We start from the raw sequence: 72,089 nt of genomic DNA, 5'->3' as shown, positions 1-72,089 counted from the left end.
GATTGGAAATAGGCATAATGACATAAACAGCCCCTAATTGTCGTGTGTTAAATCGCTTAAACGCGCTAGAAAATTCCAACAGCCACAGGACAATTTTGACAGACCAAAATCATCCAGAGATTCACTAAAAAACACAGATTTGAGACACGACTCAACCAAACATGCATTTATCCAATCAAACGGATTAGTAAAATCACAAATCATGCATAAAGGGTTCCTAACATATGGAACACCTAGGGCTCTGATACCAATGAAGGCTTCAATGGAGAAGTCAAATGGATTTCTCTAACCTCTAAGGAACGGGTAATGAACGGATTTAGGCTTACCATTAGTGCAGATCCGTTGAACATTAGTGGAAGTAATCAACCTTGGCTCCGTATCACCGATCTAGAATGTTACTACACCGAATGAGCAATTTTTGTTATTCCACGAACTAAGAACGCTACTCGAGAACAGAATTTGGTTGGGGGGGGGGGGGGGGGGGGAGGGAGAGAGAACCGAGTGAAAATTGCCTTGTGTAGTATCTCTGATTATTGTGTTATTAGTAGGTTTATCCTCCATAGCTAACTATTTATAGCTAGGCTTAACCTAAACCCTAACCCTAACTCTAAACTGATTAGGTTACGAGCGTGCTATAATGGATTAGTAAATGGGCTAGAGCCCGTTTACTCCATTTATTCCTATATATATATATAGTAATATTAGTTAAAAAATTAAAAAATATATATATAAACGACTGGTCATGCTCCCTCATTCCTATATAATATATTTGTTTCTGTTTTATTTAAAAAAATTAAAGAGTAACAAAAATGAATACTCTCTCTGTCTAAACCAAGGCTATAACCAAACACACAATAAAAAAAATTTGGATAAAGCTTAAACTTTTAGTTGAATTGGTTTCATAAGAAAAATATTTAGCCAGGCAAAAAAAAAAATCCATAAACGGAATAAGCATAAAACAAAAACATAAATCATAAACTGAACTCAGACGAAAATTTCACCATACACCATGTATATGCAGGAGCCTCTCTCTCTCTATATATGTATGTATATATCTCATGTTGAAGAATAAGAACAATCTCAGAATTCGCCTTAATTAATCAAGCAAGAAGGCAGGAAAATGAATTATGATTCAATAACGAGAAAGATACTTGAGCCTTACAAATTGGTAGCAAAATGATAAATCCAACTGCAAATGAATGAATCTACTTGTTCATTGTTGATGATAAGCAGAAGTTCCAAAAAATAGATCCCGTGGACATGAAAGCTACACGAGCTTGGAGCGGAACTACCCTACAAAAATTGCCAAAAACTAAGACCATGAGTATATTTTAGGCTTTAACTTTACCAGAAATGTCTATTAACCTACTTAACTCGCTTAAAGTGGCATAACTAACCCTCTAAATAAATTTCAAAACGCCAAGTGTTAGTTTATTATTGGCATATGCAGGAACTTATTCTCCAGGTCATCGTGGACTCAGTTCACCCCTTAAGCTGAAATTGTTATTTTTCCAATTGAAGATGTAATAGTAACATTTTAAGCAAGTTTACGTAGTTTATAGGACAATTTAAACAGGTTTTAAAGGGTTAATAGGACGGTTTTAAAGTTCACAAGGTCATTAAGCTTTTATAAACAAGTTGAAGGGGCTTATCTAATATCATCATCAACTCATAATTTGGTGAAGTTTTATAACAGAGAACGAACTCTGATGAAAATTAATCCAGTGAGCTTTAATGTCTAAACTTTTTGCTGTATATAAAGCTCATGCCTACTGTCAGAATATTTTACTACGTAGCCTTAGGAGTTGATAACGCAGATTCTTTCACCAAAGCTAATTGCATATGGAGAATGATGACCTTCTAAGATGCTATACCTATTGCTTTTAGAATGTGATTTTTATTACGGAGTTCATCGAATAACTGAAACTTACTGAGGAAAAAATAGATTCGAAATGATCCATTGTAGGGGGGAAAAAACATAAAAAAATGAAGAGAGAAGGATGTACCAGAAATTCAATGCGCTGACAGGGATCCAAAACCTGAAACCTGCATTGACATCAGATGGAAACATTTAAACACAGAAATACTAAAGCCAAGAAAGTTTTCTTACAGGAGCTCTTACCATAAAGAAGTGTGGGAAGAGCATCTCTTTTGTACTTCCCTGGAAGCTGCGAAACTTTCCCTTGCCATAAATTGTTCCATGCAAAAACAACAGCAATCACACATGGACCAAGCACTATCTGATTCAATAAAACCTGAAAGGAAATGCTCTTTTTTCAATGAAGCTACTCTTCAACCAGCCATGTTACTGTATATACAAAAAGTTAATAGAAAGATCCAAAATTAAAATAGTACCTTAAGCATTAGATTCTTTGCCGACTGCTGAGGCAAGCAATGATCAAGATATTGGTACCATGCATAAGAACCAGGACCATAAAGAAGAAACCCATATGAAGTCATCCGCAAGGCACGGAGCCAGTCGTGGTTCAAAAGGATGCCCTGCATGAGATTCTGAGAAAGAGGATATTTTCAAAAACCAAACCTAAAACAGCTGCAAGCACTAAATAGGTAAGAGCAGAGAATTTTGGCATGCTGCTATCATTGATCAACTACAGTCACTCCCTTCCTATGCTTGCTCGTTCCTCCGTATGTCTCAGATTTTCCACCCTCCTGGTTCTTTTCTTACCTACACTTCCTAACTTCTATTATGCTTCCTCTCTACCTGGACCTCTTCTCCAATACTTCTCTGTGTTTTCCTTCAAATTCTCTCCGTATAAACAAAGAAATTCAATGTCAAACTTTTCTCTTCTATTCCCAAGACAACAAAGGACATCAACAGTAGCTAAATATTCAATCTAACAGCCAAATTTAACAGCAACAGATACGTGAAGGATGTGATGGATATTCTAATAAACTATATAAATCATCAAACTTAAGACCTCTGAACAGAGAAAAATAAGCAGACCTGTTCACTAGAAGTGCAAATGTTTTTTATTATATTACTATTAACAAATATCTGACCGGCTGTTTGATAATGCCATTAAGCACTTAAAATTAATATATTAAATGATTATTGGGTTTTAGCTTGTTTGCTAACGAAGCTTCAAAATCTTAGTTAAGTCAAAAAAATCACTTATTCTTGTAAGTCAAAATATTTCCCTTGAAATTTTAAGTTGAACATTATCATACAAACTTAATATCATTAAATTCAATACTTTACCTTTAGGATTTATCAAAGTAGTTACATCATTTATAATATTATTACACATTTAAAATTCGCTACTTACTTTTTCAGCACTCAATTTTCAATTTTATCAAACAGAACCTTAGTGAAAGTGTGCCAAAAATATGTGAGCCTTTGGCTCTTAAAACTCAAAATGAGATATAAAATTAAAAACTCAACTTCTAATTAAATGAATGTGTTTCAAAAAGGGACCTAAATTGTTGAAGTTCCTAGCACCACTTGTAAGAGATTTGCTAAATCACAAAATCAGCAAAGAAAGCAATATAAAGTTTTTTAAACTAATTATGTTGATTGGAAAACAGAGTAGGCTTAGAACAAGTAAGGAAATTGGAATTGCTAGCAAAATAACGAAAAATTGACTCAAGTAACACAAGGCTTGAGAAAAGTGGCTGATTAAAAGTAAAGTTGTCTGTTGAAGTAGTTGGTTGATGGTTGTAGCTCCTTTTCTTGCTGCTTCTAAATTTATAGAACTCCTTAGACAATTGATAGCTCCACTGCTTATCAATGTCTCCTACAATACATCCTCCTTCTTTGGTTCCTCTAACTCCATTTTGTGGTGTAACTACTTCCATTTCATTTCCTGACATCTAGGTCAGCCTAGGTGAATGTTAATATGCAGTTGTGCTTGATTTGAGATGCATTTGTCCTTAGTTTTTTTTTCTTTCAACTGTTACTGTTTAGAAGCAATCTAAGATTTCCACGAATGGTGAGAGCCACAAATAGGATCTCTTGATTCCCCTTATTTCTCCTCTTCTTCTTCGAAGCTCAATAGTGATATGCAAGAGATAGAGATTAGTCCTTTCGAGAGTCCCCAGGAAGAGGAAGAATGTAATACATGAGTAGAGATTAGTGGTTGTCAGTTTGGTAGACAGGTCGACAGTAGGACAATAAGAAGAACAGGCAACTGCTGCTTCTGTTCTTTTGGTTGATCTAGCTACTTTTGGTTTTCAGCAGTATAATGTGAGAGGAGGGGCCTGTTTTCATCTAGTGAGGTTCTGTTCTAAGGTCATTGTGAGATCGTAGTTCTTTCCTTTTTGTAACCTTACTACTGATCCACTGCATACCATTTTGAATCCTCATTTCAGATTGAGTTGAGTTAGTGTCATCTTGTGTGCTGGTTTCACTCCTTTTTCATGATCATTCAGTATATGACAATCCTAATGATTAGGTTAAGCCTGGTAGAAACTTTGGTTGAACTAAGATGTTGAAAAGAAGACCCCGAACGATCTTCACTCCAACAGATTTGATAAATCTTTAAATTGAAATTGAGCTTCATCCATAGAATTTTCCAAGTAGACGCAGCAAGAGAAACAGCCTAGTGAGTCCGTCAAGGCAGTTAGGAAGAGCCTAACAAATCTGTTGTTACTACTAGCCATCAGCGAAACTGAATTCTAACTAATCAGAATAAACATGAACTTTTAACTTAAGCTAAAATTGATATGTCTGGGAAATCTAGGTATCAGCTAGTCCTTTAGCATTGTCATTTTAAGAATATTTTCTTCGATAATAATTTTATTATCATTTTCAGAATTGTCTTGGTCACTAAACATATTTGTGGGTTGCAGAAAAGATTTTTTTTAATCTTTATATACAATTGTCTTAGGAGCGGCCTCTTGCCAATTAAATTGGCAAGGGAAGGCTTGCCCCCAATACACCCTTGTGGTGGGACCCCTCCCCGGACCCTCGCTCAGCGGGGACGCGTAATGCGACCGGGCCGCCCTTTTTTTTTTTTTTTTTATATACAATTAATGAAAGACCTAGGATTCAAAGGTTCTATTTCTAGCCCTGCCTGAACTGTCAATATGAAGCATAGGAAAACTCAATTACGCACTATTGTAAGAGGAAAAGATGGTTCCTTAGTTGCAGAGGAGTATTTTCATGCAAAAAAAAAAAAAATGTGAGCTTTATTTATATTCTCGAGCTAAAAATTTAAAGAAACAATCGATTCAGATGCACTATTTAGAAATTTATTAGACAAGGATGGAAGACTACACAATTTTGTCATACAAGCACATTTCCACTTTTATAGGCCCAAAATTTCTCACACCAAAATAATCCATCTTTTCTGAGTAGCTAACAACAAGATAAGAAAGAGAGTTTAAAATAGAGCAAGGCGCGTTCTTATCAATGGAGATATCTGAGGACATAATCAGAAATATTATTGGAGTTCATGCTCGTGATATTGATTACCGGGTAAAATGATATCTGAAAGTAAGCAATTTGTGATTTAAAAACAGCCCTTATCCTCTAATCCCAAACAGAAAGCAGGAAAATAGAAAATGACACTGGTTAATTTCAATTAAATCTGTTGAAGATGAACACTGACCATTTCGCCGCCGTCTTTATCACTGGAATCATGAGAAGGGAGGGTAGACTGTGTTTTGGAGGATTCATTGTTTCTCCAGCGCTCCCTGAGTTGGGCGATTGTGTCTCCAGTAAGAGCAAGCGAACCCGCGGTCACGGCTTGCTTCAAAGGGAAACGTAAACCGCCTCCGGTCACCCCATCAGAGGATTTCGAAGCATTACTTTGAGAACTAATTGGTTTACGAGTTCTCAGTTCCCAGTTCCATCCCCAAAACCCGCCATTGCTACCGCCAAACGCTTCCATGAGAAAGCGCAAACAGTGTTAGTAGCTACGAGCCTAACTGAGAGAAGTATAATTTCAAATAATTCTCGATAGTTTATTAATGGGTTAAGTTGCAAAAATACCCTAACGTTTTGGGTCAGGAGCAAGTTTATCTCTAATATCTAAAATGGTGCAATTTTACCCATAACGTTGAAAGCCAAGAGCAATTTTACCCCTAATGTTGATAAATTGGATCAATTTCACACACCATTATAAAACACAGGTATTTTTGTTTCTTATTCTGCACCAATTGTATAACAATTCGTTAAAAAAAATTCATATTTTTTATAATTTAATAATAGAATTGGAGATTAATATTTATAAATTCGGTGAATTTTTTGAATTTTTTTGTCTAGTTCGTACAAAAAGACAATATATTTTTTTATTTATTTTTTTTTTCACATCCCAATATATGCTTGCGATCTGTTACTGATAAAATGAAGCACATGCGAAGTGTAAATGACAAAATTCATGACCGAGAAGACAGTTTGATCAATTATTTCTCAAATTGAACCAATTTATCAACGTTAGAGGTAAAATTGCTCCTGGCTTCCAACGTTAGAGATAAAATTGCACCATTTTAGACGTTAGGGGTAAAATTGCTCCTGGCCCAAAACATTAGAGACATTTTTGCACCTTAACCCTTTATTAATCTTCCAATTCTATAAACTACGAGTAGTTTTTGACCCGTGCAGGCACGAATTGATCTTAACATATAAACATTAATAAAAAAAATATAATCTAGTAATTACAATTAATAATATAAAGAATTTATATAAATTAAATATTATTATTATATTTTCACATTTACTTTAAATAATTTTTTTATAAATAAATATAATAATATAATTAAAATTAATATATTATATTATATTTTTTTATCAGCAAAAAATAGGAAATGACATCTCAACTCCATCGTTACTGTTTTATATTATATATAGATATAAATATGCAGAGAATTAGAGAGATTTAGGGATTAATTTAAATTCTGTAGAACTCTTAGATATAGTACGGATAAAATAATCTTTTTTATACATAAATATAATAATATAATTAAAATTAATATATTATATTTTTTATTAGTAAAAAAGGAGGAAGTGACACCTCAGCTCCATCATTACTGTTTTATATTATATAATATAATAAATATGCAGATAATTAGAGAGATTTTAGGGATTAATTTAAATTATGTAGAACTCTTAGATATAATACGAATAAAATAATCTTTTTATAGATAAATATAATAATATAATTAAAATTAATATTTTATATATTATATTATATTTTTTATCAGTAAAAATTGAGGAAGTGACACCGCAACTCCATCGTTACTGTTATATTATATATAGATATGCAGAGAATTAGAAAGATTTTAGGGATTCATTTAAATTCTGTAGTCTTAGATATAGTACGGAGAAAATAATCTTTTTTATATATAAATATAATAATATAATTAAAATTAATATATTATATATTATATTATATGTTTTATCAGTAAAAAAGGATGAAGTGACACATCAGCTCCATCGGTACTGTTTTATATTATATATCGATGATGAACTAAAATACTATTAAGGACTAATGAATACAATGATATTACACTAATGCCATCAAAATATTTATTCTAATACGCCCCCGTCAAGATGGAGGTTGGGAGGAGACAAGACCCATCTTGGAAAGAAAGAACCGGAGAGAAGGAGCGGGGAGCGGTTTGGTGAGAAGATCCGCAAGTTGTAGCTTTGTAGAAATCTGAGGAGTAGAAAGAAATCCCGATTGGAGATGCCCGCGGACTATATGACAATCAATGTCAAGATGTTTAGTGCGTTCATTAAAGACCGGATTTGAAGCAATATATATAGCAGCTTTATTGTCACAATACATCGTGATAGGTAAAGGAAGAGGAACTTTAAGTTCTTGTAATAAAAAAGAAATCTATTTAAGTTCATAAGTTGTACTGGGTGTTTTTGCCATTTTTTCCTTTTAAACAAGATTCACATGTGCCCATTGATTCAAAATCAACTGAGTCTATAAGCCCATTATGATGAAGTTTAGACATGTGTTTCTTGCTTATATGGTGTAGATGAACAATGCCACAAGTAAGTTGAATTATCTATCATTTGTCTTTTAGTATCAATTGTGTAAACATAAACATTATCATCTAAAACATAATGTCATTTGATGAAATTCCCGAAAAATAATAAATTCCATTTCTATGGAAACCACAACTTGCATTCTTAATTGAAATTTTAAAACCATCATCCGTAAGACAACTAATAGAAATAATGTTTCAAGCTATATCAGGAACATACAAACAGTTCCTTAATTCTAATGCAAGTTCAGACGGTAATTTCAAAAGAGAATAATTTTCAATCGCGAGAGCATCAACCTTTGCTCCATTTCCAACTTGCAGATTTATCTCTCATTTCTTCAAATTCTTAGTCTGCTTTAGTTCTTCCATATTTGTACAGATATGAGATCCACATCGGTATTTAATACTCAAGAATCAGACTGTTGATTTGAATTTATTTTAATATAGAACATATCAGATGTAGAAGCACCATATTGACTAATTATTTGGAGTTATGGGTGGTAATATTGTTGGTGTCTGGATGATGTTTAAAAGCTTAACTTATTGCCCAAGTTAAAACATTTTATGTGGTGTTTGCGTATCAACACTCTTCTGAATAGAGATTGTCTTTACCTTAAAGGGTCACCGATTGAGAATAATTGTGTGCTTTGTAACCAAGTTGGGAACACAACTTTCATCTTTTTTATTGACTATAAGTTTGCCATAAAGAGATATGATGCAACATGGGTTCCATTTATTGATATCCATGCCCTCAAATTTCACGATTGGGTCTTCGGGATATTGGTGAGCTTGATGATAAACTCAACCAAGGAACATTACATATACTATTCTTTGGTCTATCTGGAGCCAACAAAATAAACTTTTGTGGAACAAGAAGAGGATTCCAACTAACATCTCCGTTCAAAATACCATTGAGTTCTCATCAGAGTACTAAGAAACTAATGTTGGGAGCGGTCATCAGGGTACGAGCACAAGTCCTTTTGTTGTTGTTAGCTGGTTCCCGCCTATGATTGGCTGCCTCAAAGTAAATCTAGATATGACAGTTCGAAACAAGTAGGCTTTGGTTGCATCTATGTTGGTCCTGATGGTCTTCTACTTGCTAGACAATTGTTTTGGTTGAGGCCTTATGTCTGAAAGATTTCTAAGCTATATTAAGAATGTAGGGTTCATGGATGTGTGTGTGGAGACGGATGTGAAGCAAGTTGTGGATGTCTTTCATCGCCATAGTCGTGCGGAGTTTGGGGCTGCTATATCCAAACCTGTCACGATACCGTTGTGGATTGCTAGGGTGTTAGAATCTCCCATATCAAAAGGCAAGCCAATAAGGTTACTAGTATTCTAGCTGAAGGCTCATTCTGGCCTAGTTCTTATTTATGGTTTTCAACTTCTCATTTTGTGAGAATTGTAGTTGAGTCAAATATAATTGCTTTTTCACTTTGATACAAGTCGGTTTTGCTTTAAAAAATATATACAATCGTATAAATAAATAAATGAATAAAAAAAATATAAGTGGTACAAACAAAACTAATAAATGGCATTAAAAAAACTCAAAATGGTGTATATTTGGAGAAACTATTAAAAACATCTGGTTCTTCATGTCAAATAGAGGACATTCCATATATATTTTTTCATGTGTGATGTGGACCCTAAATATTATAAAAGTCCCACTATTTTAATTATTAAGCGAGATCATAATATACGTGTCCAAATATAAATTGGAATTCCTCTAAATAATAGAAAACCGGATACTTAATATAAGAAGTCATACATGAGACTAAATAATAGTATAACAAATAGTATACTCAAACTAAATAATAATAACGGAAGTATATAATTTGATTAAGAAAAGTAGTATAAACAAAACTAACTTTTCAAAAAATAAAAAAACAAAACTAAGAAACGTATACAAGTGGAAGAAATAATAATGAAAAATGATACAAAAGTGTATAAAACTTTTCCTCTGTGTTCATTTAATAATAATGAAAGTTTGATCTGTATTTCTTTAATATATTTATTATAATATCCTCTTTTATTTATAATCAAATAAAGATCAAAATATGAATGAATTCTGAGCAATTTTTTTTAAATAACTCAAAATGGTAAAACTGACAATAAAAAGTAATATAAATGAAAATAAAAAATAGAGTATAAAAAATAAAAAGGATATAAAAGAACTTAAAATTATATAAATGCAGGCCCAACCCTAGCCGTCCAAACATGAATGGATCCAAATAATATTTTTTTAATTATATATTAATTTATTTTTAAAATTAAAAATTATATATTGAAATAAAAATAATTATCTTTCCAAAAAAAGTAAATAATTATATTAAAATTTAAGTATTTAATTTTCTTTATTTTTTGAGAAATTGCTTGTAATTTCATTAGATGAAAAAAGAAGAAGTACAACAAACAAAATGTAAGGAATAAAACCTTATATGATTATAGACAAATACAATATCCACGAAGGGATGAAAATGACTACAAAGAGGAAAAAAAAATTCATAAAAGGCATAAAAAACACAAAACAACGATATATTTCTCGTAAATCCAAAATCTGTAGAAAGACATCTGCAATCCAAACTTCATTCTTTAGACCATTTCGAACATTCGGATCTGAATTTTTTTGTTGTTGCAACCACGTATATTTATTGATCTACGGACAAGATAAAGCATTTCTGCTCTTGCTAAATCTGAAAAAAAAAGCATAAATGATAGAATAATAGAGAGCAGATACAATCAGACAGATAAAGAGTTCCGATGAAATATATGAACACACAGACTAAAAAAGCAATAAAAAATACAGAAATCTACCTGGTGTGATGAGGAAGAAGGAAGATCTATCGTCTTCCTCAAAGTAGATCAACAAAATAAAAAAAATTGACGAAGAAAAGTGAAAAAGAAAGGAAGAAGAAAAGGGTTTGCAATTTTACTTCTATAACTCCTAGAGAGAAGTTATCATATTTAATTTTCTTTATTAAATCCTATAATTAACATTAATTTTTCAAAAAAAAAACATTAATTTTGATTAAAAGTCATTAATTATATTTAGTGTTAAAAAAAGCCACCTACTACATAAGAGAGGCAAATTAATTTTTAGTAAATCATCTTAATCAATTAATAAATATACATGATTGTCACTTTTATCTAAAATCTTATAATTTGTAAGATCCACCTATCTAAAAGATATTAAAAGGGCATTTCAATTAGAATGATTATTTATTTATTTTGTTTGATTTAATATTATGAAAATTGTTTGATTCTCTAATGGTGAGGATGAGAATCAATATAAAATTTATAAAAATAATAATAATACTAATAAACATCAAAGATAATAATTTCTCAATTTTTTTTATAACCAATCTATAATAAATACATCCACTGATGTCTCGTACATAGTTAATTGCATTTTATATGATTTTCCAATTAAGAAAATGTTAAATTATCTAAAAAACTATTAAAAGAAGAAGAAGAATAAAAGAATAGTTGATTTTGTTGTAAGCTTTATGCAGACCATGAATTGATGAACTTTTATCTTTTTAATGATGATTTTCCATTATCTTTCTTTTTCTATATATAAAATGGGACTAGTGATGCAATTATGAACATTCCTGTTTTCAGTACATAAGAGAACTAAAATCAATTAACATGGAATTAGGGGAAAGGACTCATTCTGCTATTTATGGGATCTCACCTCTAATTTTATGACCAAACAATACTAATATTTAACCACGAGATTATGATGGAGTAGTAAAGACTCATCCTTCCTTAATCAAAAGTCTAGGGAAAATTAGGAAATTTCTTTAAGTAACAACAATGGTAGAGAAAATTGGGAAATTTCTTTAACAACAACAATATTAGGAAATCTCATTACATTCTCAACTTCTTATAAAAGCTCTAGTACTCCGATTAATTCTCACCGCCGAAGCATAATTTACATCCAATGGATCAAATTTCTCAAATTGGAAAACCAGGTGGCGGAATTTACAGCTAATCTTGGTTTTACAGAAAAAGTGTCAAATTTTCTTACTTCGATAGTACAAGTTTTAATGAAAGAACAAATAGTTCATTAATAGAAAATGCTAAATTGATAATAGTAACCATTACAATAATTGATTGATAGGAAATGCTAAATTGCATCGGTTGTTTTCAACGGATTTAAATAGAAAACATCTGGACCATAAAGGTAGAGTTACAAGTGGAAGAATTCAAAGGAGAAAAAGACAGAAGAGGGGGAGGGGGTTTGATTAACCACCTATAAAAATAGTATAGGGACTCATTTGTTGATTTGAAGAGAATAAATGTTCTAATTGATTTTAGTTGTATGATTGAGGGCCAAATGAGTTTTATGCCAATTGAAACTGATAGAAAAAGTACTAGATGATCATATATGTTTGGTACTAGATCAATTCTATAAGAAAGGCTTGCTAATTTTGGTAAATAGTTACCGTATATGCCACTTTAGTAGATATATTATTATTATTATTATTATTATTATTATTATTATTATTATTTCATTAGGAAGTGTTTTAATTTACGCAGAAATCCACCCAAAAAAGAAATAATAATAATAACAACGCCAAAGCAAGGATAAGATAAAGAGTAGACAGGTTCTAGATTTGGTTGTATGTTTGTGGAGTGTGGTATTGTTTTTGCTTATAAAAGAACAAACAATAAAGAAAATAAACATTTGCTCCTAACCTTAAATCAATAAATAAAAATATCATCTTACAAATATAAATTTATGGTCATTGAGGAGAACGGACTTATCCTAATATAAAAATAATGTAATTTTAAATTTAATATTTATCTATTATTGTAATTTTAAATTTATTAATAAAAAAATGAGTTTTTTAACCTCCGTTGTCGTTTTGGCCTCCAAATCAGAATTGAAAATTATATAACTTCGGCTTAACGAAAAAACTCATTTTATGTTGATGAGGCTTGATATTACGTCATAAAGTAAACATTTGACTTAAAATTACAAAATTTGTAACCCCAAGTACTATAAGGTTAAATTTGTAATTTAGCATATAAAAGGGAAACTGGAAACTGGAAACGTTTGTTTCATAATTGACGTCAATCATAGAATTACAGACACAGTAGAGAAGAGAGACCCAACTTCACACGACGCATTTGTATTTTATATTTGTAGCTTCGCGAAACTACGTCCATCACGCTTTCCTCATTCGTAATTTCATATTCCTATTCATCTTCCCACGCAATTTTCTTCCTTCCCCTCCCGCAATCCCCAATTATTCCTCCTCTCCAGGTATTTCTTTTGCCTTCGGTATCATGATTCCTTGTCTCTGTTTTCGTTTTGTTATTTGATTATTTGATTTATACAATCTTATTATTTCCTTTCAGCTTTCATCTGTTAATCAATATGTTTCTTGTATATTTGCATTTCAAATCCTCAAATTTTCTGTCAACCTGACAAAACAATTCTTTCTTTTTTCCTTTTATTGATCACTGGATATACGATTACAGCTCGGAGATTGTAATAGCTAATGTCATAAAACGCGGAGCAAGATGATGGATAGTTTTTTAATCTGATCCTTTCACTGGTATGGACATGCATCTGTTTTTTTATTCCCTTGAAAACTGCATAAGAGTTCAATAAAGGAAAATTTTGTGAATTGGAAGCTTTTGAATGTTTTTGTTTTTGTCTGTTTGGCAGCCCAGATTCTGAACCTTGTTTAATTGCAGCTGATATTCATGCTCCTGTCCTTTGTTATAGTGGAATGTTTAACAATTGTTTGGGGTAATGCCTCTGGCTGGCTTTTTGTTGTTGTCCTTATCTGATGATATTGGAATAAGGGGAAAAGAAAAAAAAACGGGAACGAAAAACAGAAATCTGGGCTGAGGTTTCCCCTTGGGCCCTGGCTAATGTAATAATTTTCATCTTTTCACTTCTTTCTGGCTTTCCGGAACTTTCTAGCTTTATTCTCTCTCTCTCTCTCTCTCTCTCTCTCTCTCTGTATATATAGGCTTATATTTTCATGAAGAGCATAATTACCTGTAGGCTGTAGCAGTCTCATCTTTATGTCATTATGGAAAAGTAAGATTTACCATCATAGCAGTAAGATTCTGGGTTTACTTAGTTCAAATTTTTTAAATAATAGTTTGTACTATAGTTATATTGATCCTAGACATCCCAAATAAATTTGTTGCAGCAATTAATGATACACTTCCAAAGCTTTTTTTCTGCGAGCCTTGCTTTTGGAATATTTTCAACCTATATTGAATGATGTATTTTTAATGATATAACTTGTTGTATGAGTTAGTGGCCAGGGTACAAAACTGCAAATGTGTTGGAGTGGCCTCTCTGTTTTGATGGGGAGTATTGCTCAATTGTAGTTTGAGTTTTAATGCAATATGATTGGTGCTTTTCAGGATTGGCAATCTTGAAGGACTTGAATTGGGGAGTCTTCTGTGAGTAACTGCTGCATCTGATGTTTAGCATGGTAATGTCATTAGCATTTTATATTTGAAATGATGCCTGTGAGCTTGTGGACCCTAAGTTTATTGAAGGGACATAATTTTAAGAACTCCTTATCCTATTAGGATTGAGTTTGATGTGTACTAACAAATTTAGAGCTCAAAATTATCTACATTTTCAAATAGGCCATCATTTTCTTCATATTCTTACCTCTTGCTTATGCTGCTTAATTTTGCATATCATATCAACTAAAATGACACAGGAATTATATTGCTGTTTTTCCTTTTTAACTTTTTTCTTTTCTACCATCAATGCCTGTTAGATATTGAAGTTCATCTGTTATTGTTTATCTCATGGTAATTCAACTTAGACTGCATCTCATCTGACTAATTGAAGTGGATTCAAGAATGTTTTATGCATTCTATTTGTAACAGACTCACAGTTAATTGATTAAGCTATTTCACAATTGCTTCTTTCATTTTAAATTTTCAGTCTTATTTCCTGTTATGAGTTTCATCTAAATAACTGGATGGTGTTGCACGGTAGATTTAATTATTCCTCAATTTGGATAAAGGGTGTATCAAAATAAGTATCATGCTTATAGAATTTTTATTTTGTTCTTTATCCTTTGCCGTTGTAAGATTTCAGCATAGACTAATTTTGCACGTGTAATGCTTTGATAATATTTTAGCTCATGTTTAATGTTTGTGGTTTTTCCTGATTTCAGAAGAAATAGAAAGCAAAGAACGTGCAAAATTAAAATTACTGAAAATCTGGTTGTCAAGAGAACCTCTTGTTAGAGTTGTTGGCTGAGCATTGTGCTGTAGATCTTGTTGCTTAATAAACTGCCATGGAAATCACTTCTTACCAAGATCAGGCAGAGCTGTTGCTGAAGGAATACGTACTAGCTGATTCTTTTATCCCATACACTTCTATCACTGGTGGCATTTTTGCTTGCAAAATGGTATTTATCAATTTTTTTTCACCTATATATAATATGACTTTGCTTTAGTCTCTAACTTCAATCCAATTTGCTTTCCCTTAATATTATTATTTTTTTTCTTTTAGGTTTATGATATTTCTCAGTTGTTCAGTTCTGTTTACTTCAAGAGCTATTCCAACCTTTCAAAAACTCAACGAGTTGAGTGGAATAATCGGTAATATATTAAACTAATTGAAAATATTTTCTCTTTCATAATCTTTCATTTCCCTTCGGATACTATTGTTGTTTGAACTATCAATGCAGGGCCATATCCACTTGTCATGCCATTCTCATCACTGTGATGTCATTGTACTTTGTGTTCTGCTCCGATCTGTATGCTGACCATCTTCCTGGTCTTGTTACATATCAAAGTTCCTCACTCTCTACATTTACATTAGGAGTAAGCTGCTCCAGTTCGCTTTGTTTTCCTCAACATAATTATTCATGTCTTTCTCTTTTTTTTTTTCCTTTGGTTCTTTTTATTTATTTGTGTGAGATAAGGTCTGATTTAGAGGTTGAATCTCTATGTTATTTGGCATGATGACTAATGGATCTTGATCTTAGGGTTTAGTGTATATATATTGCTATCCGGACTGTATCTTTTTTACCACAATGCAAGTGATAGATAAGTAAGCAAACTTTTTGGGAATTATTCTAGTCAGAGGTTGGTTATTTGATTGTCCCAGATCTGTCTTGAGATCTATTCGGATGTCGGGTATAGTGGTGAAAGTCAATCTACAGTTTTAATTCATATTTGCTTTAGCTACATACATGCTTAATTGAGTTGATTTGAGGTCATGAATCTTTATGTAACCTGAGGTTGATTGCAATTAAGAAAATAGATCCATATTGCTGATCCCAGCAAATTTTCTATTAGACAAACCTTCTGTTATAGAGGCTTAATGTTGCCAATGTCAGATGTGCAATTTGATTGGTTACCTACAAATCTTGATTGTTGTATCCCTTTTCTTTATTTTGCTTTTTTAGATGATTGTAGATTGAATAGAGAATTGAAAAGATGGAAACCTTTTTTGAGCATCTTATGTATCATAATGTGTCTTTTTCCATGCACTATAATGCGTAACTGTTTGCATTGATGAGAAGTGATATGGATTAAGATTACAAAAGTGAGCAAAAGACCAAGAAAGATATTGCTTTAAGTGTTTTATTTTTTATTTTTCTGGCGGGTGGAGGTGGGTGTGAATAAGTGGAGTGCTGCTGTCTTTGGTCTTGAAGTTAAAACCATTTTGATTCTGTCAATGTTTTATTTTTTTCAGTACTTCCATATAGAATAGCTTGGTATCTGCATATGTGTACCTTTGGGTGGCTAGAAATTAGAGAACAGAGATTGCCATTTATTGCGAGTTGGGGTTGGATTGAAAATGGTTTTCAAGAAACATTCGACTGTTGTGTGGTCTAGAATCACAGGGCCAGGTTCCAGTGAGTTTTTGCTCAGTAATTTTAAAAATGAGATTTAGGATTTTATTGATGTTTCATTGGTGTTTTAAGAGGCTAAAATAAGCAATATTTACTCTTCAAGCCTGTTTGATGAAAGGATGAGTTTAGGGTCAGTAGCAGAGACGTAATATGAACGTATGCCTTATGCTGTAGCAGTAGTAATAGGGTAAGAGAGCATGTAAACTCTTAAACATGCGTGGAACTCAAAATTCAAATAATCTTAACTTTTTTATCTATTCAAATTACTTATTTGCAAGAGTAGTGTTCTTATGAACCCAATTGATAAAAGTAATTTAAACTTTTATGTTGAGAAACACATTCAGGTTGATTTTTTCATTTTTTTTAATTTTATTTGTAAATTTTTATAAATGTGATTGATACTTGAAGTTTTTGTAATTATTGAGATGAAATATTATGGTATTTATTATTGAGCAGATACATTATGATAATTCTTTTATTTATAAATTTTGGACATGAAATTGAAGTTGTAAATAATTTGAACAAGTAATAATTTATTTATATGTTTCCATACTTGAGCCATGTAGAAAGGCTTTCAATTCCCAAACAATTCCTAACTTCATTTTTAAGAAAATTTAGCAAAAACAAAGAAAAAACAAATTCTATCAGAAACAGCATTATAACTTTTAGATTCAGATCAGTTTTGAAATACTAAAATCAATTCAATTTAAATTCATTTTTGTTCAAAAATATCAAATTACGAAAGTTCTACTGTCAGTTTATTTCAAACTTTCTTCAATTCAACAGCATCACTGCGTGTTTTGCTAATTCACTAGATATTTTTAATTTTTTGAAAGTTACAACTTACAATTAGAGTTAATTAATTTTGTTAAGACAACTATAAGCAATATGTTTGTGGAAACTTAATTTGTTTGTGCTGAAATGGAAATGAATAAATATAGAAAGTAAGTGTTATCAAAATTGTTGTTGTTTTTTTTTTTTTTGGATGGGACAAAGTTATTGTTTTGTTAAAATTGACAAAATCACGAATAAGAAATATTTTTTAGAGAATCATCACTTCAACGCCCCTAAATTTTAGGATTGGCAGTTTTGAGCCCAAGTGTCTGAATTGGATCTCTCTTTTCTAGCTTCATAGGATGGTCGTGAACTGTTGAAGAAGCTTCATTAAGGTTGTGTTATAGCAATTAATCTGAGCCTAGGTTTAGTTGCGTGCTACTCTTCTAACAAAGTCCTAGGTAATAAACCAGAGCTATTATTTGTTTTATGTAATCAATCGCAGCTATTGTTTCTTTTATTTATTTATTTTTGAATCACGAGTCTTTAAATATGGCTTTGTGTAAAGATTCTATAATTTGATTGTTTGATGCTACTGATGTCACCCCTTTCACTTGCAATTACAGAGAATATGATTTTCTTGGAAGAAAGTAATGGAGGTTGAATATTTGCAAGAATTTAAAACGTTTTCTTACCCTCCCATTGATTCCGTATTTTGAGAGCTTGAGTTTTTATGTGTGATAATTGTCTTCTGATTTTTTTTTTCAATATTTACTTCAACATCAACTTTTATTTTTATTAATGGTGGGCATGCTGGAAATGAGATGGAAAAAATATGCTGAAACATGCAATGTAACCTCTATGTGCATTTTTTTCCCTTATAGTTGAAGTTGTAAGAGGGCGAGCCTTGGCGCAACGGTAAAACGTTGTTGCCGTGTGACCAGAGGTCACGGGTTCGAGTCTTAGGAGCGGCATTGGCAAGGGAAGGCTTGCCCCCAATACACCCTTGTGGTGGGACCCCTCCCCGGACCCTCGCTCAGCGGGGACGCGTAATGCGACCGGGCCGCCCTTTTTATAGTTGAAGTTGTAGTTTTCTAATTCATATTTTACACTTATGTTTATGTCATGTTGTTTGTTTGATAGGTTTCTGTTGGATACTTTATTGCCGATCTTTGGATGATTATCTGGTTTTATCCTTCTCTTGGTGGAATGGAATATGTAAGTTTTCTCTGTATCACTTGTAATATTGTTTTATTATAATCATTGTTTCTTTTTCCATTAGATATTTTATGCTAGTAACTTTATGTGCCAACCTTTCCTCAAGATTCATGGGAAAACACTTGCTATTTGTTACCAGTGACATATGTGATCTATTAAAGTTTCCATTTTGACTTTTAAAGATTATACTTGCCCTTTAGTCTTTCCATTCTTCCACCAGTGGTAGTCCGCAAGTACCTCTTGGTTTTCCACGGTTTAGAAATTCAAAATTTAATCCCTTAGATTTTTAAAGAAAATGACAGAAAAGCTTTATATGTATGGGAGAGTGAAAGTTCATCTTTGCAGAGCCTGGTCTTGTGCATGATCTTCCATCATTGTGTCAGGTACTTCATCATCTTCTTTCAACCATCTCTGTGGCATATGCTATGTTGACTGGTGAGGGACAGATTTATATCTACATGGTGCTGATCTCTGAGACAACAACCCCTGGGATAAATTTGAGATGGTAATCAGAAAGTCTATTAAAGAATTTATTTCTTACAACAGTTGTTTTCCCCATTCCTGATATTCAATGCGATTTTGTGAAGGTATCTTGACACAGCTGGAATGAAGAAGTCTAAATTATATCTCATAAATGGGGTACTAATATTCTTAACTTGGCTGGTAAGTGAAGGATACTCAATTTAAACTAGATCTTGGTTATATGCATTCCTCTTTAAATTATTTGTTGTTTCAATTCCACATATATCTAAGACTTCACTACAAATTTTACAATCTTTTCTCCAAAAGGTGCGCACAACAATCATAAAAAGAAAAAAAAAGAGCGTCCAACTTATTCATAGTCAAACTTATTTGTACTCCTGCATGTCCATACAGATAAATAGCATGTTTACCAAACTACCTCTTGTTTTGGAGTACATGAAAGTGACAAATTTCTAATGGTTGCATTTGCACATCTATATAAAGTTTGATCAAATTTCTAACTTAGGATCGTTTGCAGGTTGCCAGGATACTTCTGTTCGTATACCTTTTTGTTCATATCTATTTACACTACGATCAGGTAACAGCACCAGTAAATTTGAGCATATATTATATGATTTAGATTGATGCAAATTCAGTTGAAGAAAAGATCAGTATATAAAAGTGCGATTTGATTATGATCAAGTAATTACTAATTAGCATCCAATTTCGTGTTTGTACAAAAGGAATATCTCGAGTTTTTGTGAGATTAGCAAACAAATATGAGATTGATGTGGAGAAAGTATTTAATTTGATGCTATTTTTATTATTATATAAATAACAGGTGAAGCAGCTCCACACCTTTGGGAGAGTTTTGGTGCTAATAGTGCCGGCAGTGCTGTATGTGATGAACTTGATGTGGTTTTGGAAGATTGTAAAGGGACTGAAAAAGACATTAGCAAAGAGGCATCCAAATTGATTATTTTTTTAATCATGTGTATATTCTCTTTTCTCTCGTATAAAGCTTGTAAATGGATTTTCATTATATTTATTGCAACAAGGTTCATTTAGTTTCTACATATGCTTTCTTTTTAACAGTTTTTCCTACTATATTGGCAAAAAGCATATTTAAGCCCCTGAACTTTACCTGTTTTAAGGATCAAGCCCCTGATCAATTATTTTTCCACATTGAACCCCTGATCATTGATTTTGTTATGGATTTGACCCTTATTTAATTTTTTTGTCGAGTTTAGGAGATAAGAAGATCGATTTGGCAATTCTAATGTTGAAAATCACAAAATGAGAGAGAAGAAAATCGAGTTTGGAAGAATATACTAAAAATTAATTTTTATAATTTCGTTTTAATTTTTGATTTTTTATCTCTCCTAGTCAAAGAAATCTTTTTTTTATTTGTCCATGTCAACAAGCCGAATCGTTCTAACGATGTATGCAGTCTAAACTCGATAGAAAAGTTAAATAAGGGTCAAATCCATAACAAAATCAATGATCAGGGGTTCAATGTGGAAAAATAATTGATTAGGGGCTTAATCCTTAAAACAGATAAAGTTCAGGGGCTTAAATATGCTTTTTGCCTACTATATTTGACGAATGAAGTCTGTGCCATGCATGTTCTTTGTTTTTGAATTATTACAGCTTCCCAATTATGCATGTTCTTTGTTTCTGAATTATTACAGCTTCCCAATTATGCATTTTGGGAAAGTTTGGAATAAGGTGTAAAATTAACCTTAACTGTTAAAAGCAATTTTAGTTCTAATGTCTAAAATTGTGTAAATTTACCCTAATGTTGGAAAGTTTGGTCATTTAGACATCATTAAAAACACATTTTCTTGCTACGTATTAGTTGCATATTAGTTAGTTTTAAATTTTTAGGTTAATTATATATAGATGTTATGTGGTTTCGTCAATTTACATATGAGCACTTGTGGTTTTGTTTTTTTTTTTACAAACGCAACTCTATGGTTGATACCGTTGTCAAAGTCAAAGCAAATGAATGGAATATGTTAAGTGGGTGATGTGACAAGGGGTATTTTGTTCCCCTCTTATTCTCCTCTTTTTTTTTTATAAAAGATTGGCCTAATGCTCCTCAACCCTTTTAACTTATCCAAATTAGTCATTTTACCCATTGAATGTTCTATTTACCTTATTAACTCCATAAAAATGATATTTTCACCCCTCTTAACTTGTCCAAATTGGTCATTTTATCCCTTCTCAATTCATCGAATGTCCTATTTACCCCTTTAACTTCATAAAAGTGGTATTTCTCACCTCTTATGATCCTATTTACTCCTTAACTCCATAAAAGTAGTATTTCTTACCTCTTTATTATTCAAATGAGTTTGAAAATATATATTTTTTTTAATATCAATTTTTTATTTTGTTTTAATTTGATAATTATATTGATCCTTCATTTGTTTATTACAATAATATTGTATTACAATAATTAGATCAAAATTTAACTAGTAAAAAATTTGAAAAGAGAATAAATGAATAAAAGATACAAATAACAAGAACATTAATATAAACAAGTTAAAAGACATTATATGTAAGGATAAGATACCAAAATAGGCGTATGGTTTTTGGAAAATTATCAATTAATTTAGGTTCCACGTATAAAATAGCACCGATATAGGTGTAACGTTTAAAAAACGTATCAATTTAGGCCTCAATAACGGATTGCAAGGGGTGAGAAATACCACTTTTGCGGAGTTAAGGGAGTAAACAAGACATTCTATGAGTTGGGAGGGGGGGGGTGGTAAATAGATAAATTAAGGAGGTGAGAAATACCACTTTTATGGAGTTAAAGGGGTAAATAGAACATTCGATGAGTTGGAGAGGTAAAATGACCAATTTGGACAAATTAAGAGGGATGTGGGAGCATTAGGCCTAAAAGACTTTAAAAGATTTATTGTTTCGATTTATGAAGTTGTTCTTTGGGGGTTGTGTTTAGTCGATGTGTAAAAATAATTTTTGTAAGATAAAAATGTTGTTGACGATATTTTCGAAATATCCCAATTTTCAACCTTGATACGCGTTTGCGGGGATTAAAAATGTAAAGATAATGCGGGCGTGCCAGAGAAGCTAGTTCTCAAAGGGTAAAAGGTAATTAAATGAAGTTAATAAATAAAATGCGCCTAAATTACTTGAATTCTAAACGAAAAGCGATTGACGACCGTTACGACTGACAATAAAAACAACGGTCTTGGGCCCCGACGTTACTTGACAGGTCGGTCGGAAAAACAATTTTTAAGATAAGTACTAAAGATAAAAGCAATAAAACAACACAAAGATATAAATTTTTTAATTTTCTTTTATATTTTTATTGATTTTGTAAATATTTTTCAATATTTTTTGTATTACAAATAATAATAATAAAGCATGAAAATTACAACTTAAAAAGAAATAATAACTTTAAAGAAAGAAATGTAAATAAGTCACAAAAACAAATATGTACGGGATGAAATAAAATTAACCGATCACTTTGATGTTGTTGGGATGCGTGAAATTGAGGATTGGACCTCCAGAAAATCGACTCGGGGGCTGTTGTGTTGTCCGGGTAGTGCTGGGCGAATTTGAAGTAATTCGGAGAGTTCAGGGACTTGATCAGAAATTTACCACCAAGTCAACAGCAAAATGAGACTAAATTGATGCTTTTGTGGGACTTTTGGGCTCAATTTCGGGAGCTGTAGAGGTCGGATTATAGCGAAACGAAGGCTAGTATTTAAAGTTAGTGTGCGAAGGAAGGGTTTAGAGCTGGAATTTCAGAAAAAGATCGAGTAAATGAGTCGGAATAAATTATTGAAAATTGGGCGACAGAATAATTGTTTGATGGTTGAAAAAACCAAAAGCTTGATTCTGTTTCGTGGAGGGTACTTTAGGGGCGATTTGGAAGGCTATAGGATGTCGTTTTTTACGAAATAAAAATTGAGAGTTCTAGAATTGATGTCAATAAAGAGATTAAAATTAATTTGGGCTAAAACGATAAGCTAACGAACTCTAAATAAAATTTGGAAAACGGCTCACCAGAAAGGTTGTTTGATGAATTTTTCAATGATGAAAAACTCAAAAGTTTGTTTCTGGGTCTTTTTAATCGATTGAGATCAATAAAAAGTTCTCAAATATGATTTGGAATATGTGTGTAAACTAAGAATGACTCGAAAATGGGGTTTCGGTGATCTTGGTTTCACGGAAAATGCTTGAAGCTTTGAAGAACTTAACAATGGCGAAATTTGGTTTAGACTAAGAAAGCTTGAACCGAGGATTGGGTAATGATTTTACTGACTTAACTAAGAGATTGCAAAAAACGATTTGAGAATTGGTTGATTAAACTAAGAGAATTTCGGATTTGAAGTTTCTGAGAATTGAAAGCTTTTTTGAGGAACTGAAGATTAAAGAACTAATTCTGGGAATTGAGACCTTGTTTAGACTAAATAGATGCTAGAGAACGATTTCTACGAATCTAAGGATTGATAAAGAGGCCGATTTTGGCAGAGAATTTGAGAGAAAAATTTGAGTTGTCTGTGTTTGATTGAGTTTGATTGATTTTTGAGTGAGGTTGATTGATTTTTGAGTGGGGTTTGGAATGAAAGGATTAGACTCTATTTATAGGATTTTGGGTAACAATTTCCAAGTTAGTGGCCCTTATTTTTCTCAAACATGATCCCACTACCTTCCCATTAGTTGAAGAAAGAAAGTGGGTGAGTGGGGAGTTGGAAGAATGGAGATAATGCGTTGAATATGTCCTGGATGTGTTGGAAATGTTCAAACCCGTTTTTCAGCACCACTTCCCTTTGAAAAATTCTACCGATTTCGTTTTAGCTCCGTTTTGCTCCGTTTTTGACATTCCGGAAAGCTAACATCCCGAACTTTCTGAAAAAAAAAATATAACTGCTTGATATCTTGCTGTTTCGGGGTCCGTTTTCATCGTCGAAGTTGCTAGACGGGTTGCTGAAAAATGGTGCAAATTTGCCCCTGATTTTTATTATTTATTTTTTTTCTTTTCTTTTTATTTCTGTTTTTTATAATAATCTTTTGATACTATTTTCTATTTTTTTTATTGCATTTTTATTTTGTTGCAAAATGAATTTAATTAAATAAAAAAAAACTATAGAGTAAAATTATAACCTATGCTAAAAATATAAAAATTAAATTAGCCCCCAACAAATGTCTTTGGTTGTTATTTGAACGTAATTGGGTAATTGTAATATTTTTTTTATAAATAAAATATACCACAGACCATTATTTGCAAACTTTTAAACCACATACTTCTGTTTGCAAATCGGACAAACCACAATCATTTTTTTTTCGTACTTTTCCCAAGATTTTAATTGTGGAAATTCTAAAAAATGTTGGAAAATTCAATTGTTTTTCAAATTGATCCAACAAATCGATGTTCGTGGTAAAATTGCTTTTGGTTACTATTATAAGGAGTAAAATTATACTATTTTAGACATTAAACATAAAATTGCTCTGGATTATGAATGTTAGTATAATTTTGCATCTTATCCTTATACTTAATCAAAATCAATGTTTTTTTTTTTTTCCGTGTATCATAGAACATGATAGATTCTCAATTTTAGTATATGAAGTCAAAAATATCAGAAAATTGAAAGAAGGGCCTAAAATATTGTTTTTCTAACGCTCCTAAAATATCGTGGCTGATTACATTAATTGTTAGCTGATTTGATTAGTCGATTGTATAAACTTGTTTGGTAAAACTTACCTGATTACAAATAACTTTTTGTGTAAAATGACAATTAAAGACATGATAAAGTCTTTATTTGGGGTTAGAGGGTAATAAATAGAGGTAAAATTGTCTTTCAAAAAAGATGGAGCAATAAGATAATTGAAAAAACTCTAAAATAAGCTTTTTCAAAATTAGCGTTTTGGACCTAATTTCAAATCTCTCTTCACTAAACACTACTATTAGAGTTTTGACTAGTCAAAACTTCTAAAGTGTCTCAAATCTCTAATTTTGCCTCAAAAAACTCTTTACCAAACAGGGTCAATATGAGAAACGATTTCAAATGCTCTCCATATCAAAATTCAAGCTATGCACACGCTCTAGATAAGAACTGTGAAGTGATTCCAATTTCGATATTTTAACGGAAATCCAGAGGCAATAATAAAAAAGAACAGTTGTTTCAATTTGAAATAGATTCACCACAATTTAAAATTTTGAAATAGATTCACCATAATTTAAAAATATAAAATCCAATTCAAAAAGTTGAGAAACCAAAAAATAGAAATAATAGATCAACATTGTCACAATTTTAATCAAAGAAAAAATAAATAAAATTTTCTAAAAAATATAATTTTTTTTAAAAATAATTAAAAACAAAAACCTATAAAAAATGAGATAAATAAAAACAACAAAAATATCCAATTCCACAGTATCCGCTATATGGTTACTTTACTTTTTACAAAGTAAAGTACTTGCCACACACTTTGATTCAATTCCAGTATTACATTAATTAATGGAAGTCCATGAATTAAGGATTTTTGCGTGCGTCTCTGCTAGGGTTGGCTTGGTCTCACCGCCGCCGCTCTTCTCTTCTTTGTCGCACCACCGCTCTTCCTTTCTCGCCGTCGTTCCGAGCCTCCGCTATTCCGTTGTGTTTTCCGTTCGTTCGCCGCGGATCTGTCGACCGTTCGCGCGTCTGTTCGTTCCGTCGCGGATCTGCGTCTGCCGCCGTCCGCGCCTCCGCCTGGCGTCGCACTGTCCGCTATCGTCTGCCGCGGATCTGTTAGAGTCATGCGCGCGGTTGCCGTAGTCGGATCGCTCGCGGCCGACAGCCTCCGACCTGTCCTGCCGCCGGTGTTTTTGGATCTGTGTTTTCAACATTTTGTTTTGAAATTTTGGCTTGGTTGTTTGCTGTAACTAATATCTTACATTATTTTAATAAATATCATAAGAAAAGGTGGAAACTTTGATCAAGTTGATTGACAAATGATGGAGATAATCTGATTGGTAATTTTATTGAGAAAATAGCTCTGTTTGGCTAGCTCTTTGCAGCACCGCCGCTCTTTAGGGCTTGTGAGGCTAGTTGCTTGGTCGGTTCTAGTTGATCAGATGGAGATGGATTGTTCCATTGCTCATTTGTTTTCTAGATCCTCTTTTTTGAAAAATGCTTTACCTGAATCTAGTAATGTTGCGTTTTGCCCTCCTTCGAGACCAGGGCCTTCTGCTGGACCTAGGTCCTATGCGGATACACTTGTGGGTAATGTTACTTCTGCGGCTATTTCTTCGAATGTTCCTCTCCCTATGGATCAATCCTTTATATCTGAAGAAGGCGGTTTTAAAGCCATCAAAATACAGCAGGATATTTACAATGAAAGGCTCAATCTTTATAATCATTCTATTATCGGGCGTATCACTCTTGCTAAAGGGGAATCTCCTTGGAAGCAGCCGAACTTAAAGGCCAAACTTTCAGCTATTTGGGGTTGTTCTCCTAATTGGAAATTGATTTCTCTGGGTAGAGGTTTTTACCACATCATTCTTCCGTCCGCAGAGACTCTCCAGTTTGTTTGGAGTCGTGGTGCCATTGCTCTTAGACCGGGGATTATGCGATTCATTCCTTGGAGCCCGGGATTTAACCCGGACTCTCACAAATCCACTTCTGCTCAAGTTTGGGTCCGATTCTACAATTTTCCTTGGGAATTCTGGGATAAGCGGATCATGGCAAGCATTGCTAGAGCGATTGGGGTGCCCCTTCCTTTTGATAAGAATACTGTGGAGGGTGAAATGGGTCACTATGCTCGTATCTTGATTGATGTGGAGCTTTCTAAGGAAATTCAATACAAGCTACGGGTGGATACTGACACCTCAATGCATTGGATTTCTCTTGAATATGAAAGACTTCCGGACTTATGCTCCATTTTCCATTCCATTGGTCATTCTGCTGGAGCTTGTAGGAGGAACCTTCGTCGTGAAGAGCAGGTTGAACTAAAACAAAGAAATGGGAAGCAGAAGATGGGATCTCCTGAGCCCCGAGGTAGGTCTGTTACTCGGATTTGGAAACAGAAGCCAGGAGTTCACATTGATACTGGTGAAGCCTCTAAAGGGGCTACTACCAATGGAGAGTCTGACAAGCCTAATAACTGTGACTTGCAGATGGTACTTCATAGTTCTGTCAAGATTAGTGAGTCAGTTCTTGACTCTGATTTTGGCACGACCCCCGCCTCTCCTACTCTTAGCTTTCCATTTTATCAACTTGATAAAGAGCTGGGAGTCTTGGGTTGGCAAACCTCTCATCACAGTTCTCAGGTTTCTAAAATTCCTAATTTACAAATCATTGAGCATTCAGGAAACAGTGACAGTTTGCAGGTGGTTAATGATTCAGAGGAAAAGACTTGGTCTAAAGTCCAGAAAAGGAAGAAGCAAAAAGACAACATCATTCCCATTGAGGTCAGTGGTAAACGGCATAGCAAGCCGCCTGTGCGGTTTCAATGATTGTGTTATATTGGAATTGTAGGGGCATCGGTAATGATAGCACTCAACGAGCTCTGAAGCTTATGTGCCTACAACATCGTCCTGATTTTTTGTGTCTTGCAGAACCTCTTGTTTGTTTTAGTGATACTGCTGATAGGTTTTGGAGATCTCTGGGTCTTTCTCTCTTTGCTTGGAATGATAAGGATTCGCCAACTCTTTGGCTTCTTACTAGGGATGCTTCTTCTCTTTCTCTTCATTCTTCTCATGCACAACATGTTACTATTCAACACCAGTTGGGTGATAAATCTTTTCTGCTCTCTTTTGTCTATGGTAGTAACCTGGCTTCGGAAAGAAGAGAGTTGTGGTCTTCTCTTTATAGTTGCGCCTTTCCTAATAATAATTGGTTGGTGTTTGGGGATTTCAATGCTATTACTGGTTCTCATGAGAAGCTTGGTTCCCCTCCTGCTGCTGGATCCTGCAGGGAATTCAGAAATTTTATTAATGACTGTGATCTCATTGATATTGATACTTTGGGTCAGAGGTTTACTTGGTCCAATGTTCGACATGGGGCGGCTCATGTTGAATCTCGTTTGGATAGAGCTTTAGTGTTAGAGGGCTTTTTGGATTCTTGGGACTCTATCTCTTGCACGGCTTTAGCAAGGTATTGTTCTGATCATTGTCTGATGCTCCTTCAATGTAGAATTGGGAAAACAAGGATTGCTAGATTCAGATTCCATTCAATGTGGACCACTAATGATTCTTTAAAGGGGGTAATTGCTAATCACTGGATTGCATCCCACATCTCTCTTCCTCTTGCTCAATTATTATGTCATAAACTTCGCACTCTTAGGCCTATTCTCAGGGATTGGAATAAAAACGTGTTTTGCAGAATTGATTCTAATATCCTTCTGGCTGAAGCTCATCTTGCAGATATTCAAAAGCAAATTTCTGCAAGGTGATACTCCAGAGTTGAGTAGTGCTATTTGTGCCGCCTGCTCCAACCTTGATTTACAACTTCTTCAACAGGAGATGATGTACAGAGAGCAAAGCCGTGCTAAATGGCTTAAAGAGGGGGATAGGAACACTAGTTTTTTCCAAAGGTTTGGTAGAGTTAGAAAAACTTGGGCCGGCATTAATCATTTAAGGATCGGCGATGAGGGTCCTACTTCTGACACAGCTAGACTATCTGATCATGTTATTGAGTATTTCTCTAATCTCTTTCGTAGTTCCAGGGAGCATATTGATCTTTCTCCTATTAATGAGGTAATTCCCAACTTAGTAACTTATTTGGAAAATGAGGATTTAATTTCTAAACCCTCATTTGAATCTATTAAAGACACGGTCTTTTCCATGGATCCTGACAGTGCCCCTGGTCCTGATGGTTTTGGAGGAACTTTTTACCGTTCCTTTTGGGATATTGTTGGGCAGGATGTTTGCAATATGGTTCAGGCTTTCTTTGATCATGGTTGCATCCTGTCTGGTTTAAATTCTAGTATTATGGCTCTAATTCCTAAAGTTGCTGAAGCTGACAGAATTGAGAACTTTCGTCCAATTGTAATGAGTAACTTTGGTTTCAAAATCATCTCAAAAATTCTTGCTGATCGTCTTGCAGTTATTGCTGCAAGGATTGTTTTTCCCAACCAATATGGTTTCCTTAAAGGTAGAAGCATTCATCAGTGCATTGTTTTAGCTTCTGAGGGTGTTAATATGCTTGACAGAAAACGTTTTGGTGGACACATGGCTTTAAAAATTGATATTCATAAGGCTTTTGATACTTTAGATTGGAACTTCCTCTTAACTGTGCTAGATTCCTTTAGTTTTTCTCTCACTTTCAGGGATTGGATCCTTAACATTCTGGCATCTGCTCGTATTTCTGTGATGATTAATGGTTCTCCAAAGGGTTACTTTTCTTGTTCTAGAGGGGTTAAACAAGGGGATCCCCTCTCTCCTCTTTTGTTTGACATTACTGAGGATTTTTTCTCTCGTTGGCTTGCTAAAATGGTGCGGGAGGGTAGTTATTCTCCTATGTATTATTCTGGTGGAAACTCTTTTCCCTCTCATCTTCTCTTTGCTGATGACATGCTCTTTTTTGGAGTGACTTCCTTAAGAAACTTATATGTACTCAAGGATTTCTTCCTACTCTATGGACAGATCTCTGGTCAGCAGGGATAAATCTGCTGTCTTTTTTGGTTCTCAGGTGAGTCCTCCGAGGAGGGTTCGTCTGGCTCACTGTCTTGGCATCCGTTTGGAATCCCTCCCTTTCAGTTACTTAGGAGTTCCTCTATTTACTGGAGCTCCTAGGGCTCGCCATCTCAGCAGCCTTGCAGACAAATTTCTCTCTCAATTTAGCAAATGGAAAGGTAGCTCTCTCTCATTTGCAGGGCGTTTAACTCTAATTAAGTCTGCCATTACTGGATCTCTGGTTCACTCATTCTTGATCTATAAGTGGCCAGTGGGATTGTTGAAAAAGCTCAATAGAAGTGTTAGGTGTTGAAACACCTTTCCAACATGATTTTGATTTGACAAAATTATTTAAGTTAATCCATGATTAAGACAATTAAATTTAAGTGCTTTGATTTAATTGTACTAATGCGGTTGTTCTATGTTGAGTATAAAAATATTTATAAGAACATGAATCAAATTAAGACAGAACATAGTCAGCATAACAACATAGTACAGACTGAGTAAAGAATAACTTAGTACGAAAGAAGGAAAGTCTTCTTCAGAACCGAAGCTTACAAATGAAGCTGATCACAGAAGCTGAGTGAAAAGCAACTCAGCATAAAAGAAGAGAAGTCTTCTTCGGAACTATATCTTGCAGAATGAAGCTGACCGTGGAAGCTGAGTGAAAGTCAACTCAGTATCAGAATTGGCGACAATCAAAGACAACGGTTATCAAAGTCATACTGAATGATTTTAAGACATCACCAATGATCCGTTTGCTAAAAGACAAGATCCGACAACTGTCTGCACCAATAATAGAAACCTTGGAATTACGCAAAGAGTTAATTTCGAGATGCATGGGTCAAATGTCCGCTGGCTAAATGATGAAACCTGCACTACAAGACAAACCTGCGAGAAGAAGACAAGCCTGGCGCCTGCGGAATTCAGACGACAGGATTGGCCTGCAAATCTGAAGCTGACCAGAACAATGTCGGAAGAAAGAGCCATTTGAATTCAACGGATGGATCCGAATTTAAATGATTGTGTCTTCAGATTTCAACTATAAAAGGACAAGTACACTTCTTGGATCCTTTGCCGAAAATACAAGTGAAAAAGAGCATACGTACAAAGCACATCAAAACAAGAAAAAGATCTTACACCAAATTTCCATTTCTGTGTAAAAGCTAGAGTGATTTTTGTAATCATCTAAAGTGTTCTTTGTCTGAAAAAGAACAATTTTGTATCAATTGTAGAATTGAGAGAGTGGTGCTGAGTACTCGGTTTTAAGTATTCAGCGGTAGAGAAATCTAGGTGTTCGTTTATAGCACTTAGTAGGAGCTGAGTAGACGAATAGAGGATGGTACTTTTGCATATTCAACTGCCTTGTAAACAGTTTGTGCACTACCTTTAAAGTGCTCAGTATTGGATTTAAAAAACCCGGAGGGATTCTGGGGACTGGGCGTAGGCGGAGAGGCCGAACCAGGATAAGTCCTGCCGAGTAATTTCTAACTCTCTCTCAATATATATCTGTATGTGTTGCTTGTTATATTTACTCAGTATATAAATTATTTAAGCTGACACTGAGTAAATCAGAGTGCTGAGTTGGAAGCTGACCACAAAAGTGTCATTTCCCAACTCGCAAGTAAAACAGTTCTAGTCAGTATCTGACTAAAGCCGTCTTACGCCTCACTCGGCCGTGCTGACCAAAACTGAGTTGTGGAACTCAAAGAATTAGATTAAGTTAGCATAATTAAAAAAAAGGTTATATTAGTTCCTAACCCCCCCCTTTGGAACTAATCACACGGGACCAACAAGTGGTATCAGAGCCTAATAGCTCATTACTAAAAGATATAACTATCTTGAGCTGATCCCGATAAATGGCTGAGAATAGCACTCGTTTCCTTCCAGGGAACCAAACAACACAGATACTCCCTGAAGGATTATCAATTAGTCGGCCTCCCCTATTCTTTGGATCTAATTATACATTCTGGAAGAATAGGATGAAGAACTTTATTCAAGCCACAAACATGAGTGCATGGCTTGCAATAGTTCAAGGCCCATATGTGCCGTACAAAACTGTTGACAACGAAAAGGTTGTTAAAAGTGAAACTGAGTGGTCAGAAGATGACCTTAAAAAATTATAAAATAATGCTTCGGCTATCAATATGCTTCACTGTGCGCTAGATGCTGCAGAGTGCAATAAAATTTCAGGTTGTGAGTCAGCACAGGAGATATGGAAAAAGCTCGAAGTGACCTATGAAGGCACAAGCAAAGTCAAGGAGTCCAAAGTGAACCAACATATGAGACTATACGAGCTGTTCGAAATGAATGAAAACGAAGACATCTCGGAGATGAACTCAAGGTTCACCAATAATATAAATGAGCTCAAGAGGCTCGGAAAGAACTTCACCGAAGAGGAACATGTGAAGAAAATATTGAGAAGTCTTCCCAAAAGCTGGCAAGCTAAGAAGACGGCTGTGGAAGAAGCTGAGGACTTGACCACGTACAAATACGACGAGCTGATCGGATCTCTGCTGACTCATGAGATCTCTATGAAAAAATTTGAAGCTAAAGAGAAGTCAGAAGACAAGAAGCATAAATCACTTGTCATGAAAGGTGACTCAACCGAAGCTGACTCATCAGACGATGAGGAAATGGCCATGTTCACAAGGAAGATGAAGAAGCTGTTCAGAAATAATGATAAAAACAGCAAGAGGCCATACAAAAGAGGTGATAGGTACAAAGCTGAGTCCAGTGACAGCAGATACAATAAGGACAGCTCAAAGCCTGTCACATGCTTCGAGTGCCATCAAATTGGGCACATTAAGTCAAGCTGCCCTAACTTAAAGAAAGAAAAGAATGGAAGCAAAAAGGCAATGGTAGCTACATGGAGTGACAGTGATGAGTCAACCTCATCAGAAGCTGACGTAAATGAAACTGCAAATATATGCTTCATGGCCGATGACGCTGCTGACCAATGCCAATCCGAGCAAGCTGACCTCTCGGATGATACTGACCAAGAGGAACACTCCAATGAGGTAACATCTTTACCCTTGCTTAGAAATGAAATGGTCAACGCCCTGAGTGATCTATATACACTAACTAAAAAGTGTAACAATAAAATAAAAGCACTCAGCAGGCGATGTGACGAGATTGAAGAGGCCAAACTCAGTGGCCTTCGATATCTTCTCCAAGACAACTCAACTTTGCATGACAACATGGAAATCATGCACAAGTTTGTCTCGGAAGTCCAATCAGATTTAAAGAAACTGAGAAAGGATGTCACAACTCTACAGAACCAAATAAAAGGTTCAACTAAAAATAAATCCCACGCTGAGCACTCACGTACTGGTCAGCGTAGACAGTTCACTCAGTGTGACTGTTGTGGGAAAAGAGGACACACAATAGATGTGTGTTGGTATAATAAACGAACTGTCCAATGCGACTTCTGCAGAAAGAAAGGTCATACCACTAAGGTATGTTGGCATGCTCAGCACAATGGTGCTGACCAAAGACAAAATTACCCAAAAAGGGTAACTAATGTGTAAATGGCTAGGTAGAGCTTCTTTAACGACGACGAAATGTGTATTATGATAAGTGCGTTACGACTATGGATGTGATCTTTCTAAATGCTCTATCTCTACTAGACGCCACTACTTAGGGGCAAATGTACCCCGTCGTATCAAGTAATAATCCGGTTAAGACCGGGTATCGAATCCACGGGATTTATAACTACAAGTATTAAACGATTCGATTTTATATGTTATCTAAGCGGTGAATACCTTGAGTTGATTCGGGGAACAACTACAAACTACTCCTAACTACGGATGAGACAAATTTATATAGCAAAACTCTACGAAATGATGTGGAAGGCGATAAGTTATAAATATGATAAACAATGACTCTCAATATATGAACGGTTAATGGTTTACTCTTGCAATGACGACTACGTGTAGTGTGACCAACCCGTGAAGTACTTAGACTACGTGGTTCCTAGTCAAGGTGTGTCTAATGCTTGGGACCAGAAATTAGGGCCCGTAAGTTTCGTGGTTTGTCAATTCCTACGGTTTCCGGAGCGTCACTTCCGGTAAGGCAACACCTATATGAATCCCTAAAGATAGCCCGAATGGCATCGGAAATCATGTTCTCCTACACAATAATCAATTATGAGTATCAAAACAAGCAATAAACATCAACACGTATATAGAAACAGAAATTGCAAATCATATATTATAAATATGGAAAACGTAAATACGGAATATAACCAAGCCTAGTACATAGGAAGAGTGCAAGCTAGTTAGCAAGTAAAAAGGGAATAATCCACCCTCGGAACTAGCTAACCGGACTCAAGGCCGTCTCTTAGGACTTGGAGGTGGAGCTTTCGAGCTTGGTGAGCGGAGATGGAGCGGAACTTTGATGGAACGCTGGAATCAACGAACAAGCTCTCAAGGTGGAAGATTTTTGCTCTATAAATACAATCTCAAACAAAAATAACAAGAGCTTTAACTATAGTAAAATTGTATATCAATGGTATTTTTAAAGTCTAAGAGTCATCCCCTATTTATACACATCAAGCTTGGGGTAGAATTGTAATTTCACAAAATACAAGCATGGAGGAACATGATTTTCTGCAGATTTCCCATGACACGCCTCGCGTGTGGTGGAGTATGCCTCGCGTAGTTGCCCATTCCGTCAGAAATATCCTGCATGTGGACCAAATCCAGATCTTGTTGTCTCAACCACGCCCCGCGTAGACTTGGGTGCGCCTCGCGTGGTTGAGTTTCTGAGATTTTATTGCTTGAATTGGGTCTTTTACGCCTCGCATAGTTGAAGCACGCCCCGCGTAAATGAGTCTCTGAGCTTTTTGGATTGAAGAACTTCCTTACACGCCCCGCGTGTAAGGTGGTACGTCCCGCGTAGGGTAGTTGACTCAGGGAGACCATGCAGTCTGACTTTCAGGATTAGGCTTATCATTTCTGACACATGTTCCATGCCTCGCGTGGTTGTTGATACGCCCCGCGTATTGGTGACTAGATCCCACGTGGTGCCTGTGGATTGAACAATTATTTCTGACCAAGTGTTCCACGCCCCGCGTATATCAAAGGATTTTTGCTCCTTGCTCGTACCTGAAATACAATTCTCGAGAGCCGAGTTAGCTTGACGTTTTATTTTCTAAATTAATCAAAAATAAGGAAAATTAACCGAAAGTACGGAATTTATTTTTATTTCGTTATTTTATTAAAAACACTCTATTTTTGCAATTAAACTTATTTATTTCTCTTAAAATTAATCCGTAAATCACGCTAAAAGATAGGGATGAAACGCCCCTATCAAACCTCCTCGGACTTTAAATTTTTACTTGTCCTCAAGTAAAAGAAATTGAAAGACAAAGGATTGAGATTATTAAGAAACAAACCGTCGGTTGGTTTTACCAAGTGTGTGATTCCGAAGCTAAAGTTTTATGCAAAGTTTTCGACAAGTACCTACGCAAAAAAAATGAGTGACCAAAAACTTGTTTGAAACCTCCATGGTCAAATTTAATAGGCAGTATTAACGGGGGTTGATTATCTTTTGAGAACCCGATAGTACCTCACCAAAGGATTTCACTCTTACACTCGAATGTTGGTGGGTTGGTGTTTTTGCACTCTTCTTTGTACTTACTCGAAGTCACTTTGAGTTTGCATTTTCATCCGGGTTTTTCCTCATATGTTATGGTCTAGGCAATATTAAAAATGAACCCGGAGGGGGGTTGTAATGTGGGTGGCTTTTTTAGTGGTTAATTTTTGGAAACTCGAGTTTAAACACCATTTTGATGATCGCACCGTGCTTTTATTTTGGCCTTAGTAAGTTCACAAAGTATAACTCGAATTTGCTCCGGTGGAGCTTGAGAATGCCTTTTTGCTCTTTATTGTGTTTTTCTTTTTCTTTTTTGTTTTGAGAGCGACACAAAAACGAATTTGAAAACTCATGGTGCTTACTTATCAAGGCATTGGCTTATTTCGGGTGCGAATTGATTTTGTTGGTATTTAAACAAGAGGAAAAAGGGTTAATTGTTAAAAAGGGTATTAACAAGAAAAGTCGGTTAGTAGGCTCGAGGGGGTTTCCTAGAGGTTGATGAAAACGAGAAAAATAATTTAGGAAAAGAATTGGACTAAGTGGGTTCGTTTTATCATCTATTGCCATTTTAACCAAAATAAGTGTACTTAACCCGGTATTAGGTGCAAATTCTATGACTCGAGTGAAGTCAAAGCTCTCGAAAAATTGTGAAAGAAATAGAGTTCTCGTACGAACTCTTTTAGGCTAAAAAATATCTCACAAAATTTCGGGTTAAATTATGTACGTTCAAGTTCTCGTCAAATTTTCAACTATCCCGTTTTTATTGCCTTTTTAAATTTTATTATAGAGATAACCTTTGGGTTAGGACTCAATGCTTTTGTTTAGTACGAACCTAGGCTTTGCATAAATTCTAAAGCTTCAGAATTAAGACTAAAATTTCTTACTAAAACTGATCCTTTGTATTAATGTCTTTACATCTAAGGACAAATAACGGAACTTTTAATTAATTTCCGAGGGGGTAGTGTGTCGGAAAAATTAAAGAATCAATAAATTAGTTTAATTATTTTGTTGTTTATTTAATTTTTATTTTTGTTTTTGTTCGTGCAAAACAAACGGTAAGTGCGGGGTTGCACGGCCCTCCGTGTTATTAAAATGACGTCTATTCTAAGGACGTCGCAAAAAAAAGAAGAAAAACAAAAACAAAAATAAAGATGGAATTTAAAAATAGGACCCGTGAAGGTCAGGTCCTACGCGAGGCGTGCCCAGGGGGGCGCCCCGCGTAGGAGGTACGTTTTAAGTACATTTTGACCAGAGACTCAAATACGTGGGGCGCACTACGAGGGACGTCCCGCGTGTTTGAGTTTCTGAGATTTTTATGCAAGAAAAATGACTAACACGCGGGGCGTAAAAGGGAGTACGCCCTGCGTGACGGTTATTAAAATGGTGCCAGAGACTCAACAGCGCGGGGCGTGCTGGTGTGTACACCCCGCGTAAGAAACTTGGGTCAGTATGGAATTTTTTTTTTTTAATTGAAGAAGAAAGGAAAGAAAACAAACGGATATGATACATATATACAAAGGGTTTGAGGGACGCAAACCGAGGCTACGTTTAGAGTCGGAGTAGCTCGACTTTCTCCGGATGTGTGCATGCTTACGGTGTTTGGAGGAATGTGGCTTCGCCGTGTTGTGGAAGAGTGCCTCCGCAGTATATTTTCAGACGGTGGCCGTTCACCCGGTGAGTTGCGTTGTCGGAACCTTGGATGTCGACCGCTCCGGACGAGTGGGCATTAATAACGGTGTACGGTCCCGACCACCGACTTTTTAATTTTCCTGGGAACAGGCGGAGGCGAGAATTATATAGGAGGACTTGGTCCCCCTTATTGAATTCCCTAATTTGTACGTGCTTATCGTGCCATTTCTTCGTACGTTCCTTGTAAATCTTGGCATTTTCATACGAACCGAGACGAAGTTCATCGAGGGTATTGAGTTGGAGGAGACGTTGGTCCCCCATGGCCTCTTCTTCCGGTATGCACCTACGAATGATATTATCAACACAAGATTTAAACAAGTAGGGTTCTTCCCAAAAATAATTCTTAGCGTCGTGAAAGAACTTCCTACATTGCTCGTAAGTAAGGTGCGGGGGAAGAATATTACCGGCTTTGAAGTTTGCCATATCGGCGTACCAAGGTAAAGGTGTTACCGCATAGAGAGTTTCATCGGGAAAGGTCTCCTTGATCTCCACAACTTCCGGAGATGTGGCTTGCTCGCTTTGTAATCGGGAAAGATGGTCGGCTACGACATTCTCCACTCCTTTTTTATCCCTAATTTCGATGTCGAATTCTTATAGGAGTAGAATCCACCGTATCAACCGTGGTTTGGCATCCTGCTTAGTCCTTAGGTACTTGAGAGCTGCGTGGTCAGTGTATACGATAATTTTGGATAACACGAGATATGATCTAAATTTATCGAAAGCAAAAACGACAACAATCATCTCTTTTTCCGTAATGGAATAGTTTTGTTGGGCTTCATTAAGCGTTTTGCTCGCATAAAAAATGGGGCGGAAAATTTTATCCACCCGTTGGCCCAAACAAGCACTGATAGCGCGGCGCCTAGTGGTAGAGTTTCTTACGACGAAATGTATATATTATGAGTGCGGACTCTATATCTATGGATGTGGTCTTTATAAATTGCTCTTAACTTTACTAGACGCTACGACTACTTAGGGGCAAGTGTACCCCGTCGTATCAAGTAATAATCTGGTTAAGACCGGGTATCGAATCCACGAGATTTATAATTGCAAGTATTAGACGAATCGGTTTTATACGTTATCTAAGCGGTGGATACTTTGGGTTGGTGTGAGATACAACTACAAACTACTCCTAACCTATTGGTGACACAGATTTATGTAATGGAAAACTCCACGGAGTGATATGGGTGACGATAAGTTATAAATATAATATGCAATAACTCCGAATATATTCGGTTGACGATTTACTCTTGCAAAGACGACTACGTGTAGTTCGACCGACCCGTGAAGTACTTAGACTACGTGGTTCCTAGTCAAGGCGTGTCTAATGCTGGGGATCAGAAACTAGGGCCCGTAAGTTCCGTGGCTTGTCAATTCCTACGGTTTTCGGTTTGTCACTTCCGGTAAGGCAACACCTATATGAATCCCTAAAGATAGCCCGAATGGCGTCGAAAATCGCGTTCCCCTACACAATAGTCAATTACGAGTATCAAAATAAGTAATAAACATCAACACGTATATAGAAACGGAAATTGCAAATCACGTATTATAAATATGGAAAGCATAAATGAGGAATACAACCAAGCCTAGTACATAAGAAGAGTGCAAGCTAATTAGCAAGCGAAGAGGGAAGAATCGGCCCTCGGAACTAGCCAACCGGACTCAAGGCCGTCTCTTAGGACTTGGAGGTGGAACTCTCGAGCTTGGTGATGAAATGATGAAGCGGAACGTTGATGGAATGCCGGAATAACCGAACAAGCTGTCGAGGTGGGAGAGTTTTATTACATAAACTGAATCTATTCTATCAAAAGAAAAATAAGAGGTAGCTATGTACAAGGTGTCAAGATATGTCTAAATGAGTGCTAGTCACTCTTATTTATACATCAAGCTAGGGGTAGGATTGTAACTTCACAAGGTACAAGTATGGAGCAACATTATTTGGTGCAGAAAACCCATGATACGCCCCGCGTAAGTGCCCATTCCGTCAGAAATCTCCTACATGTGGACCAATTCTATGTCTTGTTGTCTCAAACACACCCTGCGTAGCTGAAGTACGCCCCGCGTAAATGAGTTTCTGAGATTTTATCATTGAGGAATTGCCTGGTACGCCCCACGTATATGGTGGTACGCCCCGCGTATGGAGAGTTGACTCGGGGAGACAGTGCAGTCTGACTTTCAGGATTAGGCCAATTATTTCCGACATGTGTCATACGCCCCGTGTAGGGTGGCATACGCCCCACGTATGCTGAGTCAATTCCACATGGCGTCTGCGGATAAGGCAATTATTGCTGACACCATGTTTTACGCCCCGCGTAAATGATGATACGCCCCGCGTATTTGAGTAGATTTTTGCTCCTTGCTCGTACCTGAAATACAAATCTTAAGAGCCGAGTTAGCTTGATGTTTTTATTTCCTAAACTAATCAAAAATACGGAAAATTAACTGAAGGTACGAAATTTATTCTTATTTCTTTATTTTATCAAAACGCTTTATTTTTGTAATTAAACTTATTTATTTCTTCTAAAATTAAACCGTAAATCACGCTAAAAGATAGGGACGAAACGCCCCTATCAAGCACCTACAGCCAAATCACTCGCATCACACATAAGTTCAAAGGGGAGACTCCAATCGGGTTTCACCATGATGGGTGCATTAATTAGTTTTTCCTTTAGCGTGTTAAATGCAAGCAAACATTCGGAGGAAAAACTAAATTCTGCATCCTTTAAGAGGAGTTGGGTCAAGGGGGTCGCTACTTTGGAGAAATCTTTAATGAATCGTCGATAGAACCCCGCATGACCTAAGAAACTCCGGATTCCCTTAACATTGATTGGAGGAGGCAATTTCTCAATTACCTCGATCTTGGCCGGATCGACCGCGATTCCCTCCCCGGACACCTTGTGTCCCAAAACAATACAATCTTGAACCATAAATTGACACTTTTCCCAACTAAGAGCTAGGTTAGTGTCCTCGCAACGTTGAAGGACTTTATCAAAATTGCTCAAACAAATTTCGAAGGACGACCCAAAAACAGAAAAATCGTCCATGAAGACTTCCATGAAATCCTCAATCATCTCGGAGAATATAGCCGTCATGCACCGTTGAAAAGTGGCAGGAGCATTACAAAGCCCAAACGGCATCCGCCTATATGCAAATGTCCCATACGGACAAGTAAATGTCGTCTTTTCTTGATCCGAAGGATCAACGGGGATTTGCATATAGCCGGATAGGCCATCGAGGGTACAAAAGAATTTATGTCCCGCCATTCTTTCCAACATTTGGTCAATGAACGGCAAGGGAAAATGATCTTTTCGGGTGGCTTCATTAAGTTTCCTATAATGAATGCATACTCGCCACCCCGTTATCTTTCATGTGGGAATTAATTCCCCTTGATCATTTTCCATCACCGTAGTGCCCCCCTTTTTGGGAACGCATTGGACCGGACTAACCCACGGACTATCGGAGATAGGAAAGATTATACCTGCGTCGAGGAGTTTGATTACCTCGGCCTTCCCTACCTCTTTCATGTTGGGGTTAAGTCATCATTGCGGCTGCACGGAGGGTTTGACTTTGTCCTCCATAAAGATGCGGTGTGTGCAAATGGTGGGGCTGATTCCTTTAATGTCGTGAATGGTCCATCCAAATGCGCCCTTGTGTTTTTGTAACACCGCAACCAATGATTCCTCCATTTTCGCTATCAAAAGTGAAGATATAACAACGGGTAAGAAATTAGGAGGTTGCAAAAACACATATTTTAAATTAAGAGGCAAGGGTTTAAGTTCCAAAGTCGGAGGCTCTTCGAGAGATGACTTTGATTTCGCTTTGCTATCCCGGTCCAAACCCTCGAACCGGCTCCTTGTCAATTGACATTGTTCAATCTCGGAGGAGTACTCAAATGGCTTGTTCAATGGCTCCTCATCCAAATGCTCATTACCATCTATTTCCGAAGAGGTTCTCGTCGAAGACCTATCACAAAAATCCTCAACAAAAAGATCAATAGAGTCTACGGAATTTAAAAAGTTGCAATCCTCCATGGTATGAGATGGGAATTTCATGGAGTTGTACATGTTAAACTCTACCTATTCGTCTTGCAACCGTAGGATGAGCTTACCTTCGTGGACATCAATGAGAGTCCTACCCGTTGCAAGAAATGGTCATCCTAGTAGGATTGGTACCGAATCGTCTTTCGCCATGTCGAGCACCACAAAATCGGCGGGGAAAATGAACTTGTCCACTTTCACTAAGACATCCTCCACAACTCCTTTTGGCCGGGCAATGGATCTATCGGCCAATTGAAGCGTTATATTGGTAGGCTTTGGCTCTCCCAAGCCGAGCTTCCTAAAAACAGACAAAGGCATTAGATTGATACTAGCACCTAAATCACATAAAGCTCTACTAAACTCAACATTTCCAATCGTGCATGGGATAGAAAAACTTCCTAAATCCTTAAGTTTAGGTGGGAGTTTATTCGTTATAATCGCGGAGCATTCCTCCGTAAGCGCTACCGTTTCGTTGTATTCTAACTTCCTCTTTTTGGCGAGGATTTCCTTAAGAAACTTCGCATAGGTGGGCATTTGTTCTAATGCCTCCGCAAGCGGAATGTTAATGTGGAGTTTCTTAAAGATTTCCAAAAACTTGCCATATTGATGGTCCAATTTTTCCTTTTTAAGTCGTTGTGGAAAAGGGAGCTTCGGTACGTAAGTCCCAATTGGATCACACACATTCTTATTCTTATCCGAGGGAGTCGTGGGTTTCGGGTCCGAACCGGGGTTGCTTAGCACTTCCGGTTCGTCACTTACCTTTGGAGCGGTTGTAGTCGCCTTTGGAACCGGTGGTTCCAAACCCTTACCACTACGGAGAGTTATTGCTTGTGCAGTCTTCCGGTTCTTTGGTCTCGAGTTTTGTTCGGTGTTAATCGGGAGAAACGCATGTTGTTTCTCTTGTCGTTGGCGACTTAATTGGGCCACTTGATGTCCCAAATCCCTGTAAAAAGCTTCATTGTCAGCAAGACGGGAAGATATTTCTCGCAGGAGATTAATTACCGTAGAGTCTTGCGCGTTGCTAGGAGGTTTAAAACTTTGTCCTCCTTGGTCATTGGGGGATTGGCCCCAAACCTTGCTCCCTGAACTCATTATGGAATCCGGATGGGGGCTTCAACACCTTTTGATTGTTGTCGTAAGACAAATTCGGGTGTGGGTGTTGAGGCCTCCATCCTTGTTATTATTATTACGGTGGTGGTAAGCATTCGAGTTATGGAAGGAGTTGTAATTAGAATTATACCTCGGTTGTCTTCCTACATAACTTACGCTCTCGGCATCGCAGGCAAAAGGACTTCCGGCTTGACAATCCTTACCGTGGTAGTCACCACCACAATGTGAGCACATCAGGACTTGTGCTGTATTCTGGAGGCTCAATTGCGCCACTAAGGCGTCTAGCTTTTTATTCATCTCGATCATAGAGATCTTGGGAGCCTTGTCTTCTACGGTAAAAGTTTGATGTCGCGAGGGCCCAGCAAGCCGATCTTCTTGCCATTGGACACTTTTCCTAGCTAATTCATGGATGAGCTCGTAGGCCTCGCTTGCCGATTTTCGAAACAAATCCCCACCCGCGGCAGAATCAACAGTTGCACGATTAGTGGGAGTTAAACCATGGTAGAAAGTACTTACCAAATCATGCTTAGGGATGTCATGGTGGGGGCAATTTCGGAGCAACTTCCGGAACCTAGCCCAAGCTGAATGGAGGGCCTCGTATTCGAGTTGCCTAAAGGACGTGATATCGTTCCTCAACTTAACCATTTTGGAAGGCGGGAAATAGTAAGGAAGGAATTCCTTCTCGAGCTCCTCCCATGACGTGATCGATCCCGCCTCCAACGAGTGCAACCACTCCAACGCTTGTCCTGTCAAAGAGAAAGGAAACAACTTTAGTTGGATGGCCTCAACCGGAACACCGTTTTACCGAGAAGTTTCGGCACACATAAGAAATTTATCAAGGTGTTCGTTAGGGTTTTCATAGGGTTCCCCTCCGAATTGACCAAGTTGTTGGATTAGTTGGATCATGCTAGTCTTTATTTCATATGTGTCGGCCGGAATGGTGGGGGCAATGATTCCATTACGGTTTTAAGGACGGTGCGGAGCAAGAATCTCCATCATCGAGCGCATGTCATTGCCTCCACCATTGCGGTTGTTATTCACGGGTTGCACCGGCGGCCTTTGGTTGACCTTGGGATGGTTAGCTTCATTGTTGAGGTTTGCCATTTTCTCTCTCCGAATCCTACAGAGAGTACGTTCAATTTCAAGATCAATAGGAACGAGAGAATCACTCCGAGATCGGGTGTGCATAAAATAAATAAATGAAATAATTATAAACAAGAAGAAAAAAAAATGTGGTTAGTACAAAGTATATCTAAAAAGTATATACAAACAATTTATACAAAAATAATGCTTAGACTAACAATAAAACGTTTTTGTCTAATATTGTAAGAAATTATAAATCCCCGGCAACGGCGCCAAAAACTTGATGCGTAAACTGCTAGGTAGAGCTTCTTTAACGACGACGAAATGTGTATTATGATAAGTGCGTTACGACTATGGATGTGATCTTTCTAAATGCTCTATCTCTACTAGACGCCACTACTTAGGGGCAAGTGTACCCCGTCATATCAAGTAATAATCCGGTTAAGACCGGGTATCGAATCCACGGGATTTATAACTACAAGTATTAAACGACTCGGTTTTATATGTTATCTAAGTGGTGAATACCTTGAGTTGATTCAGGGAACAACTACAAACTACTCCTAACTACGGATGAGACAAATTTATATAGCAAAACTCTACGAAATGATGTGGAAGGCGATAAGTTATAAATATGATAAACAATGACTCTCAATATATGAACGGTTAATGGTTTACTCTTGCAATGATGACTACGTGTAGTGTGATCGACCCGTGAAGTACTTAGACTACGTGGTTCCTAGTCAAGGCGTGTCTAATGCTTGGGACCAGAAATTAGGGCCCGTAAGTTCCGTGGTTTATCAATTACTACGGTTTCCGGAGCATCACTTCCGGTAAGGTAACACCTATATGAATCCCTAAAGATAGCCCGAATGGCGTCGGAAATCATGTTCTCCTACACAATAATCAATTATGAGTATCAAAACAAGCAATAAACATCAACACGTATATAGAAACAGAAATTGCAAATCATATATTATAAATATGGAAAACGTAAATACGGAATACAACCAAGCCTAGTAGATAGGAAGAGTGCAAGCTAGTTAGCAAGTAAAAAGGGAAGAATCCACCCTCGGAACTAGCTAACCGGACTCAAGGCTGTCTCTTAGGACTTGGAGGTGGAGCTTTCGAGCTTGGTGAGTGGAGATGGAGCGGAACTTTGATGGAACGCCGGAATCAACGAACAAGCTCTCAAGGTGGAAGAGTTTTGCTCTATAAATACAATCTCAAACAAAAATAACAAGAGCTTTAACTATAGTAAAATTGTATATCAATGGTATATTTAAAGTCTAAGAGCCAGCCCCTATTTATACACATCAAGCTAGGGGTAGAATTGTAATTTCACAAAATACAAGCATGGAGGAACATGATTTTCTGCAGATTTCCCATGACACGCCTCGCGTATGGTGGAGTACGCCTCGCATAGTTGCCCATTCCGTCAGAAATCTCCTGCATGTGGACCAAATCCAGATCTTGTTGTCTCAACCACGCCCCGCGTAGACTTGGGTGCGCCTCACGTGGTTGAGTTTTTGAGATTTTATTGCTTGAATTGGGTCTTTTACGCCTCGCATAGCTGAAGCACGCCCCGCAAAAATGAGTCTCTGAGCTTTTTGGATTGAAGAAATTCCTTACACGCCCTGCGTGTAAGGTGGTACGTCCCGCGTAGGGTAGTTGACTCAGGGAGACCATGCAGTCTGACTTTCAGGATTAGGCTTATCATTTCTGACACATGTTCCACGCCTCACGTGGTTGTTGATACGCCCCGCGTATTGGTGACTAGATCCCACGTGGTGCCTGTGGATTGAACAATTATTTCTGACCAAGTGTTCCACGCCCCACGTATGTCAAAGGATTTTTGCTCCTTGCTCGTACCTGAAATACAATTCTCGAGAGCCGAGTTAGCTTGACGTTTTATTTTCTAAATTAATCAAAAATAAGGAAAATTAACTGACAGTACGGAATTTATTTTTATTTCGTTATTTTATTAAAAACACTCTATTTTTACAATTAAACTTATTTATTTCTCTTAAAATTAATCCGTAAATCACGCTAAAAGATAGGGACGAAATGCCCCTATCAGTAACTCATTGTGACTTCTGTGGTAAACAAGGCCACACCATAAATATATGCCGTCACAAATTAAAATACGATATTGCACCTGTCTATGCTAACCAACGAGGACCCAAAAAGAATTGGGTACCTAAAGATGAATAGTTTAAAATGCAGGCTCACCTGAGATGCGTGGAGAAATCAAAACTGTGGTATATAGACAGCGCATGCTCGAGGCACATGACTGGTGATGAAACTCAGTTCATCACACTTGAGCTTAAACGAGGTGGAAACGTGAGCTTTGGAGACAATAAAAAGGGTAAGATAGTCGGTTCAGGTACTATCGGAGGTAACCCTACTATTGAGTCAGTCTCCTTAGTTAAAGGTCTCAAATATAACCTATTGAGCGTAGCTCAGCTATGTGACAGCGGTAGAAAGGTTATATTTGATGCCACTCAGTGTCGGATACTCGAGGGAAAAACAAACAATTTGATTTTAACTGCCCCTCGTGTTGACAATGTATATATGTTGAGTTTAGAAAAACAGTTTTCCAAAAATATATTCTTAGTATCTAAAGAGGACAACTCCTGGCTATGGCATAGGAGACTTGGTCATGTAAGCATGGACCTCCTTGCCAAATTAGCTAGAAAGCAACTAGTTGAGGGATTGCCCAAATTGAAATTTAAAAAGGATCAATTATGTAATGCTTGTCAGCAAGGTAAACAAACGAAAAAGTCTTTTCAAAGTAAAAATATTGTCTCAACCAAGCGACCATTGGAATTACTACATTTGGATCTTTTCGGACCTGTCTAGCCACTCAGCTTGGGAGGTAAGAAATTTTCCTTAGTCATTGTAGACGATTTCTCTCGGTATACTTAGATCATCTTGCTGAGTAGCTGTTAAGCCCAAAATATAACTAAAATATCATTAACATTTACATCATTTTTATTACAAATTCGTGTTATTTATATCTGTTTAGATTACTTTTACTCTCGAATATCTTTCTTTCTTGCAAGGTACCTAAATATTTGGTAAAATCCAAATAGGAACGAAAAAGGATATAAAACAGAAGAAAAACCCTACAAAAGGAGTCAAAGACGACGTAAATCGAAAGCGCCAAGTCGAAGACACGAATGAAAGCTAAGAAGTGAGAAAAATCACCGGGCCGCGACAGTGGATCCTCAACCCGCGGCCGCGACACGCGTGGTATAGCTATTTCTCCCCTTCGTCCGAAGCTCAACTCAATGCTACGTCATTCACGGCCGCGGATTACCATCCTCGGTAAGTGCAGAAAATTTACAAAGAGCATTTAACACATGCTGAAAATCCAAAAAACGCGTTCGTTCAAGTGGATAAAGACGTCCTTTCACAACGGACACGACTCTTAACCAACGGATACATCACTTCAAACACAACCCTTCAACATCTATAAATAAAGAGTTGATGTTGAGAAAAAGTGCAGTGAAATGTTATAATATAGATATAGAATCAGAGCGTAGAACTTATGTCGAAGTTCTAAGTAAACACATTTCGAGAGTTAGAAATTAGATTCTGTACAAAACAAGATGAGGTACACATATTGTTTATAGTTTAATTACAACTCAGTAACGTTTAGACATTGTTCCAGTTTTAGTTTGCATCATGGTAGTGGCCGACCGAATCCCTATTACGAAGTTACAGCGAGAAGATTGAGTAGAGTGTTCGCCCCTGAGCCTGACAACCTCTTAGGAAACCCAAGGAAGCGGAACCGATCAAGCCCTTCACTTGCACGCCCTCGAAGAACTCGATGCTCCTTGTTCTCTGTAAACTTGTATCAATTTATATTTCATCTAATAAAGTCCTTTCTATTCGACAAATCGTTATGCATCACTTATGGTAACCAATCCAATATAAGTGAGGCTGGTGTTTTCATTAATATGCACTTGAATTCAAAATCATTACAAGGAAACTTTGTTGAACACTTAGGCAAATTATCATCTCGAAAGAGTTTTAATTTGAGTAAGGGCAACTATCCCGAAAGGGTTTTGTCGCGTTCAAAGCCAATTAATTAGAGGTTCCGTCATTTATTTCATCATCATAATTGATACAAAGTTTAAGTTGTTTTCTTTGCTTAATGCAAATGAATAAATTCATTCGTTTTTCTAAAAAGTTCTAAATGTTCCTGTTTTGTAAAATTCATCCTTAAAATCAGAAGACCTTTCTAACAATCGATTTATTCTAAATATAAAATCTTATTCCAGCATTTTCAAATACTCAAAGTTCACAAATTCAATTAAACAAATTTCCTAAATTCAATTAAACCAATTTTCACTTTTCATTTACATTTAATAGTAAATCTAAGTAGTTCGAAATTAACAGATTCAAAAAATAAGTTTTTTCGTTAAAAAACGTATCCCTGTGGGATCGATATTTTTATTACTACAAGCGAAACCGTGCACTTGCGGAAATCGCTCAACAAGTTTTTGGCGCCGTTGCCGGGGATACGCCAAATTTTTTGACAAAATTTTTATTTTTCGTATTTTATTTTCGAATATAGGTTTATACATTATTTTTATACAATTTTTATATTTTATTTATTTTCAGTTATATAACATACTTGTTTTCAATTTTGTTTTGAAGGTAGTTTGACTCGTGTAACAATTTCAAGTTCATGCGCAGTTTGCGAAATTCGGGCACGCCACCAGATCCTTTAGATCCAGAAATTGAAAGAACACTTAAGAAAAACAAGAAAAACAACAAAAACAAAGACAAAACACCCTTAAAAACCAAAGTAAACCAGCCAGAGATTATGGCCGATCCACCGATACTTATGGATTATGCTAGGCCAGGAATGGCCGGTGTAACTAATAGTGTAGTTAGACCCCGTATAAACGCAAATCAATTTGAAATTAAGCCTGCTTTGCTTAATATGTTGCAAAACAACGTAACGTTTTATGGACTACCTAACGAAAACCCTAATGCACCTTTGACAAATTTCTTAGAAATTTGTGACACTTTTAAAATTACTGATGTAACAGCCGAAGCAATCAAACTTCGCCTCTTTCCTTTCACTTTGAAGGATAAGGCAAAAATTTGGTTAACTTCTATGCCTGCTGCAACATTTGAAACTTGGGACCAATTAGCCCAAGCATTTTTACAAAAATATTTTCCCTTAGCAAAAACCGCAAGAGTCATCAAAGAGTTGACATCTTTTACACAAAATGATAATGAAACTCTTTATGAAGCTTGGGAACGTTTTAAAGAACTTCAACGTTTATGCCCACACCACCAACTGCCAAATGCACTTTTAATGCAGACATTCTATAATGGATTAAATCCTACAACTATAGGTTCATTAGATGCTATGTCTGGAGGGTTATTTATGAAGAAGACGTCTGCCCAAGCAAGAGAACTTTTGGAAGAAATGGCAATCAACAGCAGTATGTGGCCCGCCGAGCGTGGCCATATACCGACGGCGAAACCATCATCCTCAGGTACATCATCAGTTAAAGGTATAATGAATCTTGATCCTGTAGCAATGTTACAAGCCCAATTTTCTGCCTTATCGCCCAAAATTGATAAATTTATGGCACCGTGTGATCCTAATGATCCAATCCAGAGAGACATTGATTACGAAGGTATGAATGAGATAGAACAGGTAAATTTTGTCCAAGGACAAAACCAAACTACTAATCCTTATTCTAATACTTATAATCCTGGATGGAGAAATCATCCTAACTTTAACTGGAAAGATGGTAATAATAATAATAATGCAAATGCTAATCAATATCGGATAAATAATTATCAAAATCAAACAAGAGATACGATTAGCACTTTATCTTCAAAAATCGACAAATTTATTGATGCTATGAATGGAAAGGTAAGTAATCAAGACGATGGTTTTAAACGGATCGAAAATAAATTCGATCAGCTTATCAAAAACCAATCATCTAGCATCCATAATTTGGAGGTTCAAATTGGACAACTTGCTAAATCAATTCCATCCCGCAAAGAGGGAAGTCTTCCCAGCCAAACGGAAGAAAATCCGAAAGAGCATGTTAAGGCTATCACTCTTCGCTCAGGAAAAAATTACATAGGTCCGGAAATGCCCGGAAATTCAACTTTACCTGGAAATGATTTACCAAAATCCAAAGAAGATACATTAAAACAAAAAGATACAAAAATTGACTCTAATCCGAAACCTTTTGTACCAAAACCACCTTTTCCACACATGGTCCGAAATAAGGACCATGATAAACAACTTTTTATCATTTTTAGATAAACTTAAAAATTTGCATATAAATTTAACATTCATGGATGCAATTACGCAAATTCCTAACTATGGAAAATTCTTGAAAGATTTAATCTCAAAAAAGATTAGTTGGGAAGGAATTTCATCCATTTCACTTTCTGAAGAATGTAGTTCGATAGTATCAAGCAAATTACCTACTAAACTCAAAGATCCCGGATGCTTTACCATTCCGTGTACTTTGGGAAATATGGAATTCCCAAGTTGTCTTTGTGATTTAGGAGCTAGTATAAACTTGATGCCGTTGTCTATTTTTGAGAAATTAGGTTTAGAAGAAGACATCAAGCGTACCAATATGGTTTTGCAATTAGCGGATCAATCCACTAAAAGACCATATGATATAATTGAAGACGTTTTGGTGAAAGTTGACAAATTTATTTTTCCTACTGACTTTGTTATCTTAGATTTTGCTTATGATGCTAATTGTCCGGTAATCTTTGGTAGACCATTCATGAACACGGGACGTGCTCTAGTTGATGTGTCGGAAGGAAAAGTAGTTTTAAGAATAGGTGACGATAAGATCGAGTTCGATATGAATCAAGCAATGAAATATCCTATGGAGGATTTCGCTTGTATGAAGCTTGATTTAGTTGAAGAATGTGTTAATGAAATTGTTCAAAGAGAAGAAATAATGGAACCTATAATGGGTGAAGAATTAGAAGATAAGGACCCAGAGCCTTTGATTCGAGAAGATGGACCAGTTCCGCCTTCAGTCGTAATTCCACCTAAATTAGAACTTAAAGAGTTACCAAACCATTTGAGGTACAACAAAGAATATTGGGCTAGTAGGGAACTTAACAAAATTTATTACGAAAATATTTCCGAAATAGGAACTAATTTCGTAACAAGATTTCCTGACATATAAATCATTTCATTTTTCTAATAGTTAGTTTTTATTATTTTTTTTTGTTTTGTTTAGATTATATCATTTTATATTAGAATTTTAGATATAGAAAAATATATACAAGTCATGATTTTAATTAATTTTTAGGAATTTAATGAGAATTAGAAGAAATTCAGTGATTCTCAGTTGAGAATTTGAAATTCTCAGTTGAGGATTCACATATATAGAATTCTTAAGGAGGTAAGAAATTTCTGAACTTATAGAGAATTTAAAATTCTCAGTTGAGAATTTGGGTATAATTAGTAGCCAGGAAAATTTCTGGACTTGTGGAGGATTTCAGATTCTCAGTTGAGAATTCTGATTTCAAATTGAAAGGAAAATTTCTGAACTTACCGAGGATGAGGATTCTCGGTAGAGGATCAGAAATTTGGAGTTTTGACAACTGATTTCCGCAAGGAAATCAGCGTGTCGCGACCGCAGGTCAGCATCCTCGGTCGCGACATGGGGAAATTATGCAAAAATTGACCATTTTTCCAGCAGATGCAACTCTTCAGAAACGAAGCATTAAGTTTCTTCATTTCTAAAAGGGTTGTTTCATGCCTTTTCATTTCAAAAACAACACCTCTTTTCGTCCTAGGATTTTATAAATAGGTTCTAGAGGTTCAGTTTTCTGTCACTTTCTTTTCATCTCTATCAGAACAATTCTCTGATTTTCTTACCATTCAACAACCCAGAAATTAAGTTCAGAACCTTTCTTCCTTAATCATTCCAAACACCATGACTTCCTCAAACACTTCATCTAAGAAAGTTATTGCTTCACGCAATAAGCATGTTGATATATCAGAGCGTTACGGATGTAACTTTCCTATTTTCAATCATGATGAGGGAAGGCGCTTCTTGAAGCTTCGATACACATTCTTTGTCGGAATGCTATACATGGATGACTTTCTTAACGATCAGTTGGGAATTAAAGAAGATATGAGTCGCTACATGGAACGTTTAGGATGGACCAGATTTGTTGATATGAAGTTTCCTATAATTGGAGACTGGATATTAGAGTTCTTCTGTACGGTTCGCTTTGTTAACAAGCGTCGGGTGCGTCTTAGTTTTCATCGGGATGGCAAAACTTTCACTTTTGGATATCCTGAATTGCATGCTTGGTTTGGTTTTCCCTTGAAGGATACTACCAAACGTCATCATGGAAGAGATATGACGTCCACTGATATTTGGCGAATGCTCACCGGCATCTGGCCTTTCCACCCAAAACTTGCCTATAATAAGTCTTTCTATTCCAACTCTATGCTATATTTGCATAAGTTTCTGAGTCACAGCCTGTTCGGTCGCACGTTCAGTAGTGTCGTCCAAGAATCTGATCTTTATGTCCTTGGTGATATATTTCAAGGCAACGTGGTTGATTCTTCAAAAATTCTGATGGAGGGTCTTGTTGCCGCATCTAGATCCAAGGCTAAGAAGGTTGGATTCGGGAATATTGTATGTGGAATAATTCTAGGGACCAAGGGAAGTATTTCTGTTCCTTGGAGTGATGCTGAATCTTTCCCAATGCTAGACTATGAGTTTTTAGAATATGAAGGTCTAGTGAAACGAGTATTTCGATCAGGACCCAATTTTCTTTCTGCACAAGAACGTCAAGCCTTCGTGCAGTTGAAAATAGAACGCTATAGGGCTACGAAAATCCCGATTGAAAGGGACGAATTTTTAGCATAGCTTTTGTTTCGTTTGTTTGTAAATATGTTTCTATTCAATAAAAATCTTTCTCTTTTGCATTATTTCCTGTTTTTGATTATTTGGTTAAACTAACATTTAATTCCATAATTCTAAACTAATGCACTTATTAAATGCAAACTTAATCCATTCATTACTAATTAAATGATTAATAACTAAGTTTCAATTCCTTAAATAAAGATTCATTTAACTTACATTAATACATGCACATAAATGCTTCAATTAATTTTAGTTCCAAACCTTTCCTATTCTTAATTTAACATCCATTAATTAAAGCATTTTTCATTTATTTTTCCATTAATAAGGATACACCTTTGGTTTTCCTTATCATTTAATGTTTTATATTTATGTTTTTAAGTACAGATAACATTTTTAAGGAGTTCAGGATAGGATTTATCAAGAAAATGCACGAAATGAAGTTAATATGCAGAATTTGGGTAGCCACGAGGTGATCCGCGGCCGAGAATTAATGGATTCTCGGTAACTTCAGCAAATTTACTCCAAATTCAGACAAAAAATTCGCTGCCAAACGCGATTCGCGGCCGCGAATGGTGTATTTCTCGGTAACTTCAGCAAATTCCCACAACAATTCAAAGAAAAAATTGGTTGAAAAACGCGATCCGCGGCCGCAGATACACATCCACGACCGCGACACGCGTGTTAAAGGCAACTCCAAGTCCGGATTTTTGGCCTAATTTTCAACCTTTTTCCTATTCAACCTCTACATATTACTCTTCCTATTCCTCCTCTACTTACACCTCTTCCTATTCCAACTATACTCATTACTCTTCCTATTCCTACTCTACCTATTAAACTTCCTCTTCAAACCCTATATATATACCTATTCCTTACACAAACCTTACACCACCTCCAATTTTAACCAATTCCCTACTCTTACCTCTTCCCAATACTTCACTTTTACTCTTCCCAATTTCATCATTACCCTTTTTAATCACTTACCCCTTTTCAATTCAAGTCTACATACAACACTTCTACTTCATCTTCAACCTCAAGCTTTTCTCTCTTTTCATCTTTTTCTCTAAACCCTAAACACCATAACCATGCCTAGAGCAAAGCGTGTTGGACACAAGCCGGCTGTCACTGAGGCTAATCGCCTAAGGATTAGTTGCGGGGCTTATTTCGACATTCATTCTGAAGAAGAAGTTGGACGTTTCAAGCACTTTTCAAACGCTAATCGTAAGTTCGTGGATATGCAGTTTCTTGACTTTGATTCGGTAAGGAAGTTGAACTTCACTACACAAATTACTGCTTTTATTGAAACTTTGGGATGGGAAACTTTTGCTTCTATGCGTTTTCCACAAATTCAAGAGTATATGGTTGAATTTTTGGTTACTTTGACGATGAACAAAAAGAGGACTGAAATTTCTTTTCGGAATAATGGTGTCACCTATACCGTTGATTATGAAGTTATGGGTAACATGTTTGGTTTCCCTACTAGTGATTTTTATGATAAGCCTCGAGATTTTGACAATAACTCTTTTTGGCAAACTCTTTCCGACCAAACTTCTTTTGATTCTAAAAACACTTCAAGCAAATTGATTAAGAACAATTGTGTGTTTTTCTTTCACAAATATTTGAGTTTTTCACTTTTTGGTCGTGTTGAGAGTTCGAAGATTCAAGTCCGGGATTTGTTTGTTTGGGATTGTTTGTTCAAGGGTTTACGGGTTGATAGCATTGGAATGATTTTTGACAATTTATATCGTGCTTCGAGGGCTCATACCACTCAAGTCCCTCTCGGTAATTTCATAACCGCTATTGTTTTGGGAGCACGGGATGAATTGTCTATTTTTGATATGTCCACCTACCATGGATATGTTCCGGTTTTGGACATTGCGGCTCTTGAGCGGGCTCATTTGTTGGTTTTTGCGGCTCCTCCGGTTTTTATTTCTTATGCTACTCGTATTGCTCATCTTCGTGGCACTATAGGTGGAGGTGCTTCTAGTTCTCATAATGTAGGTACCGAAGAAGAAGGAGCGGAGGACGGAGCGGAAGATGCCCCACAAGCCCAAGCAACACAAGATAATGATCCGGTGGATTTAAGGAGAATTTTGAACCAAATCAATGCCAATAATAGACAAATGAATTTAAGAATTGATGATTTGGTGGAGAACAACATGGTGATGAATGACAACCTCAATTCTTTGAGGCGTGCGCATAGATCGACTCGGTATCGGATGCTTTCGTTTTTCCGACGCCGAAATGTGGAAACTTCACCAACACCTCCGAATTCCCCGCCGCATGCTTAGGTTTTATCTTTTATTTTTATCTTATCTTGTTTTCATTTCAGTTTCGTACATTTTTATTTTCTTATGTTTCGTACAATTTCAGTTTTAATTTAATTTTATGATGCTTGTTTTCTTTGCTATATCTTTCATTTCTTTCCGTTTGTTTTATCTTTAACGTTTTATCTCCATTTTTGCACCAATGAGGACATGGTCCAATTTAATTGTGGGAGGAGATATATACATATATCATTTTTATACAAACGAATGAATGAACGAATGTATGCAAATGAATGAATGAATGTATGCAACATTTGTTTTCAATCGTTACTAAACTTTTAAGTATATTGCAACAAATGAAAAAATTAACATTTTTTATGAAATATCATTTTTACATTTATAAATTAATCATAAGTTAAAATTTTTATGATTATTTTTAGGTTATCATTATCGATAGAAATAAATATTTCTATACGGGTAATATTTTTCAAAATTTTCACAAATCTTCGACACGATTTTAAGTAAAAATTGTCTCGAGTAAATGTATTTAAGTAAAAATTCTTTATTTTCAATCTCTATTTCATATCATGAAATTCATGATATAATAAATCTTATTTTAAATTTTCAATTAGGTTTATAGGCATTAAATTAAACTAACAATTTTTAGCTCGGTTTTGATTGTCTTACATTAACACCAATTGAAGTTTTTAAGGAAACTATAGCCATAATACATGTTGAATTTTAAGTCAATATAGGATGAATGTGCTAATTTTCTTTTTCCCAAGTTATAATCAATAAATCGTATTCTTAACTTTTGGCCACGATTGAGACCAACCTTATCACAGTCGAGGTATGAAAGGGAAGAAATTAATAAATAAAGCGTACTTTTGGCCACGGTTGCGACCACCCTTATCACAATCGAGGTATGAAAGGAACATTTAAATAATAAAAAAATTAAAAAATTAAGCGTGTTTAAAGTTTAAAGTAACGATTGCGTCCACCCATGGCATGGTCGGTACCTCTTAAGCGAACAAAAAACAAATGCATATAAAGTTACGATCGAGACCACCCTTATCACGGGCGTAACTAAGCAAATAAATTAAACTTAATACTCATATATAATAATTCAAGTTTGGGAAAGGAAATTTGGTGCTTTGAAATGCCTTGAGATGAAAGACTCAATAACATGCGTGCTTACATCGTCCCGAATACTTCAATTTAAACATTGAAATACAAGACGAATGATATATCGTACTTATACTAAGTTAGTTTGATATTTTGCGTATAAATTTGCCATGCAAAGTTAGTCTTTTCGGCTTATCACAAAGATATATGTTTTATTTTCATAAAGAGATTAGTTAAGGAATAAATTCAGTGAAATTTTGCTCGGGACTAGCAAAAGATTAAGTGTGGAGATTTGTTAAGCCCAAAATATACCTAAAATATCATTAACATTTACATCATTTTTATTACAAATTCGTGTTATTTATATCTGTTTAGATTACTTTTACTCTCGAATATCTTTCTTTCTTGCAAGGTACCTAAATATTTGGTAAAATCCAAATAGGAACGAAAAAGGATATAAAACAGAAGAAAAACCCTACAAAAGGAGTCAAAGACGACGTAAATCGAAAGCGCCAAGTCGAAGACACGAATGAAAGCTAAGAAGTGAGAAAAATCACCGGGCCGCGACAGTGGATCCTCAACCCGCGGCCGCGACACGCGTGGTATAGCTATTTCTCCCCTTCGTTCGAAGCTCAACTCAATGCTACGTCATTCACGGCCGCGGATTACCATCCTCGGTAAGTGCAGAAAATTTACAAAGAGCATTTAACACATGCTGAAAATCCAAAAAACGCGTTCGTTCAAGTGGATAAAGACGTCCTTTCACAACGGACACGACTCTTAACCAACGGATACATCACTTCAAACACAACCCTTCAACATCTATAAATAAAGAGTTGATGTTGAGAAAAAGTGCAGTGAAATGTTATAATATAGATATAGAATCAGAGCGTAGAACTTATGTCGAAGTTCTAAGTAAACACATTTCGAGAGTTAGAAATTAGATTCTGTACAAAACAAGATGAGGTACACATATTGTTTATAGTTTAATTACAACTCAGTAGCGTTTAGACATTGTTCCAGTTTTAGTTTGCATCATGGTAGTGGCCGACCGAATCCCTATTACGAAGTTACAGCGAGAAGATTGAGTAGAGTGTTCGCCCCTGAGCCTGACAACCTCTTAGGAAACCCAAGGAAGCGGAACCGATCAAGCCCTTCACTTGCACGCCCTCGAAGAACTCGATGCTCCTTGTTCTCTGTAAACTTGTATCAATTTATATTTCATCTAATAAAGTCCGTTCTATTCGACAAATCGTTATGCAGCACTTATGGTAACCAATCCAATATAAGTGAGGCTGGTGTTTTCATTAATATGCACTTGAATTCAAAATCATTACAAGGAAACTTTGTTGAACACTTAGGCAAATTATCATCTCGAAAGAGTTTTAATTTGAGTAAGGGCAACTATCCCGAAAGGGTTTTGTCGCGTTCAAAGCCAATTAATTAGAGGTTCTGTCATTTATTTCATCATCATAATTGATACAAAGTTTAAGTTGTTTTCTTTGCTTAATGCAAATGAATAAATTCATTCGTTTTTCTAAAAAGTTCTAAATGTTCCTGTTTTCTAAAATTCATCCTTAAAATCAGAAGACCTTTCTAACAATCGATTTATTCTAAATATAAAATCTTATTCCAGCATTTTCAAATACTCAAAGTTCACAAATTCAATTAAACAAATTTCCTAAATTCAATTAAACCAATTTTCACTTTTCATTTACATTTAATAGTAAATCTAACTAGTTCGAAATTAACAGATTCAAAAAATAAGTTTTTTCGTTAAAAAACGTATCCCTGTGGGATCGATATTTTTATTACTACAAGCGAAACCGTGCACTTGCGGAAATCGCTCAACAGTAGCAAGGATGAAACATTTGAGATGTTCACAACATTGATTAAAAAGCTTGAAAATGACAAAGACCTAAGAGTAGCTCATATTAGAAGTGATAATGGCGGAGAATTCAAAAACCAACAGTTTGATGAATTCTGTGAAGTCAGTGGCATTGACCATAACTTCTCTGCTCTTAGAACACCTCAACAAAATGGGGTTGTTGAAAGGAAGAACAGAACAATTGTCGAAATTGCTAGGACAATGCTGAGCGAAAATAGGCTTACAAAGTATTTCTGGGGTGAAGCTGTCCACACAACATACTATATACTCAATAGGGCTTTAGTTAGACCTATTCTTAAGAAAATCCCATATGAACTTTGGAAAGGACGGAAGCCCAATATTGGCTACTTTCGTGCCTTTGGGTGTAAATGCTTTATACTCAACACAAAAGATAACCTTGCTAAATTTGATGCTAAAGCTGACGAAGCAATCTTTCTCGGATACTCAACTAACAGTAAAGCATATAGGGTGTATAACAAACGAACTCAAGTTGTAGAAGAGTCTGTCCATATCGAGTTCGATGAAACTGACCCTGCAGGAAAGACAATTCAATCTACCGAAGAAGAACCAAGCTCAACTTCTGCTGACCAAATTCCAGCCGTTGAGTCATCAGTACAAGGGCTGACCAAAGGTAAACACGAAACAGACATTACCTTCACTGACCAATCTACTCCTGCAGATATTGTAGAAACACCTATTCCAGACAACTCAACATTACCCAAAGAAATAAAAATTCCAAGAGGACATTCGGAGAAGTCCATTCTTGATGCTGCTGACAACAAGCTAATGACAAGAGATCAGTTTAGAAAATATCTCAGCAATGTTGCATTCGTCTCAGTTCATGAGCCAAAGAATTTTGCTGAAGCTGAGCACGACGAACATTGGATCAATGCTATGCAAGAGGAGCTTGATCAGTTCAAAAGAAATGAGGAATGGGATTTAGTACCAAAACCTAGGAATCAAAAGACCATAGGAACTAAGTGGGTCTTTAGAAATAAGCTAGATAAGCAAGGCAATGTAGTTAGAAACAAAGCCCGACTTGTAGCCCAAGGCTATAGTCAGCAAGAGGGCATTGACTATGGTGAGACCTTTGCTCCCGTTGCTAGGTTAGAGGCTATACGTATACGGTGTGCATATGTTAGTTTCATGAATTTCAAACTATATCAAATGGATGTCAAAAGTGCTTTTCTTAATGGATTTATAAACGAAGAGGTATATGTTAGTCAACCTCTTGGGTTTGAAGATCCAAAGTGTCCAAACCATGTTTATAAACTCAAGAAGGCCTTGTACGGCCTGAAACAAGCACCTCGTGCTTGGTATGAGAGGTTGACCAATTTCCTGCTGACCAGGAACTATGTCAAAGGCAAAGCTGACACAACCTTATTCATTAAGAAGAAGGGTAAAAATACCCTGCTTGCACAAATTTACGTAGATGATATAATATTTGGTGCTACTGACGAATCTATGTGCAAAGAATTTAGTAAACAGATGCAAACTGAGTTCGAAATGTCTATGATGGGCGAACTCAACTTCTTCTTTGGCCTTCAAATCAAGTAAGGGAAGAATGGCGTCTTCATTAGTCAGTCTAAGTACGCCAAAGAAATGTTAAAGAAATTCGATATGGAAGATTGTAAGCCCATATCAACCCCAATGGGTACTGATACTGTCCTGTGCACGGATGAGAAAGGTAAGTCAGTATACAATAAGTTATATCGAGGTATGATTGGCTCACTACTCTATCTTACTGCTAGTAGACCTGATATTCAGTACTCAGTATGCTATTGCGCTAGATACCAAGCTGACCCCTAGAGAATCACACCTTATAGCTGTGAAAAGAATTTTTAGATATTTGCAGAGCTCAATTAATGCAGGTTTGTGGTATCCAAACTCAAATGACTTCACACTCATTGGATACACTGATGCTGACTACGTACGGGACAAGCTAGAGCGTAAGAGTACTTCTGGAGGATGTCACTTCCTTGGAAGCTGTCTAGTGTCTTAGTTCAACAAGAAGCAGTCATCAGTTGCCCTGTCTACAACTGAAGCTGAGTACATTGCTGCTGGAAGCTGTGTGGCCCAAGTCCTATGGATTAAGCAACAACTTGAGGATTACGGTGTCAAAACAGAAACAATTGAAGTCAAATGCGATAACAAAAGCGCTATTGACCTATCGAAAAATCCAATCCAATACAGCAGGATGAAGCATGTCAACATAAGGCATCACTTCATTAGAGATCATGTACTTAAATGTGAGATCAAGCTGACCTACATACCAACAGATGAACAGCTTGCGGATATCTTCACTAAGCCTCTGGCTCGTGAGCAATTCAGCATATTAAGGGAAGCTATCGGTATGTGTAATCCTGTTTAATAAATTCTTGATCAATACTGAGTGATTATACTATATGCCGAGTAGTTAATGCATGCTAAGTAACTTACTCAAACTGAGCTAAACTGAATAACATAGAATCACCTTATGCTGACTAGACATACATGCTAAGTGATTACTACAGGCTGAGTTACTTCTGTATGAAAATCTCTTCTACGTAAAACTGAGCACTCAGTATTTCAAACGTTTAGAATTCCAAATACTGAGTAAAATCCATTTAACATTAAATGCTAGCACACGCGCCATAAATAGCCACCTAGGATGACGTAATCGCAATAATTAAGAAAACAAATGCGCCGAACATGTCATAAATGCCAGATTATTGTCGTTTGATCATCTCGAGGTAAAACGGCTCCTCCAACGTTCCAGATCAACTCGACCCTCTATAAATAGTGGACGAATTCCCACTCACATCTCCTTACACTTTGAAATCCCTGGCAAATTGATTTCTATCTAAATCCCTAATCTTCAAATACTCTCAAAGAATCCCTAAAAATCATGTCGGATTCCCAAAACATCTCCGGAGCTGGTTATGACGAAAATCACTCCGATGAAAACCCTGCATCTTTTGCTCAGCAGGAATACGACGAAACCCCCACCAAGTCTCAAGGACAAGGTCAGCATGACCAAACTCCGAGCAAGAGCCCCCAAGCTGACCTCGCAACCTCTTCGAAAAGGAAGAAGAAGAAGGAAAAGAAAGAACCAGAAAGAACCTATTCTCCAGTTTTCGGCAGCGTTAGGGGATGGAAAATTGATCGCTCCCGTTGGTTCTCTAAAGGGTTTGTCGAAGCTGAAAAGCCCTTCTGCGAATGGATCTCTAAGGATGGTTGGACTGGGTTATTCTCTATCCGTGAAGCCACATGGAATTCTATGCCAACTTGCAAGCTGCTAACGATAACAGTGACTACATGGTCACTGAGGTCAAAGGGAAGAGGATCTTTGTTAACCCTCCTTATCTCGCTACACTACTAAATCTAAAGAACGAAGGAGCCGAACTCAGAACCACAAACGATTCCGGTAAAATCGACTACCCCGTTGGATTTTGCAAACCGAAGGAGCACAAGGGAGAAATAGCCAGTACGTGTATGGGTCAAAATCAAAATATGGCTCACTACATTCTGACCAACTTCATCTACCCCAAGATCAATGCTCAATCCTTTGCATCTAACTTCGAGCAGTGCTTCATATGGCACATGCTGACCTGCCAGCCACTCAACATGCATGTATTCCTTATCGGCGGATTTAAGCGGAGCACAGGGACACTCAGGTTGGGGTCCCTTATTACAAAGATCCTTCAAGATCACCGAGTGAGCTTAGCAGAAGAAATTCAAGTTTGGGGTATGGAGATTTCTGCAGGTATTCTATTCGGCTTGGCTTATGACCAACCAATTGTACCGAGGAAAGGAAAAGGGGCGGCGGTTGAAGAAGCACAAGCTATGCCGACCAAGAAGGGAAAGAAGGTTGTGGAGCAACCTCGTACTGACCGCACTAGGCAAGATAAAAAGCGGAAAGTTGACCAAGCCACGAAGGATGTCAACACGGTTCCAAAGAAAATTCGTTTTGTGTCAAGCGAACAGAAAGCTGCTACTGAGCAAGCTAAGTCAGCTGGGAAAAGGCCCGTTGTGGCTGAGGAAGAAGAAACTGAGGATACTCCGGAAACACCTCTGAGAATGAAGAAGAGATCTTCTGGTCTGAGTCCAATTGATGCTGCCCCTCTTGGCTTTTTTGTCTCTGACGATTCCCACTTCGTGAGAAGCCAAGAGATTGACCTTGAGAAAACCCCTTCTGACCAGGAAAATGAATTGGGAGATTTTAGAGGACAGTTTGATGCTGAGCAAACAGCCAATGTTGATGATGAGCAAGATAAGAATGCTGCTGGGCAAACTAAGTCAGTTGATGCTGAGCCAACTGAACTACAAGCTGACCAAATGGTAAGAGTTCAAACTGTGAGAAGCTTTAATGCTGACCTAAAGCTAAATTCTTCATCTGAGTCTCTTGACTCAATCGCTACTGACCCCTCACCTCAAACCAAAACGGTCAGTTCTGAAAAGCGTTTCAAACACAAAGCTCACAAGTCCAACTCCCTAGACCTATTGGCTGATTCTCCACTTAGAGAACCAATTACTGACCTAACTAGACTTCAGTACGAATTCTTCTCCTCCGTCATCGAGCCAACTCTAGATCAATTCACACAAAAGCAAGCCTCTGTTACTCATATTGAGGAACATGCCAAGACTCCTGAAAATCCAATCTCTGCCGAGCAGGAGCTCGAAGTTCAAGCTGCTCAAGAAGGTGAGCAAGCAAAGGAAAATCATGTCCATGTAAGTTCTGAAGTAACTCCTCCTGCACCAACTCAACTTCAGAATGATACTGTGCAGGTCAACATCTCTGCCGATCCACCTCTTCCTAAGACAATTTCGCAGAATGTTGAACAGTCAGTTCCTGGTGCTGACTTAAACAAAAGTCCAGCCGTTGACCATGCTGGCCCATCTGGTTCTGGTAAACAACCTACTCCTCCACCATCTGGTACTATTCCAAAACCGGCCGCTGAGCGAACTCCTGAGGCAACTTATGCCTACCTAAATGCTACTGAGTCTGGGCGTCGAATCATTGACTCAGCTCAATCCATTCTCCAGGATTTGAATCCCTCTCATGCCAATGCTGCTGGGTTCGTTAATGTTGAGTCAACACAACTTTCTTCTGTCACTCAGCTCCTGAATGAGATCAAGGGTCTCAAAGATCTTGTGAGTGTCATGACAATTGTTCAATCTCAACAACCCAAGCAAGACCCCATAGTGAAGCTGGCTGAACTGCAATTAATGATGGTGAATCACATAGATTCCCTCCAAGGCCAAATAAATGCTCTGTCTGCAGTAAACATGGGATATGCTACCTCTGCTGAGGTTGACCACTGATGCGGATTCCGTGAAGAACCCGATCTGAGGGATAAGTGTACCCCGTCGTTATCAAGTAATAAATTTCTGGGTTTAAGTCCAGGTTATCGTCCACAGGATTTATTTCTGCAAGTATTAAGCTACTCGATCTCGAATGTTATCTAGGCTTAGGGGGTTTTGAGTTTGGTTTTGTTTAATTAATCTACTCCTAGGTTGAATTACACTAATTCTAATTAAGTTATCTAATTCTAGCTAAGTTATTCTAAGCCTAACTAAATTACTCTACCCCTAATTGATCTTTTACCAAAGCAATTAACTGAATGAACATGAAGGAATACGATGATAACAATGATAGAGTGTTTAAGCAATTGAATTGAAACTAAGTCGCTTATGTCCAAGGCGATTAACCCGACCTATCCTCCTAAAGTCCCTAGTTCGTGATTCCCTTGTAAGGCCGAAACTAGCTCTAAGGCTCAGTAATTTGGGCTTAATCTTCTATAGGGTCGTCAATCCTATAGGCACTGACTAGGTCAGATTCAGCTCGCAATATGTGCCAACCTAATTTTGGGATTATCGAATGAGTTAAACCAATCAGACAAAGCGTAAGACAAAGATTAAAACATCAAAACAGTTGAATAAACAAAATCTATATTATATATCAAAGATGAAGGAATTGTCACGAAGTTACAATAAACCTAGAATTCATAGCATGTATCAGAGGCTAGACAGAATATAAAAGAAGAAAAATCCCTTTCAGGGAACCTGTCTACCAATGCAGGCGTCTTTCTAGGATTTAAGGATGGAGCTTGAGTAATCCTCGGTGAACGGAGCTTCGGAGGTGTCTTCAATGGAGGTTTGAAGGTTATGGAGGAGGTGGAGAGGATTTCTCAAGGTGGAAGCTAAGCTAATTACAAAAGTAAAAGCTTTTTAATTTACAATTGAAAATTCCTATTTATAGACGCGTCTCGGGCCTCGTTTTGACCTAATTTCGTGTCCTTGTTGGTGTAGGAAGACGTGGGGCCGAACGTGGCTTTGTGGGGGCGGAATTGGTCTTTTTGACCAATTCCCGCAGGTCTGCTCGCCGAGCAGGATTGCGACGAGCAGCCCCTGCTCGCCGAGCAGGCCTCTGGCGGCCTGCTCGGCGAGCAGGCATAGCCTGCTCGGCGAGCAGAAATGGCCCGGGGGGCCCTGCTCGCTGAGCGTTTTCGCCCGAAGCGCGCTTGATCCGTACCGGATGACTTCCAAACCCTTTTTCGTCCGAACTTACACCTGCACACGCATAAAAACTCCAAAAAACATTAGTCCAAAAGCCGAATTGATCCGTCAATCGCTTATTTTGAGCAAATGCTTCGTTTGGTGCGACTTTTGACGGACCAATTAGCTTCAAAAGATAACGGAATTCTATTATGCGTGTTATTTCGGCCGTATTTGCCTAAATTGATCACAAAACGAGCCTAAACGACGAAAAGTAAATAGAATGCTTCCAATTTCTAACTAACTCACACAAAAGCATTTAAATGCGAGAATTGCTCGCTTATTAGCCAAATAAACCTAAAAACCGTCCTAAAACCGTACCCAAAGATAGGGGTTTTTGACCCCTATCAAACCTCCTCGCATTTAAAACTTTACTTGTCCCCAAGTAAACTAAAAAAACTAAACCCGCCATCACAAGCAAGCTAGAAAACTTCCCAGTTTGACTAGGTGCTTGACACAATTTCGAGCATCTGTAATTACATGCATTCGGAAATACAAAGTAGAGACACGATATCCAAAAGCCGCATTTCAATTACAATAGGTCATAGTTTTAAGTAAAGGAACACATGTTCAATTGAACGAGCTTGAGGGGATCGCTAAGTAAAACACCTCACCATAGGTAGTTCACTCATTCACACAATTTTGGTGGCTAAAGTGTTTACTCTCGGCTTATATTCTTGCTTAGGATTACGTTGATTTTGAACGTTCATCCGAGTTCCTCTACTATGCTATATGACTCCGATGATATCAAAAACAGCCTCTAATTGGGGTTGTAATGTGGTTAGAGGGTTAAAGGTACAACAAAGGTTAAGTGTTCTAGCGCTACAACAACAAAGTTTAAATGGCTTTAGCAAATATGAAGCGATTGAGCTTTTTATTCGTCCCTTATTGTTTTCTTTTTGGGATGTTTTCTTTGAGACATTTTTGATTTTTCTAAGAACTAGGGAATGGAGTTCTTCCCTTTTGTTCGTCTCTTTTCTTTTCTTTTTCTTTTTCTGTTTTTCTTCTTCTCTCTTTTTTTCTTTTGGGATAGTGATGCTCATTCACTTCTTAGCCTTTTGGCTTGCTACTATAATGCCATAAACAACGATAAAGCGCTAGAGAAAAACAAAGGCTCAATTTGAGCTTTGCAAAAACAAAGGTTAAGTAGCGAACCAAGTTGTGGTTCGTAAAAACGGGTTAGAACGAAAGAAAAATCTACAAACTACGAAAATGTCGGCTCAAAGGGGCTTCCTAGAGTGGATGAAAAGGAAAAACAAGGTAAAGAAAAGGTTAATTCTAATGAGGCTGATTCATCGTTTATCATCTCAAATCATTGCATGTAGGTTCAACACAGTATTAGGTGCAAAATCTATAATCTTCCACAAGTCAAAGCATTCACACAAAAATGTCAAGAAAAAGAGCTTTTTGATGTTCGCTCTTAGGCTCAAATTCAGCTCACAATTCTTTGGGTTTCAATTTGTGTTTACTAGTTTTCCCCAAACTCAAGTTTAATATCACATGCCTTCAATTCTTAAGTTATCTACCTAAGTAATGATTTTAGCATTTTTTCAAAAGTAGGGTCTAAATGCAAACTGTAGCTCATGCTTTTACAGATACAAGAGTTGTGTCCTACGCCTAAACTAGTTGTCATGCAATTTTAGATTCGGTTTTCAGCCCTTAAAGACAAATAACGAAGTTTAGATTCGAAGGACGTTCACGGTTTTAGGTCCTAAACATGCAAAAACATAATAAAACGCCAAAACGCAAACCTAAACTAGACACGACGCAACAAAAATTTAAAAATTTATACAATTTTTGTAAGTTTGTCTACCCCTCCTCCTCACACTAAAATTATGCAATAAGTTCCAACATTGCATCATAAATCATGAAATACGAGTGTAAAAAGTTAGGGTGGAGAAGAAAACTTACGGATTTTATCGCAATCGCAAAAGCTTGACGATTTGCGGTGGCAAATTTTTTTTTTTTTTTTTTTTAAGCTTCGTTCGGGATTTTTTAAAAAAAAATCTCGAAAAAAAAAAAAAATTTCCTTAATCGCGGCCGAGCACCGCCGCTAGGCAGCAGTGCCCAGCGCGCGGCGAGCAGGGCCCTGCTCGCCGAGCTGAGCGGCAGTGCCCTGCTCGCCGAGCTGGGCGGCAGTGCCCAGCTCGGCGAGCTGGGCCTCCTGGGGCCAATTTTTTTTTTTTTTTTTTTAATTTTATTTTGAACCTGAAAACTTTAAAATAATAATAAAATAATAATAATAATAAAAATAAAAATAAAATAAAATAAAACTAAACAACTAAAAAAAATATTTATTTATTTAATTATTTATTTTTTTCTTATTATTATTTTTTTATTTTTTTAAACGAACACTTTTAAAAAAAACGTAAAAGAAAACTAAAAAGACTAAACTAAAAGATCAATGTATAATCTAAATAAAACAAACCTGAAAAGTTTTATTAAAACTTGGGTTGCCTCCCAAGAAGCGCTACGTTATAGTCGGTGAGCTCGACATAGAATTCCCACCTAAGTGTATGCTTCTACTCGGGTTAGGAACTCGAACTCCTTAACAAATAACCCGTACCTACAAAACGGATTAAGATCCTCTAATAAGTTTAATGAAAGTAGGAGGCCGAATTTGAACATATTATGAAAAAGTTTAGTTTGCTCCCTTTTGGATTCTCTTGGTAGGTCGAAGAGAATGAAAACTTCCGAGCATGAAGCAAACCTAAACTTTTCTAATTTTTGAGGAAGAGGTAGTTGAGATACACAAGTTTTGATTTGATCTTTTATCTCTATCACATGATTTAGAAATTCAGATTTTGAACCGGGGTTGCTTACCGCTTCCGGTTCCTCACTTACCTCGAGTGATGCATGTGATAGTGGACTTGGTTCTACCTTTTTGTGATTCCTCAAGGAGATGGCTTGAGCTGATTCCCTTTTTGGGATTTTTATGTTTTCCTTTATGCCTGGGAAAGCATCTCGGGATTGCTCTTGCATCTCATGGTTTATTTGAGCCAATTGGTTGCTCAAGTCCTTGCAAACCTCCTCGTTGATTGTAAGTCGGGCTGATACCTTTCAAAAGGGACAGCACCTCATCTCGTGAGCTAGAGGGTTGTGGAGGAACTTGGCTTGCTTGTTCGTAAGGGAACATTCCCAATTCGTTTTCCCTGTACTCATTAACAAACCTATTTGGAGGCCTCAACATGTTAGGATTCCCGTAGGACAGATTTGAGTGTTGAGGTCTCCTCCAATTATTATCATAAAAGATATAAGAATTGGGGTTAGAATTGTACCTTTGGTGATTACCCACAAAACTTACACTCTCATTGGTGTTGAGGCTCAGTTTCGCCATCAAGATATCCATTTTCTTATTTAACTCGACCATGGAGGGATTGGGAGCCTCATTCTCCAGGGCATGAATGTATCGTCTTGATGGGATAGTAAACTTTTGAGCTTGCCACTCGACTCTTTCTTGCCAATTCATTGATCAGAGAACGCTGAGAAAAAGTGAAATTCTAGCACAAAAGTTGATAAGTAAAAAGTATATAGTTATGAACAAGTATAGAAACGTATAAAGAAATCATATATCAACAAGTATAAACGATATAAACAAAGATATTCACAATGAATGCCTAAACTAACAAATCAACCTTTGGTTCGATATTGCAGAAAAAATAAATCCCCGGCAACGGCGCCAAAAACTTGATGATTGGCGGTTGTCGGGATTTATAGAATTAATCTACTCTCCCCGGCAACGGCGCCAAAAACTTGATGCGGATTCCGTGAAGAACCCGATCTGAGGGATAAGTGTACCCCGTCGTTATCAAGTAATAAATTTCTGGGTTTAAGTCCAGGTTATCGTCCACAGGATTTATTTCTGCAAGTATCAAGCTACTCGATCTCGAATGTTATCTAGGCTTAGGGGGTTTTGAGTTTGGTTTTGTTTAATTAATCTACTCCTAGGTTGAATTACACTAATTCTAATTAAGTTATCTAATTCTAGCTAAGTTATTCTAAGCCTAACTAAATTACTCTACCCCTAATTGATCTTTTACCAAAGCAATTAACTGAATGAACATGAAGGAATACGATGATAACAATGATAGAGTGTTTAAGCAATTGAATTGAAACTAAGTCGCTTATGTCCAAGGCGATTAACCCGACCTATCCTCCTAAAGTCCCTAGTTCGTGATTCCCTTGTAAGGCCGAAACTAGCTCTAAGGCTCAGTAATTTGGGCTTAATCTTCTATAGGGTCGTCAATCCTATAGGCACTGACTAGGTCAGATTCAGCTCGCAATATGTGCCAACCTAATTTTGGGATTATCGAATGAGTTAAACCAATCAGACAAAGCGTAAGACAAAGATTAAAACATCAAAACAGTTGAATAAACAAAATCTATATTATATATCAAAGATGAAGGAATTGTCACGAAGTTACAATAAACCTAGAATTCATAGCATGTATCAGAGGCTAGACAGAATATAAAAGAAGAAAAATCCCTTTCAGGGAACCTGTCTACCAATGCAGGCGTCTTTCTAGGATTTAAGGATGGAGCTTGAGTAATCCTCGGTGAACGGAGCTTCGGAGGTGTCTTCAATGGAGGTTTGAAGGTTATGGAGGAGGTGGAGAGGATTTCTCAAGGTGGAAGCTAAGCTAATTACAAAAGTAAAAGATTTTTAATTTACAATTGAAAATTCCTATTTATAGACGCGTCTCGGGCCTCGTTTTGACCTAATTTCGTGTCCTTGTTGGTGTAGGAAGACGTGGGGCCGAACGTGGCTTTATGGGGGCGGAATTGGTCTTTTTGACCAATTCCCGTAGGTCTGCTCGCCGAGCAGGCGCCTGGCACCCTGCTCGCCGAGCGCTTTCGCCCGAAGCGCGCTTGATCCGTACCGGATGACTTCCAAACCCTTTTTCGTCCGAACTTACACCTGCACACGCATAAAAACTCCAAAAAACATTAGTCCAAAAGCCGAATTGATCCGTCAATCGCTTATTTTGAGCAAATGCTTCGTTTGGTGCGACTTTTGACGGACCAATTAGCTTCAAAAGATAACGGAATTCTATTATGCGTGTTATTTCGGCCGTATTTGCCTAAATTGATCACAAAACGAGCCTAAACGACGAAAAGTAAATAGAATGCTTCCAATTTCTAACTAACTCACACAAAAGCATTTAAATGCGAGAATTGCTCGCTTATTAGCCAAATAAACCTAAAAACCGTCCTAAAACCGTACCCAAAGATAGGGGTTTTTGACCCCTATCAACCACCACTTCACCAAGCTACACTCTGAGTTGACCGACACTCGTGCGCTAATTTCCTCCTCTTCCCAGTGTTTGATTGAGCAAATTAGTGAAGCTATCCGTCTACTCAACTTGAGTAAGGAAGAAATGGATACTGACTTGGTGAAAACAAATGAAATCCTGCAATACTCCCAATCCACCTTCAAACATGTGCGCCACACGAATGCTCAACGTGAGTTCTACGATTCGGCTCTCCTCAAAATGTATCATCAAGCTTATGCTAGGCTGACTGACACGCTGACCTGGATTGGGAAATCACAAGAATATATTCTCAGTATGCTTAGTGCATCCATTCGAATCCCTGGATCCATTATAGACGATGGCGTTCCTGTCTTCGACGGTCTCAGGGAAAGCACGAAACAGCTTAAGGCGTACTCAGTAAGATTGACTCGTGCTGCTCTAAATGACACCCTCATTCCTCCTCTGCCCGATGCTGGTAAAACGGGGGAGAAAGAACAAACTGATGGAACCCAGCACAAATCAGGGGAAGCAGGAGAAGCATCTGGTAGTCAGCAGCAACAAAGAAATGCTAAGGGAAAAGGCAAAGTTAATCCTGCCCACCAAGCCCAAGTCAACAGAAAGAAATAGACTAGTCATTAGAACTTGACTTGTAATATTTTTTTTTGGCGTTTTCTATTTTTTTATGCTGACTAACCATCTATCTATTTTAAGCATCTTTCTCTTTTATTTAAACTGACTTATCTACATATGATGCTTACTTAAATGCGCTATATGCTGAACTGTCTTAATTGAACAAACAATGGAAAGGAATATGCATAAAACTCTCAATACACATTTACTCTGATACATGAATACACTTTGCTGTGACACATAAATTCATAGATATAATCTCTCTGATACCTAAAACTGACCGTGTATCAAACTGAGTAAACACATGTTCCAACATATTGACCTCTTCTGAAAGCTAATCTAGGCTCATCTGAATTAGATCTTAGAAGGTATAGAATTGAACTTAGTCAGTACAAACATGCTTTGATTTTTTCTCAATTAAATCTTGGAAGGTTTAGAGTTAAATTGAGTCAAATAGATGCAACCCTTACAGGGGAGTAATTTCAGAAGAACAAAAGAAAACTCAATCATGGGGAATTTCAAAACTGAGTTCCATAATTAAAAATTTTGCCAACATCAAAATGGGGGAGTTTGTTGAAACACCTTTCCAACATGATTTTGATTTGACAAAATTATTTAAGTTAATCCATGATTAAGACAATTAAATTTAAGTGCTTTGATTTAATTGTACTAATGCGGTTGTTCTATGTTGAGTATAAAAATATTTATAAGAACAGGAATCAAATTAAGACAGAACATAGTCAGCATGACAACATAGCACAGGCTGAGTAGAGAATAACTCAGTACGAAAGAAGGAAAGTCTTCTTCAGAACCGAAGCTTACAAATGAAGCTGATCACAGAAGCTGAGTGAAAAGCAACTCAGCATAAAAGAAGAGAAGTCTTCTTCGAAACTATATCTTACAGAACGAAGCTGACCGTGGAAGCTGAGTGAAAGGCAACTCAGTATCGGAATTGGCGACAATAAAAGACAACGGTTATCAAAGTCATGCTGAATGATTTTAAGACAGCACCAATGATCCATTTGCTAAAAGACAAGATCCGACAACTGTCTGCACCAATAATAGAAACCTTGGAATTATGCAAAGAGTTAATTTCGAGATGCATGGGTCAAATGTCCACTGGCTAAATGACGAAACCTGCACTACAAGACAAACCTGCGAGAAGAAGACAAGCCTGGCGCCTGTGGAATTCAGACGACAAGATTGGCCTGCAAATCTGAAGCTGACCAGAACAATGTCGGAAGAAAAAGCCGTTTGAATTCAATGGATGGATCCGAATTCAAATGATTGTGTCTTCAGATTTCAACTATAAAAGGACAAGTACACTTCTTGGATCCTTTGCCGAAAATACAAGTGAAAAAGAGCATACGTACAAAGCACATCAAGACAAGAAAAAGATCTTACACCAAATTTCCATTTCTGTGTAAAAGCTAGACTGATTTTTGTAATCATCTAAAGTGTTCTTTGTCTGAAAAAGAACAATTTTGTATCAATTGTAGAATTGAGAGAGTGGTGCTGAGTACTCGGTTTTAAGTACTCAGCGGTAGAGAAATCTAGGTGTTCGGTTATAGCACTTAGTAGGAGCTGAGTAGACGAATAGAGGACGGTACTCTTGCATATTCAACTTCCTTGTAAACGGTTTGTGCACTACCTTTAAAGTGTTCAGTATTGGATTTAAAAATCCCGGAGGGATTCTGGGGACTGGACGTAGGCGGAGAGGCCGAACCATGATAAGTCGTGCTGAGTAATTTCTAACTCTCTCTCAATATATATCTGTATGTGTTGCTTGTTATATTTACTCAGTATATAAATTGTTTAAGCTGGCACTGAGTAAATCAGAGTGCTGAGTTGGAAGCTGACCACAAAAGTGTCATTTCTCAACTCGTAAGTAAAACAGTTCTAGTCAGTATCTGACTAAAGCCGTCTTACACCTCACTCGGCCGTGCTGACCAAAACTGAGTTGTGAAACTCAAAGAATTAGATTAAGTTAGCATAATTAAAAAAAGGTTATATTAGTTCCTAACCCCCCCCCCTTGGAACTAATCACACGGGACCAACATTAGGAACTTCCTTTGGAC

The 72,089-nt window shown here is 36.8% G+C and overlaps 2 protein-coding genes and 1 non-coding gene across 7 annotated transcripts; 1 reads left to right on the top strand and 2 right to left on the bottom strand.

The window, feature by feature from the left end:
* Nucleotides 1-984: 984 nt before the first annotated feature.
* On the bottom strand, nt 985-5,903 carry LOC136205418 (uncharacterized). The gene is made up of 5 exons (XM_065996011.1): nt 5,571-5,903; nt 2,356-2,511; nt 2,123-2,255; nt 2,007-2,046; nt 985-1,293 (listed from the first exon to the last, which is right to left on the bottom strand). The coding sequence occupies exons 1-5, from the start codon at nt 5,850-5,852 to the stop codon at nt 1,206-1,208; spliced, it is 699 nt and encodes a 232-aa protein (XP_065852083.1). The 5' UTR covers nt 5,853-5,903; the 3' UTR covers nt 985-1,205.
* Nucleotides 5,904-13,038: 7,135 nt separating this feature from the next.
* LOC136205399 (uncharacterized) lies at nt 13,039-20,350 on the top strand. 5 transcript variants are annotated; one of them, XM_065995985.1, is made up of 12 exons: nt 13,039-13,231; nt 13,450-13,526; nt 13,645-13,723; nt 14,356-14,426; nt 15,129-15,365; nt 15,470-15,558; nt 15,648-15,783; nt 18,738-18,812; nt 19,196-19,317; nt 19,400-19,475; nt 19,813-19,872; nt 20,116-20,350. In XM_065995985.1, the coding sequence occupies exons 5-12, from the start codon at nt 15,252-15,254 to the stop codon at nt 20,248-20,250; spliced, it is 807 nt and encodes a 268-aa protein (XP_065852057.1). In that variant the 5' UTR covers nt 13,039-13,231; nt 13,450-13,526; nt 13,645-13,723; nt 14,356-14,426; nt 15,129-15,251; the 3' UTR covers nt 20,251-20,350. The 5 variants fall into 5 exon arrangements, with proteins under 5 accessions (XP_065852057.1, XP_065852049.1, XP_065852041.1 ...); XM_065995977.1 differs by having other exon boundaries at nt 13,640-13,723; XM_065995969.1 differs by lacking the exon at nt 13,645-13,723.
* A 28,277-nt stretch (nt 20,351-48,627) lies between these two features.
* LOC136216010 (small nucleolar RNA R71) lies at nt 48,628-48,734 on the bottom strand. The gene has a single exon (XR_010683008.1). It is a non-coding gene; the product is annotated as a small nucleolar RNA R71 (small nucleolar RNA).
* Nucleotides 48,735-72,089: the final 23,355 nt, after the last annotated feature.

This window comes from Euphorbia lathyris, chromosome 1 (assembly GCF_963576675.1).
Source record: "Euphorbia lathyris chromosome 1, ddEupLath1.1, whole genome shotgun sequence".
Taxonomy (NCBI): domain Eukaryota; kingdom Viridiplantae; phylum Streptophyta; class Magnoliopsida; order Malpighiales; family Euphorbiaceae; genus Euphorbia; species Euphorbia lathyris.
Note: the sequence above shows the minus strand (reverse complement) of the source record. Positions and strands in the feature narration are given on the sequence as shown.

What these genes read in the sequence shown, in the direction of transcription:
- LOC136205399 (XM_065995998.1), top strand. Translation starts at nt 15,252, where the DNA reads ATGGAAATCACTTCTTACCAAGATCAGGCAGAGCTGTTGCTGAAGGAA. An exon ending in GCATTTTTGCTTGCAAAATG is followed by an intron (nt 15,366 to 15,469) that starts GTATTTATCAAT and finishes TTTTTCTTTTAG; the next exon opens with GTTTATGATATTTCTCAGTT. An exon ending in TAATATTCTTAACTTGGCTG is followed by an intron (nt 19,476 to 19,812) that starts GTAAGTGAAGGA and finishes GATCGTTTGCAG; the next exon opens with GTTGCCAGGATACTTCTGTT.
- LOC136205418 (XM_065996011.1), bottom strand. Translation starts at nt 5,852, where the DNA reads ATGGAAGCGTTTGGCGGTAGCAATGGCGGGTTTTGGGGATGGAACTGG. An exon ending in CAAAGAATCTAATGCTTAAG is followed by an intron (nt 2,256 to 2,355) that starts GTACTATTTTAA and finishes ATTTCCTTTCAG; the next exon opens with GTTTTATTGAATCAGATAGT. An exon ending in TCTTCCCACACTTCTTTATG is followed by an intron (nt 2,047 to 2,122) that starts GTAAGAGCTCCT and finishes ATGTCAATGCAG; the next exon opens with GTTTCAGGTTTTGGATCCCT.